Source organism: Cryptomeria japonica, chromosome 3, assembly GCF_030272615.1.
Source record: "Cryptomeria japonica chromosome 3, Sugi_1.0, whole genome shotgun sequence".
Classification (NCBI taxonomy): domain Eukaryota; kingdom Viridiplantae; phylum Streptophyta; class Pinopsida; order Cupressales; family Cupressaceae; genus Cryptomeria; species Cryptomeria japonica.
In genome coordinates this window covers 460,626,801-460,698,889 of record NC_081407.1, presented here as the reverse complement: position 1 = coordinate 460,698,889, position 72,089 = coordinate 460,626,801, and the positions used below count along the sequence as shown (strand labels likewise).

At 36.5% G+C, this 72,089-nt stretch overlaps 1 protein-coding gene across 2 annotated transcripts; it reads right to left on the bottom strand.

The window, feature by feature from the left end:
* Positions 1–12,395: 12,395 nt before the first annotated feature.
* On the bottom strand, positions 12,396–68,476 carry LOC131062413 (CLIP-associated protein). Of its 2 annotated transcripts, none has more exons than XM_057996065.2 (23): positions 68,441–68,476; positions 67,647–68,302; positions 66,036–66,191; positions 65,787–65,849; positions 65,561–65,629; positions 65,200–65,374; positions 59,815–59,976; positions 59,069–59,166; positions 56,840–56,914; positions 56,604–56,672; positions 56,411–56,496; positions 56,205–56,322; positions 35,490–35,588; positions 34,882–35,278; positions 32,863–34,751; positions 32,579–32,680; positions 19,433–19,537; positions 19,203–19,277; positions 19,039–19,107; positions 18,891–18,959; positions 13,462–13,563; positions 13,163–13,285; positions 12,396–13,060 (listed from the first exon to the last, which is right to left on the bottom strand). In XM_057996065.2, exons 2-23 carry the CDS (start codon positions 67,989–67,991, stop codon positions 13,022–13,024), a joined length of 4,485 nt encoding a protein of 1,494 aa, XP_057852048.2. In that variant the 5' UTR covers positions 67,992–68,302; positions 68,441–68,476; the 3' UTR covers positions 12,396–13,021. The 2 variants fall into 2 exon arrangements, with proteins under 2 accessions (XP_057852048.2, XP_057852049.2); XM_057996066.2 differs by lacking the exon at positions 68,441–68,476 and having other exon boundaries at positions 32,863–34,516; positions 34,607–34,751; positions 67,647–68,354.
* Positions 68,477–72,089: the final 3,613 nt, after the last annotated feature.

Genomic DNA, 72,089 nt, shown 5'->3' with positions numbered 1-72,089 from the left:
TCTTAACCCTTGAAACTCATTTAGAATCCAATCCTGCATTGTGTGGGATTGGATCTTGTGGGTTTCAACCCCTCTTTTGAATGTAAAGTCTCTCCCAAGTGAAAACCATCAACCCTAGTGACTCTCCCTTCTCTCTCCTCGGAGTTGGGGAGGGGAGAACGACTAGGGTTCGATTTTTCCGCTTTACAGGTATGTGCACCTCTAATGTAATTTGTGAATATAATTTAGAAAACTTATTTCCTTCGTACAAGTGTATATTTTGTTAGAGCTTTTTTAGCTATTAGTTGCTTTTTCAAATTAGTTACGCTTTTTTGCTTAAGTTCATTTAGGAGTGCTTGTTTCTAGTTGCTTTAGTTATGCATCTAGTTTAGCTAGAGTTGAGCTTTTTTTAGCTCCTCATGCTTGCACTTTAGTTCTTCTATTTTTAGCTCATGGTATCTTTGTGCTTTCTTTATAAGCACCTCATTGTACAATTGTAGTTCATTATGTATTATTTTCTTTTGATTAATATAACATTCTTTTGTACAACTCTCGTTTGTGGAAGGTGTTTTGTTTTCTATTTCATCTTGTAGGTGTTTGTGTTGCAAAATTCAACAAGGTATCAAAGCATGGATTTGGCAAACCCCTTCTCAATCTTTCGAGGTTTCTTTGCTCAAAAGTGTTGTAGGGTCATAGATTTGTTTTTTTGTGTATTTGGAGATGGGCAATTTCTTATCAGCTTTGGAAAAAAAAACAAGCATCATTGTTGTGTCCACAATATCGAAAAACCTTAGGAATGTCTTTCTTTTTGTTCAAATCTAAGTTGTTGAGTTTCAAGGGCTATTTCACCTAGGGCACATTTTTTGAGGTGAGTTTTGGAGGTCAATGATAAATCTGGTTAGTTTGGGGAGAAACTGACCTCACCATTGTCTTTGCAGTAGTTGACAATCCTAGAAATGCTTGTCAAATCACTGAATTTGAAAATCAAAAATATAGGCAAAACAATTAGGGTTTTGTACTCTTCATACGACAATATGGAGATGCGGGCAAGTGTAAAAAAAAAATATGGCAAAAAAATAAATTATCACTGTATTTTTTGAAGGAAAAAAATAAAATAATAATTTTATCAAAAAATGGATTTGTAAGGGGTGCTTTCAAAATAAAAAAGGAGGCACGCATTTTTTTGCAAGACCATACCCTACACTTTCTAACATCAGCGCCATCGCAATCCCCACATCACCTTGACCAGTCAACTGACATGTCACCTACCATGTCATTAGCATGTCCAGTTAGCATACCACGACATCGCCCAATTAGCTTGCCGCATCATCACCCAATCAACATGCCATGTCATCACCTATTTAGCGTGTCATTTCATCACCTAATCAGAATGCCATGTCATCACCCAATCAATGCGCCATGTCAGTGCCGAATCAGTAGCCCAATTAGCACCACATCAACAATTTGTCAACCCTTTCACCAGTTTGACCTCTCCAAGCCCTAAATACCTACCTTTAGTTTTTGGCCATAACTTGCACATATGGCATCCATTTTTTTACTTCCACATATCATTGAAAATTTATTTTGTGTTGATCTGCTTCTAGTGGTGGTTTTGTTAGATTCCACTCTTGGTGATTGTAGCATGTTGTTAAAGTCGTCCTTCTTTTTTGCTTCCAGAGCCATAACTTGGGCAAATGGACTCTATTTTTTGACTTTCACATATCATCGGAAAGATCTTAGAGTCACCTATTCAGATCTATAGGTATCTTTTTAATACTTTTCTCAAGTTCTAATTGTTCTCATATGAAGTGATTCCTTGATTTTGGGCTTTATCTTCATTCTAGTTGCACTATGGTTTGTGTTTTCTTGTTGTGGGTGGGTCAATTTATCTTTTTTATATCATATTCACACCTTGGCCCTATAAGGGATTCTACTGTTCATCTCATGCCCCATAACTATCACACATAGAAGGATCATTTAACTAGATTGTTCACGTCCAGGAGTTTGTGTTCGACTTTGGATGAGACTTAACCCACCTTTGAGCATCCATTTGAGGATTTTTAGCATAAAAACAAGATGGATGAGGCTATGGGATTTATTACCATACATGTTTTTAAAAATCTCCTATTTCACATTGAGTCTTGCACTACTCCTTGGGTCATGTGCACTAAGTTCAAGGATCTTTTTGGGATATTTAATGAGTTCAAGATAACGTAGTTGAATATAGACTACATTGGTACCTGAATCTTTTCTATCTATTGAGGAATTTCTATATAAGTTCAAATCACTCAAATCTTTATTGAATTGGTTGTGGAAAGGAGAAGTTTGACCAAGAGTGTGTCTACTTGATTTTGGCTAAGCTTCAAGGACCTTTCTAGGTCTTCGCTTCTACATTTTATGCCTCCATGGATGTTATGGGTATAGCCTTCACTTTTCCCTCTTTTGAGGTCTTTTGTGAGCGATTAACTCAAGAGTGGGCTTTGTTGTCTCATCAAGATTCAGTTTCTAATTCCTCTTCCCAAGACTTGGTTACACATCCCTCTAGGGGCTAATATAAGAAGAATTTGAAGCCTAAGACACATTCCTTCTTAGGTAGTGAGAGTCCCTCGAATCCCCCTCAACAATCAGATGAGATTTCCAATTCTACTCTTCCACCTACTAATTCTTTTTAGTCTAGTAAGTCTTCCTCCAAGACGAATAAGAAGTCTGGTGAATCTTGCAATTTTTGTGGTAAGGAGGGAAATCTTGTCACCAGATGTTGGAAGAGACTACATGCCTTAGAGGAGGTTATGCAACATCACATTTCGAGCCCTAAGTCTTCTTCCTCACACAAAGGAAAAGGTCAACCTCTTTCTACACAAGCCTTGTCTTCATATGCTACTTGGATACTTGACTTTGGTGCTTCTCACCATATGAGACTCTCAGGCTCTCGTTGATTCTCTTTCAGATTGTATCACTAGATAGATAATAGTGGGGGATTCCACTCAACTTTCAGTTGTTGGTTCAGGCCTTATTAAACTTGAGGATGGTCACTTTCAAGATTTTTTTGTTGTTCCTGAGATCTCCAACAACCTTCTCTCAGTGTAACAAATTTGTCATTTTGGGATGTAGAAGGAAATTGAGTTCTCACCGCATGATGTGTTTATTAAAGACCTTCATGATCTTGATGTTATTGTGGCCAATGGGAGTGTTGATCCTACATCTTGGTTATATTTCTTTGATGGTTTTGAGAGTCCGTATCTTGTTTCTTTCTCCTTCATATCTCATGCAGATTCAATAAGCTTTGGCATGAACATTTTGATCATGTCAACTACAGGTATCTACAATAGATGAGCACTTAGTCTTTGTTTCTTGGCCTACCTAATATTTCTTGCATTGATGGTGTTTGTTGAGTTTGTGTGCTTGGTAAGCATCACAAGGATTCCTTTCCTTTAGGTAGAGCCCACCATGCTAAGGCACCCTTGGAGATAATTAATTGAGATCTCATGTCCTTTTCGACTCCATCTCTTTTCGAGGGCCAAGTATGTGCTCACTTTCATTGATGACTTCTCCAGGAGTACATGGGTGTACTTTCTTAAGTACAAGAGTAATCTCTTTGATTTCTTCAGGAGGTAAAAGGCATTTGTGGAAAAGCATTTTGGTCTTTCTATTAGGAATATATGCACCGATAATGAGGTGGAGTATGTCAATCAAGCATTTTGGGATTTTTGCATTGAGCATGGCATCCTTCATCAACTTACAATTCCTTATACCCCTCAGCAAAATGGTTTTGTTGAAAGGAAGAACAAAACTCTTCAGGAGATGGCTAATTGTATGATTCAATCTCTGAATATGGATGTAGCTTTTTGGGTTGAGGCAATGAATTTCATTCAAAATCTAATGCCTCACAATGCATTGCAAAGTTGACTTTTGAGGAGGCTTGGTCCCATGTCAAGCCTGATGTGTGTTCATTCAGGGTTTTCGGGAGTGCATCTTGGAAATTCATTCCAGATGCACAAAGGAAATCCATGGAGAGAAAGAGTCAACCACTAATCTTTGTTGGCTACTGTGAGGATTCTAAAGTGTACAAGTTGTCTAATCTCATTTTCATAGAGATCTTGGTTCAACGAGGTATCCGATTTAATGAGCACTATCCTTTGATGGCCTCTCCATCACTAGCTTCTTTGTCACTTCCTACTCCTCCTTCATCTCTTAATTATTCTTTACCTTTTAAGGAAGATGATGATGTTCCAATTCAGCCCCCACCACATGTCCCACCACTTCCTAATTGGACCCATACTACTATTGATGTAGCTGATCCTTCATATTCTCGTCACACTCATTCAGAGGTCTAGGGTCTCTCTTGTGATTTGAGCTATTTTTGTTGATCCTCAAAAGTTTTCAAATGCGGCAGGTATTCCAGAGTAGGACATGGCTATGGCAAAGGACTTTTCTTCACTAATGAAGAACCACACTTGGGATCTTGTTTCTCTTCTTAAGGGAAGAACATTTGTACGATGAAAGTAGGTGTAATGTACCAAGTATGTTTTTTATTAAAGAAAGCAACAAAACAAGGGTGTTGGCCCTTTGTACAACAGCCTGTAGGTGGCAAAAGAAAGGCAACAAAACAATGGTATGAACGCAAAACAAAATAAGGTCGAACGGGCCAAGAACAGAAAACCAGAAGTTCATTATAGAAGCTTGCCAAACCAACAAGAACCCGAAACCCACCTCAAGAGTGGGGAGACACACCTGAAACAAAGGGGTTTGGGGAGGGGTGGGGGGTGGACTTCCCCTTCCACTTGCAACAAACAACAATCTAGGGAATACTACTATTAGGGACATTAAAAGAAGAATCAAGCAGGGAGGTCCCCGCAAAGTTTCTATCTGCAACAGCAATAGTTTGTTGAAGAATAACATTTGGAGCAAATTCACCAGTAGCGGAGCGATGTTGCAAAATAAGAGAAACAAGAGGAGCCTCAGGGAAAGAGTAGGCCACATTTATAGTAGCAAGGGGATCAGCAGAAGCTTCAACAATATTAAGAGGGACAACCTCATCCCGAGAGGAATCACCAAAATTTGAAGCATTGACAGTCAAGTGATCAGCAGTAGCATCCTTCAACCAATTAGCAGCACCTATGTGGAGAGAGAGAGAGAGAGAGAGAGAGAGAGAGAGAGAGAGAGAGAGAGAGAGAGAGAGAGAGAGAACAATATGAAGCTAAGTTATTTGTACCAAGTATATTGTAGATGGTTCTATTTATAAGTATAAAGCTCATCTTGTCATTAAGGGGTTTTCACAAGTTGAGGGCATTAATTATGAGACCTTTTCTCCTATTGCCAAGATGGATTTTATTTGCCTTGTACTTTCTCTTGCAGCTTCACTGGGATTGTCAATATATCAAATGGATGTGAAGAGTTCTTTCTGCATGGTGATCTTAATGAGCATATCTACTTGGAGCAACCAAAAGGTCTTGTGCAATACTCTTCACTTGTTTATAGGTTTCAACATTCATTGTATGGTATCAAGCAGTTCCCTCGGGCTTGGTATGAGAAGAGATGAACACATTCCTACTTTCTATTAGTTTCACACATTGTCATTTTGATTCCATAGTTTACACTTAGAGGAAGATCTTTTGATTTTGGTCTTGTATGTGGATGATTTGATTCTTACAAGCAAATCTCCTTCCATGATTCAGAGTGTTCAGAGAGTGTTGATGGAGCAATTTGACATGACAGATCTTGGACTTTTGCATTACTTCCTTGGTCTTCAGGTTACTCAGTCTTCATATGGGATTTCCATTTGTTAGCAGAAGTATGCTCTTGATATGATTTATAGATTTGGCATGCTTGATTGCAAGCTTACCTCCACACCATTTTAATCGAGTGTTATGTTGTCTTCCAGTCATTATACTCCTTTTGTTGATGCTACATTGTACAAGCAATTGGTTAAGAGTCGTTTGTACTTGACACACACTCATCCTGATATTCCTTTGTTGTTGGTCTAATCTCTTATTTCTCTCATGATCCACAGGAAAGTCGCTAGAAGGTTGCCAAACGTATCTTAAGGTACATTCAGGACACATTGCACTTTGGCATTCATTATACATCAAGAGACTAAGATTGTTGGCTTCATTGACTTAGATTGGGCTAGTGATGTTAATGATCAGAATTCTTTTGATTTTGTTTTTTGTCTTGGTTTTGGCCCCACTATATGGTCTTGCGAGAATCAATATGTTATTGCATTATCATCTATTGTGGTTGAGTATCGAGCAAATGTTCATGCTAGCCAAGAGGTTTTGTGGCTTTGTCAGTTGTTGATAGAGTTTGGTTTTCCTCTTGATGGTCCCACTATTCTTTGGTGTGACAATTAGAGTGTCATTCATATTTATTGCAACCCAATGGAGAATCGACAGACTAAGCACATTGAGATCCACATGCAATTCATTTTATAGTTGATACAAGATAGTATTCTCACCTTGGATCACATGCTTACAAAGGTGCAGGTTGCAGACATCTTCATTAAGCCCTTGGCATCCCCACTATATATTCAATTCCAGTCGATGCTTGGGGTGAAGGAAGTCATCTTTGGGGGGTCTATTTTAGGCCTTCCTCCCTTTTTAGCAATTTACGTTTTTGGATGTATATGTGCTCTCGCTTTTGTAGAAGGGTTATTTCCCACGTGTTTTTTCTCCTTTTCTTGCTTAGAGAGACTTCATTGGTTAGTACATGGGTACCTAATCAGGCCATTAGTTGTTGTGACCCATATGCATTCATGCATTTAGAGGTTTTTTACTCACCCTAAGTTTCACTTAACGGGGGGTGTTATCTAGCATTTTTAGCTATTAGTTTGTTTTTTACAACTAATTATGTTTTTTTACTAAGGTTCACTTACGAGTGTTTGCTTCTAGTTGCTTTAGTTGTACATCTAGTTTAGCTTTTGTGCATCTAGTTTAACTAGAGTGAGCTTTTTTTAGCTTCTCATGCTTGCACTTTAGTTCTATTTTTAGCTTGAGGCGTCCTTGTGCTTTCTTTATAAGCACCTCATTGTACAATTGTATTTTATTTTGCATTATTTGCTTTTGAGTAATATAGCATTCTTTCATGCAACTCTCGTTTGTGGAAGGTGTTCTGTTTGTCGTTTGATCTTGTAGGTGCTTGTGTTGCAAGTTTTATATATATATATATATATATATATATATATCTGTGTGTGTGTGTGTGTGTGTGTGTGTGTGTGTGTGTGTGTGTGTGTGTGTGTGTGTGTGTGTGTGTGTGTGTGTGTGTGTGATTTCAAAAACAATCTTAAATTTTATTTTTCCCTTGTTAAATATGCTTTTGACAGCGAATATTTTATTTCAAAGTTTGAGTATTAATTTCCCCTTATCAATTGTGCCCCTAATAATACAATTTTGTCTTTAAAAAGATCAAAATCTTTTCTTTTCACATAGGTGTATGTCTATAAATGAAACTAGATAGATTTGAATAGTATTTCAGTCACAAATGGGTGCCCTAAAACTCATGTAAATTGCTTCTCCTCAATTACACATGCACTCTTAGCATTAGGGTTGCCCTTTGAATCTGAAATTTACTGTGTTTGATTAACCTCTATTTTTTGTCTAGGTGGATTTGTTGTGGAATTCATAATTAGCAATCTACAAAGATACAAAGAGAAGCAATATAAACATTACATGGACCAATAAGACAACACTTTGAAACGGATCATTTGAAACTATGGAAAGCGTGAGGTCTTACAAAAAAAAGAATGTAGGTACAACACTTTGATGTATTTTTTGTTGTAAACATATTTAGAACAGTTGTTGCACTAAATGTTGTAACAAGAAAATTATTGTAGAATTGAGATTTGATTTCAGCATTATATTATTGTGGGGAGAAATAAGAGTACATTTTTTAGTTTCCTAAATGAATATCTTAATATTATAGTCCTTATGAATAGAATGGCATGCAAATAATAAATTGTTATTATTCTTCCCATTATGGAGCTAAAGTAGCGACCGAGATCATAATAGGTCTTAGTTATGAGGGCAATCTAACTAGGATTTTTTTTCCATAAATACAAGTTTCCTATATGGAGAAGGGATCTCTTTGTTGAGTTTGTGTACAAAGTGGCTTGGAGTGTACTCTCCAGTGATCAAAATGATATATTTTGAAGCAAGAAAAAGTTAAGGGAAATATTTTTGTGAAGTTTGAAGGAGTTACAAGCAAATATCGTGTATTTTTTGGAGCATCATTTTTTATCATTTTTGAGGTGACATTTGCTAACATCTTGTAGGTTCATGATTATTCTTTAGCATAAAGTTTTGATATGAAAGTTATATGTTATTCATAAATTTAATTTTTCAAATTCACATCAAAATATTGTGATTTTTTTTTAAATTACTGTAAGTTATGCCTTCCAACTTGCACAAGCTCATTAATACTTACCTCTACTAGATATTTTGAGAGCATACACTTTTTACTTCTAATATGAGGGTTAATACATTTTTAGGGTTTTTATAGGTTACACATGATTTAAGAAATTTTTAATGATATTACATTTGGGGATATTAACACAGTTTATATCTTAATTATATTATAACATGGTATTTATTAGTTGATTAAAGACTTAAGGTCTAAAAAGACCTGTAAGCCAATTTGAGGGGTATATGTTGACAATCTTTAGATGTCCTTAGGCATAAGGTATGGCTAAGTTGTGTGATCATATTATTTTTAGTTTTTGTTAATTGTTTGTAAAAAAAAATCATGAACATCCTCCTTAGCCTAACAAAGCCACTAGTGTAGAAAATTAGGCACTTGTATCAATTAACCCAATTTACTTCATGTTTGATCATAAATCCAACATAGTTTATCTAAACCAACTTTGTTCCCCGAATTGAAAAAATGAGGTGTGTCTTAGAAAATTACAAGGTACAATTTAGAGCACCAACACTACCTATGTTTCATGATTAGTGCCTACTCTTTCTTAAGTTTCTTTGTTAGCAAATATGTTATTATGTTACATATTCTTGATGCTCTTATGTTTCCTATTGTTCATCATCATGATGGCCAACTCTTAAGTTGATCCGCATACCATGCTTCTTATGTTAATCGTTATTATCCTCCTAATGCTAATACATACTTATGATATCAATCTTATATGGTTTTTATGTTGTCGTGATCATATGATTGTTGTGTTTATGTATATTTGTCTGTGACATTTACAAATTTCCCTTAAATTATTATCTTTATGTTTACAATTCCATGTTATAGTAACATAATTATTTTTTTTATGTTCACATGATTCTATGCTATGATAATCATGCATGTAACTTATGATCCTGGTAATGTTTTACGTTTTACGTTTTACTTATGCTTAAGCATATGTTCTTATATGATTATGACATACGTTTACCATGTTTGCAACGTTTATCATGCTCACATTTGTCCCTTACCTTTTATTCCCTGCATACTTGTAACCAAGCGAAGAGAGGGAGCCATATTTGCTAATATTTTTTTTGAGATATCTAGTGATGGAGTCAACTATTCCCATATTGAAGGAACTTCTATGATTCTTTTTGCTCGGTCAAAATTCTTCATATAGTTGAAATTCTCGCTTTCCATTTGGTCGAAGTTCTACCACTTTCTACTTCAATATTTCTATTCTCTTTTAATATAGTTTTTAAGCGAGTTATAGTTAATCTCTTTTAATGTAACACTTTCTACTTTAATATTTCTATTATCTTTTAATATAGTTTTTAAGCGAGTTACAGTTAATCTCTTTTAATGTAACAAATGCTACTTACTGCAGTTTTTTTTTGTTTTGCAAGTTTCCAAGAACTCGTTGCAAGGAGAATACAAGAATCACCATTCGTTCATATATTTATCTTTAATGTTTTAAAAATATTAACTTTCTATGTTGACCTTTGTTTATACTTGATGTGCATCTTCAAAATAATTTACATGCACATTAAAGTTGGAGCAAAATGTAATGGTGAAAAATTGTATATTATATTTTGACTCACTTGAATTAGATTGTCTTTTATGAAATTACAAGTATACACATAATTGAGAATACTTCTAATCAAAATTATATTTTATTTTTGCATCAACATTTCAAATCATACTTCATGGTCCATCATTAAAATAAATAAAAATATGAAAAGATCATAAACTTTACTCAATAAATAAATGAAAAAAAAATTGTAAAAACAACAAACATGAAGAGAATTAAAATACACAATATACAAATAATTATGTGATCAATTATACACGAAAAGATTTAACTACTAAAGAACAATTAATTGGGAAGTAAAAAATAATAAAAAATGTAATCATAAAAGTCTAAATAATTTTATGGCCAAAGATCAAATTAGGTAAAGTATTATTGTAATATTAAATTGGAATAATCTAATATTAAAATTTTATATGGTGTATAAATCCAAATGATATTAGGATTGTTATAACATTCGAAAAAAGGAAAGTATTATTATTAAAAATTATAATCATAACATAATTGCTATATTAAAGCAGAATAGTATTACCATAATATTGTAAACATTAGAAGTATACTACTCTAAAATTGCAATCAAAGGTGGCATATTCTTGCATTCAATTCAACTCAAATATCTGTATCATCACTCATTCCCAAAAAACAGTGTTGATCCTTATATCCCTCATTTGCCACCTTGGTTCCCATACGGTGGATAATTACTCAAGTAACTTCCATGCATGAATTTGAACCTCTGACTTTAAGAATACAAAATTCAAATTTAACCTTGTCGCTCTTGTCCTAGTCGTCATGAACTAAACTAGCACACATTTGTGTGGATTTTTATGGATTTGCATTCAAGAACATCTCCTAATTCATCATTATCATTTAGATCAAGGAGCATTCATGATACATTTATAGAACACATTTATAACATCAAAATTGCAGCATCCTTAGGCATACTCACAGTTCCTCGTTCCCCTGATGCTTATTCATCATCATTAAATTAACCTGCCTTTGGGGCTTAGGCTTAACCAGAGGAGTATTAGTTATCGTCTAGCAAGTTCCCAAATAGTCTATCAACAACACACTACTTTAGCCATGGGTACAACTAGTCAGGGCACATCTCCAACAATTATCAATTTTTCTGACATTTCACTTCTGCAAATCAAATTCATTTCCGGATGCTAGGTTCACCTATGCAAGCATTTAGTTCAATTTTAGAAAATTCTGAGGCAATCATCCAACAAGGCCCCTATTTTTTACACAATAATAATTCAATGCCTATCATTTTCGACAGCATATTCCTCGTCAATTTCAATTATCGCATTTAATTTATTTTAAATGTGTAAACACAATTCTAAATTTATTGTTGCATTCCCACCTTTAAAATCCTAGGCTTTTATCATTATTTAATAACTTGTCTACGTAATTTATTGTGAACGCCTTCATTTTCAACACAACTAATAAGCAAATAGCTTATCTTTGAGGATAGTCGGAACATGAAGGGTAAACAGATGAGTTTTGTTCCTGTCAAAGTGCTCTCTTCTGCCATGCACAATTTCAAAATAACAAATTGCAAATTTAGTATTAATCCCATGAACGACCATGGATTTTTTTGATATACAAGAGACCTGTTTTAAGCTGAAATACACATCCAAACAGCGTCATAAAACTTTTACTGTTGTGATAACAAGATGATTGGTTCTGTGTATATGTTTTGGCAGCCCACAATAGCTATTATTGCTGAGTGAAAAAGGAAAAGTGATGCGCATTGAGATGGTGCACACAAGCCACGTATTCCATGTGTTTTTATTTATATGCAATTCAAAATCACTTAAACAGGGGATTTATTGAGGTATCATTAGTAATTGTTCTAGTTAATTTGTCCTCCATGGCCAAGAATATTCTACCTCTTTTATTTAGAATGCAAAATATGCAGTGATAACTGCATTTGACGTCAAAAAAAATCGAGTCTCTACTTCAGAAATAATTTGACCCCACTTGAAACAATAATCATAGAATCAGCACAATCGTTTCCGAATATATCAGAAATATTCCTTTAAAGTGATGGCATTTATGTCCGGCTTGTTTAATTGCTAACAATGCTCTTTGCAAATCCGACTGTTTTTAAGAATCCCTGTCAACCTATACTTTTTATTACACTTCAATTACTAAATTGTTAGTCCCACTATTAAAACCTATTTTTTTGTAACATAGTACAAGCTGCTATGCTACCATTTCTTTGTAACATAGTACAAGCTGCTATGCAACCATTTCTTTGTAACATTGTACAATATGCATATGCTACGCATAAACTAACATATTTCCTTTATTATCAATAAAGAACATCATCATGTTTCCAGCTATCTGTTTCATTTAGAAATTAGTCTAGCTCAAAAAGTTTCCAACTTCATTTAATCAGGCATTCTTGTCATTTTTTGGAGACAACAGATCATCTAAATTTAGTCCAACTTTACTTAAAAACAACCATCTTCATTACAATACTCTCATCACGATGTCAGCTTGAATGGTGATATCAATATACACACTTGCCATACCAGGTGACTAAAGAGATCTACATGAGATATCTCTAGAACAATCGAAGTGAAATGAAAATCTTGCACGACTATCAGAAAGTCGTTTCTATATTTCAGTTACAGCCTGAGCAAACTCACAAAACCAGTAAGTTGAACAAATGAGCCTTTACATGAAACTCAGCATTCCAACATATAGAATAAATTATTTAAAGAGGACCAGTATGTTCACTGAATAGCGGCTGAATCCTAATCTACATGAAAAACTTTACAGAGAAACAAGAAAATCTTGCTTCTAATTACCAGCCATGGTGTGAAACACCTTGACTGGTTGTTTCTGAACAAGACTGAAAAAATAATCCACTCAAAACAATTCTGTAGCAAATAGAATCACCTCACAGAAGTATACAAGGGACTAACCGTGATAGGGTACACTCTAATATAACATTTTTGGCATGCAGTATCTTAAGTTCCAACAGCTTTTAGGCAGGCATTCTCGCCAGTTTCTTGTCTGTTGTCATATTTTGGACCACAACCTATAGCTTTAAGCATGGTTTGAGTCAACAGCAGCACCTGACCTTGCCTGCAAAAGGACTTAATCAGGTTCAGAGGTACAAAAAAACACTTGGAAAACTTTTATAGGGAATATATTCATCAGCACAAATTTTCTGCTTATATACTGCACCTGTGAAATTCTATTTGCGTAAATTGTTACAAGTCGCAGTTGGGTACTGCTCAGGCTTCCAAGGTAAGGTAAAAATGCTTTTCCAAGGACAATATATATATCCACTAGACAGAAAACGACTGTCTGTACAAGCAGATAAATCAAGACTTAAAAATCTTTTTTTCTTCATTTTGAATAACATATTTTTAAGGCTTGAACATAAAAGAGCTTAAGCAAAGAAAACATTAACGAGGCAGAAAATCTACAGCGACCTACTACATTTACTAGCAACAAATAAATATATTTGGAAGCCAACCTACCTTCCGAACATCAGCACTTTGGTTCCCAAAAGCATCAAATAATGCAGGCAAAAATGAAGGTAACTGAGCCATAAGTTCCTCCGATGGAAGTCGACCCACAAGCTGCAGAACCAACAAATATCAGTTCTTAATCACTGAAGATGAACCAGTACAAATAAAATCACAGCACAAAATGGCATTGGTAAAGGTGCTTGCTTTTACAGGATCTATTATAAAAAATAGCATCCACCATTACCACCTGATTGAGTATTGAAAGATACTTCAAATGATCCAAAGTATGCAATACTTATTGAGTCTAAAACTTATTGCCATTTTAGGTGACGAGTTCTGAGGAGCCTATGATAAGCTAAATCTGCAGAGATGCATACCTTTATTGAAATACAGAATTTAAAATTGATTAATCTAGCAATGAAACAGATATATCTTTTCTATTAAGGTTATGCCTATTTTTGCATGCCAAGATGTCTCTTAAAATAGCATGGTAATGAATCCTACTTCTACTGTAAAATGGGATGATCCTTTATGTGGTAGCCAGTGTAAAGAACTCAATCGACACTGGAGATCCTTGTGCAAACCAGACCCTAGCACAACATATCATTAACAAAAGTGCTTGTTTTTACAGGATCTGTTAAACAAATAAGCACCCGCTATTACCATCTACTTGTGTCTTGAAAGATACTTGAAATTATCTTATGCATGCAAATACTTGTTGAGGCTAAAATTACAGCCAATCTAGATGCTGAGTTCAGGAGCCTGTTATTAGCTAAATCCACAGAGATGTATAACGTTAGCGGAGAACAGAGAGGCTAAAATTATTGCTGATATGGATACCGAGTTCAGAAGCCTGTGCTTAGCTAAATGCACAGAGATGCATACCTCTGGCAGAGTACAAAATTTAAAATTAATTGATCCAGAAATTAAACAGAAGTGCCTTTTCTAGTAAGTTAGGCCTATTTTTGCATGCTAGGATGTCTGTTAAAATGACATCAGCATAAATCCTACTTCTACCGTGAAATGGGATGATCCTTATGCAGTAGCTAGTCAATGTAAGTTTGTGGCCACTATAAAGAACTTGATAGACCAATAAAAAATAGCTCAAATCAATACTTTCTGGAACATATCAGGCAAGCTTGTCTGGCCATCTCAGTCTAAAAGCAATGTAGTGGGAGTTCCAGAATCAAAAAAACATTAGTTATTTTTTCTTCATACAGACCCCAATAGATTGGCCAACTACAATACTTATAGCTTACTGTTCACAATTGAAAATGTGTAGATGTCAACAAAAATTGTTTGGGGGAAAAACCGGCAAACCAAACATATAAGACTTTTTCAAATCGGATACAAAATTCATAGAAAATTGTAGAAAAATAGACAACTACTTTTCTTAAAACTTAACATTTCCATAGCATAGAGATGTAGAGAGCAAATATAATTGAGTTTAACCCATGAATTGTAGAAAATAGATTTTTGTTGTTTATATTCATATTGCTGATTACATAGGCAAATATTCATTTAACATTTTAAAAGGGCAGTCACCAAATACACCAAATAGTTGTCTAAGTCTGAGATCAAATATTAGCTAAGTCTATGAAGTAACTAAGATCAAGATTTATCAAACCGCGATCCAGATAGTGTTAGGAATTTAGTAAAAGTGGAAGCCATTTTGAAGTGATCCAAGACTTTCATTGTGACTGAAGCAAGGAGTTTTCTAGGGTTAGTTCAATATATGAGAAAGCTTATCAAATCATATTCCACAATTGCAATGCTTTATATTCCCTAATGGCAATTGGTAAGTCGTTTATATGGGGTAGAATACACCAAAAGGCATTTGTTTGGTTGAAGTAAAAGATTAGCAAGCCACTGTCTTTAGGCAATACCTAGCTTGCAACTACTATTTTAGGTGGAGACAAATGTTAATGATTATGTGTTGGAAGCTGTTTTATTACAAGTATGTAAGCTTGCTTCTTGTCATTTAGATTTATTTCATGGAGCAAATTGGATATATTGCTCATATAATGAATTGTACGTCTTTGTCTGAGATAAAAAAATACTATATCAATTATAAATTAAAACCATATATCTATATCTATATATATTATAAATGTCTTTGGACGTTCAGTGTCATGGTAGAAACAATTCGTTAGTGAGGCAGCCACCAAGGTTCAAACCCCCACTGGGCATGTAATGTCCCTTTATGGTAAACTTAGGAAATAGGGACAATAACTTACAAAGATCAATTGCAATAGACTTCTTTCCACCAAAATCTCTAATAATACTTAAAATAATGATAAATGATGCTAATCAGTGTAAGAATGATAAATTTGATACACCGTTGATATTACTTATAATATGATAATATCAGTACCAATATCATTGATGTCTCTGATTCAACACTTAGATGTATGCGAGAGGATCTTGACCTATATATCTGTACTTAGTGCAATGTAATTGACGTTAAGATTGTCTAAGCTGTATCGAATATGTTCACTGATAATCATACAAGAATGATCTCCCCTCTGTAATCCCCTTCTACATTTCTTACTCTCCTTTTATATCTTTAAGTCACTCAAGAAGGGTTGTGATTCAATGAAAGGAAGCATTCCTTCCCAACGAACATGTCTTTTATTAATTTTTACACTCTATGCTTTATTGCCGTCTTTTCATAATTAAGCGCTCCTTTGTTATATACTTAATTGTTGCCGCCCTGTTTGCTATTTGTTTCTTTCTAACATATATACATAAGTCTGGTTGGTCAGCATATAATTCCCAACGTAGTAAATAATACCTTAGCCTTCTTGAATGAGGGTCAGTATGCTAATTTGTTTGCCATATGATCATTACGATTTGTGAGGCAAATCAACACCTTAATCTTTATATCCATAATCACTGCCTTGTGTTGTTTATAATTAGGGCCTGGCAGATTCCAATTGCCTTGGGCAACATTGGAATCCGCCTAAGGGGGGGCCAGCTCCTTCTCCATTATATAGGGCCAAGCCCTATACCTTTCGGCTCTCCAAAAGATCCCCACGCTACACCTTGATAGGGCTGACCCTATCTTCTTCACACAAAAGAAATTAAATGAATTAAAGAAATTAAAAGGATTAAGCCGACTTGATTAGGAGTGTTTGCTCTCCTATAAATAAGACGCATACCTATCACAATAGTATTCAAGGCAGTCCTCAAGTAAATGCGAAATATATCCTTCTTGTGTAGCGAACTCCTTTACAAGCAGCAGATCACAGCGAGCCTCATTCATAGGTAGCAGATTATCAGTTAGGTTACAGCGAACTCCATGTAGGTGCAGATCACAGCGAACTTCATATATGTGCAGCAGATCCAATTGATGATCACAGCGAACTCCATGTATGTGCAGCAGATCTAATTGGTGATCACAAGTTATCATCATAGACAGGGATCTCCATTGAAGACTCAAGCAAAGGACTGTAAATTATAATCACAGTCAACAAACTAGCTGTGTAGTCTTCTATATCATCATCCTTGTGACTGCAACTTCTATACTCCAGATAAGTGTGTAATTGTCAATTGAATCTAAAACCATAATCAGATCTGAGGATCTTTTCTGGCTGGGTTTTTCCTCCTAGGAGGTTTTCCCAGGGTAATTTTTGTCTTGTCTCTTTTGCATTCAGTTCTTACTATGCTTAAATCTGAGAATCAATAAATCTAATTAACCTAGTTAGAAACAAATTCTAATTTTCTGAGTTTCATCTAATCTGAAAGTACTAAAGTTAACACCTTGATCTTTCATAGAAAGTCGACCTTATTACTGCCTTAATGCAAAGTCGGCTTCTTTAATATTCTGCAGGATGTATCTTTCGAATGTTACCAATATACCCGCGACTCTTGCACACATCTTATCAATATGTATTCTTTCACGTATTCTTCTGGATAAGCCAAACGGAATGAGTACAGGATCGACTGGTAATTTACTTATGTCTGCTATGAAAGATCAGTGAGTGGATTACTGACGATTGCATTTCTTGAGTTTCTGTAAATTGTATTGCTTGTTGTATGTTATCTTTAGGACAGGTCGTGCATATTTTATGTAATTGATATCCATTATTAACGTAGTCCCTACTCATGATTGAACGATGCTTTTAAATGATCATTCTCACCTCCGTGAAATACTTCAATACTCTTCTTTGACCGGTTCATGAGAATCCTTCTAAACAGTGTCTGAGTAGGAAGCGACTCTGTGATTCTTAGAGTGCCCAACCAATGAGATAGCACCTTCCCTTCACAACAATTACATATAAGATCCGATATGTCCTTAATAGGGATCACTGATTATTATTGGTGATGTTCAATGTGAATATTGTAACAATTAGTATAGGAGTAAGATTTGTGATATCTCATTCACCCTTCGGCCAATACCATACTTGGACTGTCTATTCTTTTGCAAGTTTTGTCGGCAATTGATGGGGACATCACAAGGCAACTGAGCTTGCAGGCCTTGTGTGTTTGTTGGGTCATTGAACTCACGAATTTGAACAAGTGAAGTATGGGGAATGGCCCCCTAGAAATGGCCTCATGGAAAGAGATCCTCTGTAAGTGGTTTCTCTGGGCTCGGACCAGGCTAAAAGCCCAAGTTTCCTCAAACAAAAAAATATATATTATATATATTATATTAAAAATTAAATATGTACTTTATAAATTTTACACTATTTTTAATTTATGGTTTATTATACAACTATTAAATTATTAATATATATAGTTTATAATAGTTTAAATTATAAACTATAGGGGTTCACTCCTTCCCTGTCAAAGTGCCAACTATAATAGTGCATAATAGTTATAATTTTAAAGATAGTGTATAATATTAATTACATACTTGCTCGCATCAAAATCCATGGGGCCAGGTGTGCAGAGAGCTCGAGTCATATTGAAGCCACAGTTTAGGGCAGATTTGTCAGCTGCTTCGACACTATCTCATATGCCCCCCACAATTTAGGATGATTAAGGCCCTTTCAAATTCAGTTGATGACCGCTATTGCTCTTCCCGCTCCTCTATTTAGCGTTTTTCAAAGTTTGGAAAGAAAACCAAGTGACAAAATAACAAATTGTTTCCATGCTGATTCCGCATTGACTCTGATTTCGTCTCGGAATTGCCCTATTTCTGAGCAATTCCGTAATATAATGAGTTTTTCTAGGGTTTCCTGGGTTTTTGCAACGATTTTTTTCACTTATTTTGCCATCTTTTTACATGATTTCAATGCAATTTAAACATGAAAAATTGATGAAAATTGGGTCAACGATCTTTTCATGAATCGTGATTTTTCTTGGGAATAAATCATCTGGCTCCACAATTCACAATTAATCAGGTATAATCACAATTTTTTGCAGATTATAGCTTCTTTGTTTAAAACCACTAGAAAGGCTTTTCATCTACATAAAAACACTAGTCCACCTACCTTAGTTAAACAGCCGATGCAAGTCACCAAAGTTTTATCATCTTCACTGACCAATAGAGGTACCACAACCTGCAATTAAATCAAACAATGGTCAAACTTCAAATATCTGACCAGATTTGATGTAATAGAACAAAAGAATAGATCATACTGTGAGGCACCGATAAGGATCATATTGAGATAACACAGTTGTTGCACACCGATCTGCTTCACTGGAAACCTGAATCAGACAACCGACATTTGGAATAAGAAAAATAAGAAATCATATAATTAAAAAAATATAATCTACCTAACATTCGACTTTTCAAATTCTACCTTTGCAACTGAATCTTTCGTTGCATGGAGCAGCTTCTCCAACAAAATTTCAACAGAATCCTCTAGAATATCTTTCTGAATCACAATAAAAAAATATATTTTTTCTCATGAAAATATGGCATGATGTTACAGACATCTATACAAAAATTCATCTTCTCACACGAAGTGGAACAACAATTTTTAGAATATAATATAATAAAACCACAGATGCAGAATGGAGCTTGACAGACCTGATTATTAAGCATTTCAACAATAACAGAAAGTGCAAGCTCCCTAACAGTAGAATCAGGATCATCAAGTACCTCAAGAACACTTGTTAAGATCTGGTTGAAGTACTGCAAGCAGCAAAGAAGATTGAATTTATAATAGAAAATAATAAAATACAAAGATTATTCATGCAATTTACACATTTTCATATATGATATTGCTGTCTTACTAGCATAAAATCATGCAAATTGAAGATAAAACAGATATAATTTGCATTTGCTAAAATAGATAACGAAAATAATTGTTCTTGTTATAGAGCAACATTATATTCATCAGTGATTACAACTCTTAGCAGTGATGTTAATATCATCCAACTGAAAACACACAGCGAAATTGGAACAAAGAAGAAGGTTCTATGAGACGGATTCAAAAAATGTGCTCAAACTAAACAATACCTTCTAAGAGGAAAACAAGATATGTAAAACTGTAATCACTAATAAGCAGCAATAAGGAAATGTTAAAGCTACAAGTACTGTTTGCAAGCTAGTTTGTCATTTTAAATTAACTCATTTTCCAATTATTAATTTGTGTTGGATTTGTATTCATATCTTCAATTTACCATGTTACTTCAAAAAAGTTGTAGCTACTATTCATATTTATTCCTATCACATAATCCTTATATACAACGTTATGTCAGGGTATGGATGCAAAAACATGGGGCACACAAAATGTCTCAATATCATATATGCTGCAGGAGAAATAGCTAAAGGTGTTTCAACCTTGCATTCCTAATGTTCGATTTTAATAATTCTGTATGCATTCACTGTTTCATCTTTTGTGTATATTGTTTTTGTGTGGGAGAATTGGCATCCCACTAGGAGGTGACATGGATTTCATTCTTAGTGGATCTTGTCCTCATATGAGGAGGTAGGCATCCCACATTGAGATGGCATTTTGGCATGTATCAGCATCTTGTGGCGTGTGTAAGGTCATCACAACAGGAGTTATATATGACTGATTCTATGACACATTTAAGAGCATGATTGTAGGGAGTTACAAAGTGGACCAAGAATCTTGACCAGTATCATGACAGTCTATTACATATGTCATAAGCATCATTCTAAAGAAGGTAAACCGTAAATGTCAAAAATTGGGCACCCAAGTTGGTGGGGTGAATATGGCAAGTTTATTAGGATTACATCTTACATCATTACTAATTTTTGCCTATTGGACCCATCATTGAAAAGGGGCATTGGAATTTGAGTCACATGGACTTTATTTGCCATACAACACTCGGTTAGCTCATAGTTTTCCAAAATCATTTGTGATTTCCTTTGTTGCTGTTTGCCTATTTATTTGGGTGCTGAGATTGAGATGATATGAGGAGTTTCGTTTGCAGGCTTATAATGTCAATTTCTCCACAGGAGCAAGATGTAGATCTCCATTTAGGGCTTTGAACCTATAAGTGTATTGCCACTTGTTTTTTTCTTGCAGATTAATATATTGGTTCGGTACTTTGGAGTGGGAATTCTTATCCAAAAGGGTTTTCCCCTTGTATATTGGTGTTTCTTCTCTCCTGTCTATTCATTTTCTATTATTTTTCATTCTTATTCTTAGAATTGTTAATTTACATGTCATTATGCTGCTGAGATTTTCTTAGATCTTAAATCTACATTACTTTTCTCAAAAGGGAGTAAATTTGTCCTGATTTTGCTTTCTGGGCAGAGTTGTGTGCAATTGTATCAAGCATGTTGTTAAGTAAATTACACGGTACTGGAGGCACTTATTAAGATAAAATATTGTGAACAAGAAATCCATAAAGACTATTGTGAGTGAAAAAAATACATTTTGATTGTTTTTTTTTTATCGGTAATTTATATATTTTATTAATATAGAAAATAAACAGTATACAGAAGATACAAAAAGCCTGAAAACACAGGCGATCACCCCCATATCCATTCTCTGCCACCCCGTCACCCCCTGAATACATACATACAATTGGCCCAAGAGATGCCAATTTCCCAAACATACATACATTTTCAAAATGGCAATCCCAACTTGATCACCAAGTCTACAGCTACTGCTATACCGCCTCAGATGCATAAACACCTATAACACATTAACAAGTAACCAAAAGAAACAGAAAAAAGACCCACCAAAAACAGGGCAACCGTCTCTCAAGAAGAAACAGAGCACCCGGCACCCATGCAACAAGAACTAGGGCAAAAACTTAATACTTGTTCGAATCCTCACTAGCACGCACCATCCCTCACCACCCGCAAGCAATTAAGCCACATTCTGACCAGACGCAGACCCCAGTCCATCTGCAAACTCCGTCTTGATCTTCATGTTGCGGTCATGCTTCTTCTTTGCTGTACGCGTCATATCCCTTTCAATCTCTGCAGTCCGGACATTGACCAAAAGGTCCTCCCACTCTTCACGAGCTTCACTAGTTCTCACCACCCGGTCCACATCATCACTCCACAACAGAAAAGGCCGGTACTCAACATTAAATCGGTCTAGCATCACTCCCTCCCCAAAAGGTCTCCTCAAACCCTGCCCCGAAACCACCCTTGCCATTAAAGAAACTAGACCACACAGAGAATGGGCCAGCACACAGGCTTTTAAAACCAATTCCACCTTAGCTTTTGTGCCAAAACTCAACCCCCAGGCCACCAACATCGACACAATATCCATGTTGATCTTGTACCTATACTCAATGACCAGGTATTCTCGACCCAGCAAGTGCTTGATGATATCAAGAAAAGCCTCCTCATCACAAAGAAAAATTCCACCCAGCCGCTTGTCCGAGATGTTGCCAAGAAAGGCCAACTGCTGCTTGGTGGAGTGGAGTGTGAAATTCACCTCCATTTCCACACAAAGCCAAGCAAACTCAAGACTACACCCAGAACTAATAAAAAGAAACTCTAACTCGACGGAAAACAACTTCACAATGCCAAAAATCTGGAGAATTCTAATTAAATAAATGCAAACAGCCGCTTCCCACACTGTAAAGCGTGCCACCTCATGTACAACCAATCCCAAAGACCACTGTTTTAATGACAGAGTAAGGTGATGGAATGAGATTTAATGATACAAGAATAAAATCTGCGCCAAAAACAAAACCAAGGGGTTGAAATGATGTTGCAGGACTACGAGATCCGAACACAATGATAACATCTGCCAATTAGTCCTACCAAAACACCTCCGCATATGAGCTGTCCCACCATTGAACCATTAGGGGGTCCAAGTCACAAGCCACATTGGACAAGAGATCAGCCTCTCCATTTCCCTCCCGCTTAATGGGTGATATTTTATAATCTTGGAAAACACTCAATTTTGAGCCAATTACTGAGATAAACTTATTAATTCTCCAACACTGGGTGGATCCCTTTGAGATTGCATCGATAATTATCTTAGAATCTCCTTCAAGATGAAGTTTAGAAATGTTAAGATTACGAGCTAACTCCATTGCTAGTAATGCCGCTTGAACCTCCGCCTCATTGTTCGTTCCATTTTGCAATCTTTGAGCACCTTTAATCAAAATTTTCCCTTCATCATCACGAGGCACACAACCAGCTCCTGAAATACCCGGGTTACCTCTTCAGGCGCCATCAAAGTTAATCTTCATCCATCCCTTCTCCGGTTTTCTCTATGCAACGTCAGAGACAGCACTCCCATTAGAATTTACCCTAGGAAGCCCATCAACAGGCCATCCATTTCGATTGTTATATATTAAATATAAAAGAATATTTTCTTTGCGTATTGATGATTCAAAAAACATTTATATTTTGTTAGTATTAAGGGATCTCTAAAGAATTTTAGGGGGCTATTAAGAAAAAAAAATATAGGAATTTTCTGAATTAGCTTTTATAAGGTTCATAAATTTGGTTTCAACCTATGTTACCAAATAGGCCTAAAACCCCAATGATTAAAGGTATGAAACATTTTGGAATTGATATTAAAACCAATTCATCTATGACTTCAGGCATAGGCAAGAAATTTTGAAGCCAAGATTGATAGGAATTGAACCTGGGCATACCTAGGCAATCCTAAGTGCGTCAGGGCAGTTCCAGAGCAATTTTGGTGTGTTTCTGTGTCATGTGTAATTTTGATTGCAATTTGACCAATATTCTTTGACCTTCAACCTTCAAAAAGTTGCTCTAATCCCTAAACCCAACATCCATAACTAATACAAACACAAATAAAAACATATTTTCAGCTCCTCGTACTTTATTATTCATTCTCAAATTCAAGCTTGTTGCTTCCATGCCAACTATACAATCATCTAACATGCCCCATTTTCAAATATTTTGGGATGTTATCAAGTTGTTTGACAGCAAATTAGAGATGTGGTAGATCTCCATGATTGCAGTTTTCAACTTACAAAGCCTATATTTCTCTTAATGCAGTTTTCAACTTACAAAGCCGAAACTTGGGGACTTGAGGGAAACATCCCCCCACAACACCACCACTTCTACCACCTCTACCGGGGACACTGCCGAGTAGCTTGCTATATGGCACATGCCATTACACATTGATTGCAACCTTTAACTTCGTGAAAACTAGTTGGCCTTTCATGGGGCACTCACAGATATGTTATATTGCAGATTTTGACTTCAAGATTTCAATTCACCTCTATTTTTATATCAGTGCCACCTCCCCAACACTACTATACTACCGTCCCCCTATCATCCCCTCACCATCCCAAAATTTAGGCCCTTGGTCTCCCCAGTCTCAGAAATATGTCCCCCCATCCCCTTGTCAAGAAACTCTATGGAACTATGTTATAAAGTGAATTGAGGAATTGGGTTCTAAAACTTTGATTGGTACACATGATTCTTGAGCCTATTCTGGAAAACACTTTGGTTAATGGTGGGCATAAAGTTGACAAAATCTATTGCATTATATCCCCAAATTAGTGGAGATTTGACAATAATCATTAGGATGATCATGCATCTTCTTAAAATGTACAATTCCAAGAGGCTTGCACTAGGGATAAAAGTCTTCCTTTCATTCAATGCAGAACAACTCAAAATTGCTATTTTCTTCACTTGGCTTTCTAATCATTGGCACCCAATAATGCTTATCCTATACCGCTATCTACGACGATTTCCTTAGCTCAACACAAAGTAGGAAAGGTTACAAAGTTCATTGACTGCATTAAACAACAGTGGAAACCATTTTGTAGAAGATTAATGCCACATAGTAGAGCCACAATCAAAATATATCCCTTCAAGGTTGGCAACAAATATGGCTTCATTTACAAAAGGAATTCGGCTAGGGGGAGGGCCCACGCCCAATTCTATGGGGGTTTATTAATGAATGGCTCACCTGGGTTCAATCGGTTCAATGTCTACTGTATCGGTTCATTAAGTCGGTTCAATGCCACCTATAGTTGGCACACATCAAATGATGGCTTCATGGGCATGGGTGGAGCATCGGAAAATGGGACGAGGCTCCCTACTATTTGAAGGGATCCCATAGAAACTCTCATATCACCTTTTTACCTTACCTTAAGATCCATCCTCTTCCATAAAGCATGTACACTCTTACCAAGAAAGTTGGAGACGAGATTTTCAAGCTTAACCTTGGCCTGCACCCACTTTTCATTGCAGAACTTTTCCACATTTTATGGATACAACAAATGTTGCAAAACTTCAACCACTAGAGATGAGTCCTAATAGTAACTATCATAGCAAACACTTTGTTGGCTTGATGATGATTTTGTTGTAATAGGTTGATTGATGACTTGTATTGTGTTGTCATTGATGGCAACCATGTTTTGGCAGTCATCTAAGTCTTTTAGTCCAACCGGTAGTGGAAGCAGTTAAACAGCAAACCGGTAAACAAGAATAGTGCTAGGATCAAGCGATCAGTACGGAAGATCGGTGAAGAGTTATGTGTTGCGGTTTGGAATGTATGTTCATGACATTTGCAGGAGTCTATGACTGGAACCGCATCAGCATATTTGATGGAATGAGCGAGTTATGATGTTCTAAGCAGTCAGTCATGAAGAGCAATTAACGGTAGAGCAGAGTTACTTAGATCGGTAAACCCGTAGACATAATGTTTTATTTTTGAGTTATGAATTATGTGGCCGACATGAGTAAAGTGTGCTGAGCAAGATTGACTAGATACATTGAACCTAGGAAATTGTTCCAAGGGTATTGGCCGACACAAGATTGACTACATACATTGAACCTAGGAAATTGTTCCAAGGGTATTAGCCGACTTAGCAGAGTTGTTTATAAAAAGGAGTATATTGTGTGATGATGTATCAAATGTGACAGTTAACCAGTAGAGTAGAGTTACTTAGATCGGTAAACCGGTAGACATAATGTTTTATTTTTGAGTTATGAATTATGTGGCCGACATGAGTAAAACGTGTTGAGCAAGATTGACTAGATACATTGAACCTAGGAAATTGTTCCAAGGGTTTTAGCCGACTTAGAAGAGTTGTTTATGAAAAGGAGTATAATGTGTGATGATGTATCAGATGTGAGATCTATTGTGCGAATTTGATTGTGCGGTGAAAGAAGAAGCTTTGTATTGATGTTTAGTCGGTGTTTGAAGCAGAACTAAAGCGGATCTAATCAGGCACAGAGGTGCTAACAACAAATCAGTCACTTGTTGTTTCCTAACAGTTGCAGCAAGATAAAATCCTCTAATAAGGTCACTCCTAACAGGGCTGGTCCTAACAGGCCTTATTGTAATAGCTCTTAACCGGGCTAAGACACTCTTAACCGGGTGTGGTCCTAATAGAGCAGTTGTAAGACCTTAACCCGTCAGATCCCTATTTTGTAGATAGTTGATCTTTTGGTTCCAATTCCCACCATGTTTTTTCCCATTTGGGTTTCCACATGAAAAACATTGTGTTATGAGTTGCATGTTTTATTGGGTATTAGCTTATGTGGTTATTTTCCTTGCATGCTTGTTAAGTTTCAAATTGATAAAAGTGGTGATCAGATTTGTGTTGTTGTTTTTGCTTGCACTGATTCAACACCCCCCCTCCCCCCCTCAGTGCCTTATAAGTTTATAAATTGGTATCAGAGCCTAATTCCTTTAAGGCTTAACCGCTTGGGAAGAATCCTTAAGGCTATCATGGGGATATGAGTTATAGAGAGCATTCTAACCGGCTTGCAGAATCTGAAGAAGCCCTAGGCGAGTTAAGGGTCAAGTATAAAGCTTCATTGGCTAAAAGAAGAGAGCTAGCTGAACAGTTGTATGAAAATAGTGAAAACAATTCATCTGAAGAAGCTAACATTGATGCATTGGCTAAAGAGTTGGAAAAGCTGAATGATGATAAGTCAAATCTGAGGAGAGAGCTAGAAGCCCTTACCATCAGGATGAGTCAAGAGTTGGAAGCCAGGAGGGCTGTTGAAGACAAAATCAGAGAGAAGGATCATGAGATCTCTAAGCTGAACCAGGAGATTGGTACCCTACATGCACATCTTCATGAGGAAAAAGAAGAAAAGGAAGAAATACAGGCTGATCTAGACATGGCTATGTCTCTTAGAGAGAGTTTTATGAAAAAGAATGAAGATCTTACTAAGGAGTTGGCTGATGCTAATGAGATATTGGCTAAATACAACAAGAGCTCTACTATGCTCGATGAGCAGATTCAGTCACAAAGGTAGAATGGAGATACACATGGCTTGGGATACACAACCCTTGAGCAAGGAGAGCCTTCCGATACCAAGGACATCATGCATGAAGACAAATTTACATCTAAGACAAAGAACACCGGTAAGAAACCCTACAAACCAGTATGCTTCATTTGTCACAAAGTAGGTCATATTGCTAATGTTTGTAGAAGCAGATCTAGTTCTTTTAATGGCTATAGGTCAAAATGCTTATGAGGGTTACAAACCTAGAACTTTTAATGGTTATTGCTACACTTGCAACAAATATGGGCATAGAGCTGTTGAGTGCAAGTTTGAATGAATAATCAAAGACCTTACATGAATCAAAGGTCTGGTGCTGATTGGCAGAGATCTTTTAATGATCGGAGAAACCCTAACTGGCAAAGACCTTATGTAAACCGGTCTAGTCCTTATGAAATGGAGTATAGATAGAATGTGACTTGTTCTATTTGTCATAACTATGGACATGTAGCTATGAATTGCAGAAGAAGAACTGGTAGAGGCAATGTTGGACCCTGGAGAGCATCTGGAATGGCATGCTTTCATTGTTACAAACCGGGACACCTTGCAAAGTTTTGAAGAGCAAGAATGAACCAACCGGTTAATCAGTCTATTGACCAGAAAGGTAAGAAGAAGGTTGATGTGGAGGAAACCAGAGAAGAGATGAACAAGATCTGGAGAAAGAAGAGTGAGGAGAAACCATCGGAAGATTCTAATTCTTCACCCAGTGTAGAGAATCCCTCACCGGTAAACTAAGCCATGTATAAAGCTTAGGGGGAGCATATTGTTAGATCTATTTTCGGATCCCCTATATGGTGGGCGGTAAGTTAAATCTGCAAACTTTGATGCATTATGATGTTGAGAAGTGATTTTGTGTTGAAACCAGTAAGTTTGATGTGATATGAGAACTGGTAGCATGTTTTAGGGTTGAACGGTGTTAAAAGTTTGTTCAACCAGGTATAGCATTTAATGCAGTTTGTAAAAGGTAAATAAAAAGTGTTTTACAAGTTTCATTTGTTACCTTTGCATTCTCGAGAGCACATTGGAGAGTGACTGAAGTAGAGAAGAGCTTTTGATTGCTGCATTGGCAAGGTTGATTGCGGATTGAAGAGATTTGTGGAGAAGTGAATCGGTTAAAGTGCATTCTGACCGAAAACCCTAGCAGCGAAGAAGTTGAAAAGGTATTTATCTGAGAATCTAAGTTTGTGTTTGATATTTTGCAATGGATACACCACACTTTGTAGATGTTACTGAAAGGCCTCAACTGGAATTCAGGAGGCATCCACATAAGTCGATTGAAACCGATCCTGCTGGAGCCCTATCCAGCGTACCTTATGGTGTGTTGCATGTCGAAGATATTAGATCCTATATTCATTGCAAACTAGAAGATTTGGGAACCTTTGCTATCTTTGATCAGTATCGGACTTTGTGTGATAAGCAAGGAGTTATAAAGGATCAATTTAGAAGGGTTACCAACAAAGGTTTTCACCATGCCATGAACTTTCTTGATGAATTCGAAGGAGACCATATCAGATATGTTTTGAGCAAGATACATAATCAGTTCATGTGGTTAGATCGCGCACATAAGATTACAAAGGAAGATACTCATGCGGTCACCGGATTGTGGGCAACCGGTGAAGTTCCTGTGCTGAGGACAATCCCGAAGAATGAAGTCGCCCGATTGACAAAATCTAAATGGGATGGTCGTGCTATGACTATAAATGAAATTGAGGACCCTGGGGTAAAATATTCTTCTATGGTCATCGGATATAGGGTTTATCATTCAAGCAGAACAAACGGTATTCTCGGAGCTGCAATTCACACTGCCTACCAGATGGTAAAAGAAAATGCAGACTATGATCTTGCTGAAGCCTTGATAACCCATTTGATATTGAATCTGGAGTCAATAAAGAAGGATAAAAGGCAGAAATTCAAGTTTGGACAGTTGATCATAGGTTTGTTCTTCTACTTTCAAAACTCCTTTCCCAGTATCGGTGATATTCAATGGTCAATGGATACACCAGCAATGTTACAGATTAAAAACAGCATCAAGTTGATCGGTAATGAGTTTACAAAGGTAATTTGGAGATATTTCAAAGACTTTCAGAAGAGGATGCATGAAAGAGAAAGGATACCGGAACAAGTTGTTAAAAGGTATGAAGATACTATTTGTTTCATGGTGGATACTGACACATGTCAGATGGAGGCAGCAGACCCTAGGACATCATGGGTGATGCCGATGGGTTACGAAGTTGAAGCTGATTTATTGATTGCTTATGCTGATCATCTCCTAGAACAACCGGTAGATTCTAATGCAACCAGGTTTGGAACCTTTAAAGAAAAATCTATTGAGGTGCATTCTGAGCTTGCCAAACTGGTTATTGCAAAGAAGGTAAGAAAAGAGGTGGAACAATTTGTTGTTGAACAAGGATATACAAAGGAGGAGATTGTTGAGGCCAAAGCAAAATTTGAAGCAAAAAAGGCTGCTGAATCCTCTAGTGCCCCAACCGGTACCAGTACTGGTAGACAAACAAGAAGCACAGCTGCTAAGGAGAAACCTTCTAAAATTCAATTCAAGAGAAAGGGGAAAGAAATCAAGCCCCCTGCACCTAAAGCACTGGTAAACCAGTAAGAGGAAAAAGGAGCAAGCAAAGAGAGCCGCAGATGAAGAAGAAACAGAGTCTGAAGAAGTAAAGAAAGAGATGAGAGCTAGTGGTAAGAAATCAAAGGTTGTTGGAGCGTCTACTGTAAAATCACTTAAGAAAACGGTAACTAAACTTACTCCCTTTGAAAAATTATTGTTACACATTAAGGAGTATGGTATATTAGCTGGTTTGAATAAACTTTATGACAAATTTGGTGAAGAAGAGGAAAGGCAAATTGACGATGCATGCAGTAGTTTTGTTAATGAATAAGTTCAATAAAACTCTGATTGAATTGCAAGGGGAAATACCAAATTCTTTGTACAGTAAATTAGATGCAAGATGGCAGGCAGCCATAAAACAAGACAAGGAAATTATTGAATTTGTTCTTGTAAGTTTACAACAAGAAGCCTCTGAGAAGGAATTGCAAAATATCTTTTTGAATTCAAAACCATTCTTTAGATCAAAGAAAAAGCTTACAAGATTACTTGTTGGAGAATCCCAATCGGTACAAGATGAGACTGAGGAGATTTTGAAGAAGTTTTTAGGATTGGTACCTGAAGAAGAGGAACCGGAGAGATTAAAGGGAGAAGATCTCTCTGATAATGTGAACATTGATGATATCATACCGGATGAAATTGTGTTTGATGACACAACAGTTGATACACACACTAAGCAAGAAACAATTATTATCATTGATGAAGAGACAATGTTACCAAAAGACATCTCCACCGGTAAGGATAAAGATAAAGGTGAAGAAGAGATTGAGACTGAAGAAAATGTACAAACAGATGATGGAGCCACCAGTGAATACAGAAGAAATGCTTAAGGAAAGTGAACAGATTAATGTTGAGCAACCGGTTAAAACAAATGCTGAGCAAACTAAAGAGCCACCGGTAAAGACAGATGAGAAGCAGAAAGATGAAGAGAAGCAAGAAGAAGAGCATGAGCAAAAAGTGACCTTCCGGTCACTTACATCAAAGAAAATTGTTGATGATGATGACGAGGATGACACTGTATCTATACAAGGACAGATTAACATGGACATGTTGAGTCCAACTAAGCTGATGGAGATTGTGTCTTCTATGCAATCTAAGGCACAGAAAAAGATTATGAAAGCACAGAGAAAGGAAGCTCAAACTATTCAAAGTGCAATAGATATACTTTCCAGTATACTACCGAAGACTGATATTGACAGCCTTCCTACACCTATTGACAAACTAGAACATTTGGTTACATCAGCAGGGGAGCAGATGAAGAGCCTGGAAGAAGCTGCAATCAAGAATGCTGAGAAGGAATATGAGAAGAGAAGGATTGCAATTTTGATCAAGGAAATTGACAGAGACAGGGTAGGTCTTAGTGATAATATGGAACAGATAAAAGATACACTAAAGACCAGAGGTAAAATACTGTCTACAATTTGTAATTTTTCATTAGTTCTTGATGATATAGAGAAGAAGATCAAGGCAGAACAGCAGGCAATAAAGGTTATGAGTGAATCATTTGATCCTCTAAATGATTCAGCTACAATTTTTGGCCGTTCTATTGTAAGTGTACAGCATAAGTTGAAGTCATATGAGGCAGAAAAGATTAAGAGGACTGCACCTCTACAGGAGTTACAGACACATATAGTTCCCAAGTTACAAATTTTGCAGAGAGGCTACAAGGAAACAGAGGCAATATTGCTGACACCGGAGATGAGCACTCTAGATGCCATGGAAGATCTTGCATACCAAATCCGAACACACATTGAGATCACATCCACTCTTTTGGCAACATGGGATAATGACTTGCATGCTTTGAAGATTAATTTTGATGACTCTTATACTCTTTCCACCGGTAATACAAATTTTGGTCTATTGTATTCATTTTCTTTCACAAGTATTTGCTTACCTTTGTCATTGTTGTCAAAGGGGGAGTAGTATATTGGTCAACTGAAATTTTGTAAAAACATGTAATTGCTAAGGGGGAGTTTTGTATGTATTTGAGTCATGAGTCATAATTTTTGTAATGTGACACTTACTTGACAAAAATTTTCCTAAGTGTTGCCATCAATGTCAAAGGGGGAGATTGTTGGCTTGATGATGATTTTGTTGTAATAGGTTGATTGATGACTTGACTTGTGTTGTCATTGATGCCAAGCATCTTTTGTCTGTCATCTAAGTCTTTTAGTCCAACCAGTAAAGCCTAACCGGTAGTGGAAGCAATTAAACAGCAAACCGGTAAACAGGAACAGTGCTATGATCAAGCGACCGGTACGGAAGATCGGTGAAGAGTTAAGTGTTACGGTTTGGAATGTATGTTCATGACATTTGCAGGAGTCTATGACTGGAACCGCATCAACATATTTGATGGAATGAGCGAGTCATGATGTTCTGAGCAGTCAGTCATGAAAAGCAATTAACAGTTGAGCAAAGTTACTTAGATCGGTAAACCCGTAGACATAATGTTTTATTTTTGAGTTATGAATTATGTGGCCGACATGAGTAAAGTGTGCTGAGCAAGATTGACTAGATACATTGAACCTAGGAAATTGTTCCAAGGGTATTGGCCGACACAAGATTGACTACATACATTGAACCTAGGAAATTGTTCCAAGGGTATTAGCCGACTTAGCAGAGTTGTTTATGAAAAGGAGTATATTGTGTGATGATGTATCAAATGTGAGATCTATAGTGCGAATTTAACAAACTTCAAAGATAAGGAAATGCCCTTTTGAATCTCTAATGAGAGTAAACATCTGTAAAAGCTTATCCAACAATTGGTTCCATATCAGATAATGAGAAACATTATTATAGACCAGATAGAATGCAAGCATTCCAATTTCAGTTCTACTTATATAAACAAGAAACCATATTCTACTTCAAGAAAGTAGACAAACCTTGGACCAAATGGATGCATCATTTGTTCTTGATACTTCGACCAACATTTGAAGAGCTTCTCGTTTCTTTCTCACAGATATTTCATCATTACCATTGCACATCTGTAGAAATCAGCACACCACAACCTATCAGGACAGACAACAAAAACACTTGCCATTGCCTGTCAGATGTACCTCCTCAAAATGCCATTATAAATACTGTTCCTAAAACCGAGATAGTACCACAACCACACTAGATTATTTTACTGGTATTTTTTTTCAAAATCTAATTCATCAAGAAATACCTGGTGGATAAGTGTAGGTATGCTAGGCCCAGATTCCTGCAGAGATTCGTGTGTAATAGTCTCATTTATCAACTCTTCATCGGGATGTGGTTCTGCACTGAATTTGGTGTCTAAGGCTCCTTTCTGTGTATCAATGTTTGTGAATCCACGAGGATCTCGACGTGGGGTCCCAACAGAATTCTCATATTCAAGCCTTGTATCAAGGTTGGGAGGAAGTGTGTCATCAATCCATGTTGCCAATTTTTCTGTTGCTGCCTCTATACTATTTCTAGAATCATTAGTTTTAACATAACAATGAACCTCCTCAAGATTGATTGAAGACTCGTAGTTTTGATAAACATGTTTCTGTTGTTCTTCTGACATTGTCTCCCTAGTAACATTGCTGCTAAACTGCATTGGTTCTTGAACAGAACTCCATTTCCTCCCGCCGTCGCTGTCAACTGATCCAGAGGAATATCTTCCATAAAACTGAGCTTTCCTTGTCCCTGTACCTGAATATCCTTCTTCAGAAGATGTCCCAACAATATCAGATTGGTCATATAAAGATTTAGAGCGTGTTCGTTGGTTCTTACTTTGCAAAAAATTCATGAGATCAACCTCAATCCTTGGTGTATATTGCTTTAGGGCTCGGCGCAAGGTGCTTTGCTCTTCAATGGAAAGGCCCAGAATAAAATTTAGGACAGATGTTGAATCAAAATGAGTATAAACAGAGATAATACCAGTAACAGCTGTCTCCTTGAGTTTTGTATTCTTATCACTTGCTAGTGGTGCCAACTTTGCAAGCCATAGCTTTAGCGAACCACTTCCAGTAGAAGTCTCCCCATTCATTCCTAATTTTGTAAATGAGGATATAGCAAACTCTATAACAGCAACCTTGGCCTTCGGTGAACGCTGCTCATCAAGTGATCGCAGCAATGCAGGAAGAATTAGATCAATACTATAAGTATTTCCTACAATTTCCAACAATGATGAACAAAGTTGCCTAATAGCCTCCTTGGGATCAACCAGCCGTGAAAAGACATGTGGTAGAATTCTTTCAAGGTAACTATCAAATGGTTTTCGACAAGAAGGAACCAATTCAGTAAGTGTAGAAAGAGCTGCCTGGGCTACTTTATGATGTGGATCATCCAAATGCTGAAAAAACAACTTCATAATCTTCTCAAAATTTTGTATCACATCCTGGACACCTTTAGGCCCTTGTTGTAGAAGTTTCTTTATGTAGTTGAAAGCTGCAACTCTAGCAGACCAATCTGCACTAACGCTAAGTCCCTCTGTAAGGGCATCACTAAGAGACATGAGACCATCCATATAGTTATACATTTCTCCAACTGGTAGATGGTTATCTTCAATACTTAATCTATTGCTTGCAGATGACCTTCCAGTTCCATACTTACGCAGGAGTGGTCTCTGGAAATTCGGTATTGAATTATACTGTTGATCCTTGTGACTTGTATCCTTGTAAGGGGTATTATCCAGATACAGTTTTTCCATCTGTGGTTCTAATCTGAGAACACGCCTCGGTGCTTTAATGTCATTCTCTTCAAAAGAACTTCGCTGATTCAACCTCTCATATGTCAGTGGAACTCTTTTTGCAGTATAGGATGTAGTCAGTGCAGACGATGTATCATTGTTCACACCACCCAGATAAGATGTTCTGCCAATATCCATAGAAACAGGAACTTGAGAAGGTGTCACATCAAGATAGTCACCAATTAAAGCACTACCACGGGCACCAGATTTATACATATTAGAACTGCTAGATGTTCGATTAGCGGTCTGACCCATTGTAGAAGCAGAAGCAGGAAATGGTGGGTCGCGAGAAGATGGAGGATCAACTCCACTGCGGATAGGAAAACTAGATGTTTGTATCCTTCTGTAGCTTCCTCCCACTGAAAAGGATAACTCAAAAAAATTTAGAAAGATTAAACATAATCAGAATGCTTTTAATGAGATGTGGTATAAATTGAAGGGAAAAAGAGGGATAACCAAATTCCCAAAACGATTTCCATTTGCACGTACCTTCATTAGCAGGATCCTTGAAAGAAGGCCTTGTAATTGTAGAACCACTTCCTTTGTCAGAAGAATCTAAACCTCTCAACATACTCTCAATGGCACTGACTTGCTGTTTACTAGCTTGAAGAACACTTTCAAGGCTTCTTTCAGGAGCTTGTTCTGAATGTTTTCTTTGTGACACTAGTAGACTCCCATGGATGGGCAATGATGGTCCTGATGACAAACTTACACTACGATCCATAGCCACAATAGCAGAGGTTCCATATCCTGGAACCACTGATGTTGCCAAAGGCTGTATATTTGTGCTTGTCGTTACTGGATTACGCAAGGGCTGTGCAGCCCTGTCACGAATTGATGGAGAAGCATATCTCTTATGAATACCACCTTCCTCCTCATTTATAAGCTGGTGAAGGGTACAATCAGTGCATCAAACAAATGGTTTGTACTATTTAACTGAAAGTAATTGAAATTTGAAACCCTATTATAACTTAAGGTGGTTACTACTTCAGGTCTGCCTCACATATATGCTCAAATAGAAATATTACAAAATACTGAGCACAGAAAGATGTGTAATTGAATAAACACTGCCATTTCATATCAAATGCATTGCTTACCCTCTGAACTGTATGATCAAAACTTAAAAAGAGGCGTCGAGAGCGCTCTGGCCATGTCTTTGCAAACATTCGGTAACACATCCTTGCTGTTGATCGAACCTGCAAATCTAAATTGATTTTCAATGGCACTAAACTACTGTAGTAGACAACTTTTTACGAGTGGATCTCAGAAAGTACACTACTTAGAAACAAATTCTGATGTACAACACTGAGCTCAAAATCAGGGAACATAGATAAACCTCAAATCAGCTTGAAAAATACATTGCAAGATTACCTTTGAACTAGAAGATGTTGAAATAAACAACGGGAATAAACTGTCTAACTATAACTCATGATTGACTCAAAACACTTTTCAGAGTCAGATTAAGCACTTGTGAAAAAGGAAGGGCAACTGGTATAACACCCGACTCCAGGTCATATATTACAAAATAACAATAAAGAAAATCAAAATCACTACTCGGAAATTTAAAGTATATTACCATCCCAATCAGGTTCTTTTAATAGACTTTCTCAATATAAAAAGACTTGAAAGATTTCTTTGCAATTAGCATAGTGCACTGATCCATTTATGGCTGGGCTTTCTTTTCTGTTCATCAAGGGATCTTGCACTATATTCCTTCATCCTTTGTTAAATTCACTATTTTATTATTTAGATTCCTCTCCTTATTTTAATATATTTAGGGCCAAAAAAGTGAGATTTTGTTGAGGAATTCCAAGTAGAGTGGCAATCAGCATGCTTGAGCTGCAGCAAAGAATAGAGAGGAGGGTCAAAATTGATCATTGTGCACAAGTTGCAGAAGCTGAGAGGCTTTCTCGAGAGGCAGCGACCACCACTCAAAGACATTAAAGTTTTGATCTTCCTCAGTACACCATTCAGCAAGACAATCCGCAACCGAGTTTCATTCCCAGAGAATATGAACAATGGATTTACCAAACCCACCTTTCTAGAAGCCTACTAGGAGGGGCAAGATCAACAAGAGGAAGCAACAACACAATGTAACTTGAGGCCTTTTGAAATTCAATTATCAGAGGATGATAGGGCCTTATCCATAGAACACATGGCAGCAATTGTTTATTTTACAGAAACCGTAGTCTTCTGGCAGATTTGCAAAATGACACAATGATGATGTTGGAAAATCCAACAGTCCATTTGAGCCAGATTTATCAAAAGAACAAAAATAGGGCCCAAGCTCCAAAAAACACTCAGAATAGTAGCTATGAAAGGAGATTGACCCATGTTCACCCAGAAGTCAAACATGGAAGTAGAATGAATGATAGGCCAGTTCCAAATGCACCGCCATTGCCCCCAAATACCTAAAGCGAAGAGACAATGGAAGAAAATTAGCAGCAAATTCATCCTCCATACTACACACAACAGATTTTGAAGAGGCTTGAAATCCTCTCTTTTTAATTTTGCCCCAGATGAAACATTTGTTTTGACAAAGCGTCCACATAAACAAGTTGCATTTAGGCTAGTTGAATGTATTCCAATTTGTTTTCCGAGGAAATCCCTATTTACACCATCATTCAAGGCAAGGGACTTGTAGCCAAGAGCCGCCATATAAATTCTTTTAGAATCATAATTCCAAGCAAAAGCATTTGTTTCCTCTAGAAAGCAACATGGCCAGTTAGCAAAAATGGATGATAAATGGAGGGTCTCCACACCTCAAGAATGCCCTTGAAATTTGCAACAATAGACCAACCTGCAGTCATAAAGACCTGGCTCAAAGGCTGCTGAAATAGAAAAGAGACCAGGGGTTCAAACCATCAAACCTTTTGTGCCAAATCTTTAGAATCAACAACTTTGTGCAGATATTTGAAATTAAGAATTCTTGCCCAAGTTTGATCAAGATGCTTACACCAACACCAATAAGCTTAGCAACCAAGGCTTGGCTATTGAAAACAATCTAACTAAAGCCCAAGCCACCATTTTACTAAGACCTACACTTGATCCCAACTAATCAGACTCCATTATAAAAATCTAAAATGACCACACATAAGAATTTCTTGGAGAGAGCATCAAAGTCATTAAGAATGCTTTTAGGGGCAGATACAACAAGGAGCCTATAGATGGCCACAGCCTGTAGAACAGACTCTACAGAGTCGGTCGGCTAGCCAAAAGACAACCATCAAAAGGTCCAATGATCTTTCATTGAGCTCTTTTGGGATTACCAACAGATAAGGGGATGTAAAGATAATCAAACAGAAGCTACCCGATTTTAAAATGAATAATATGACCTATTCTTTGTTGGATGTTCGAGGGGGTATTAAAGAAGAAGATATTGGACTTGTCCTCAATAATCTATTGACCAAAAGCAGCCAAATAGATATCCAGAGCTTCCTAAGATTAATAGCTTCCTAAATCTTAATGATACGCAACAAAGTCATGTCACCATCAAATTTAAGATGAGTTTGCAAGTCTAGACATTGTGTAATATTTCAACCACAGATGTTGCCATTGGTTTTTTGTTCTTTAACAATCTACCAAGCCATCAACCTTGAGGATGAGAAGGTAAGGAGTTAAGGGATCGCATTCTTTCAGCCGCCCTAGAGGAAAAGAAGATACCTTTAATTAAAATTTTAAAACTAAAAATGATGGAGAACCTATCAATCCATGCAAAGTAAAAACCAAAGCCCACAAGAATGTTCTGAGGAATCACCATCTAATCCTATCATAGCCATTGGACATATCCAACTCGGTAAACATAGCTTTATCTTTAAAGCGGGACATAGAATGGATGGCCTCAATGGCTATAACAATATATCCTCAAGGATCTCGTGACCCTTCACAAACCCTCCTTGCTCAAGAGAAATGAGGGAATCCATGATCCTCTTCAAACGATTTGCAATGAGCTTGGTAATGATCTTATACATGACATTATAAAGGGCAATAGGAAAGAACAAATCAAAAGAGTCAACACCCTCCTTTCTAGGAATTAAGAAAAAGAACAACTAGATTAAATGCTTTGAGCATCCACTTGTTAGGCTAGGGCTCTCTAACCACCTCTAAAAGATCAAGCTTCAAGATATCCTAAAATTAATATGTGAGCTGGGCCTCATAAGTGAATTCAAATCCAAAAATATACCCCATTTAGGGGTGTCTAGAATTCAGAAACATTTACGAGTGTCTGCCTAGCAAGCAGATACCCACAATTGCCTGGAACAGATTCTTTAGTGGTATGGGTTTCTCAACCCTAGCAAGCTCAAGTACCTCAAAAATGTTTAGGACATCAAATCTATTATTGAACTTTCCTCTTGAAAAGTTTCCTTTCTGGAAATTCAGTGTCCTTCCTCTATTGTGAGTTTTCACATGCATGAAGCCATCTAAATCCAATCCATCAATATGGGTGGAAGCTTTTCCTTTTGCTTTAGCTTTTGCTACAGAACTATCTAAAAGAGGTTGGGAAGGAACTATGACCATTTGTGTGCAATCTCTTTTAAGTGCCCATAGGCATGACAAACATGACCACAAAAAGGTAGGACTTCATACTCTAATTGCTGAATCCATTGCAAGTTTCTCAATATAATCTCTAGAGAGTCGAGCAAAGGCTTATCAAGATTGATTTCAGCACAAAAACGAATATAAGTCGTTACCTTCCTCTCCATCAAGAGATGAGGGGAATCCATGGGTTTCCCAAGGAACACAGCAATGGATTGTAAAATGTCATGTCTTCATGATCAACCGGAAAAGGAAGAACCAAACTAGTATTCATGAAGGAAGCTCTGTCATAGAATCAAATCCTACATGCCAAGGTTTGCTAAAGAAAACCACTTGATTGCAAAAAAGAGAGTGTCCTTCAAAGACCATGTATTGATCAGCCATTCTTGCAAAAACCACAAAAAAGTATCCATTCGGCAAGGTTAATCTCCATTCCCCTCAAGTTGCCAAGTTCAACAAGGCCAATTCTTAAAGAAGGGTAATGAGACCTCAATTCCCATAAACTTGCAAAGCAGAGCATGTTCTAAAAAAGTATAGCATATCATCCACAATGAGGTTGCCATTGATGACTAGAATGGGCCAATCCTCACTCTTCTACAAGCAGCCATTAGATATTGGATATTTTTTTAATTTATGGTCAGGTTTAACCTCATTTGTAGCCTGCAGCCAAAAACGAATATCATTTTCATAATTGGAGGAAGAGTGCTCATCAGCCTGGAGCACATCCTTTAAAGAGAAGAGAAAGGGAGGCCTCCAAATTAGACCATGGGTACCACAATGGACTACAGCCAATTGGCTGTAAAATAGAACAAAACCTAAGCTGTCTGCTGTGTCAATTCTATCATATGTAGATGGCTCCCTTATACCCCGATTCCTCTCTTTATTACTTTTGTACTATTTATTCAAATAGTTTTCTTCCTGTTTTTGGACTGCATTACATTGTTTTATTTCAAATCTCTGTTATTTAAGCACAATAAACATAAAATTTGAATACAATTGGCATCAAAGCAATGCATTGGCAGAACTATTGTTGGAAACAATGGCTAAATTCACATTATCTGAAATTCAATCATGAATCCCAACCCAAATATTTTGTAGAAGCCATTAGCTTTTACTTGAGAAATTAAAGACAAAAGCATGGCATTTTGATGGTGCACATGTAATGTCCCCTTTTTGAAATAGGATTTAATAATAAAATTAAAATATAAAAGAATTAAAATTAAAATAATTAAAATTTAATTAAGTTTAATGAATGGTCAAAAGGCATGAAATGAAAAGTTGTGACTCCCTCAAATGGAAAGTAAATAAGGAAGTGACTCTTTCAAAAGGGTGCTAATTGTGAAAGGTCGTGACTCTTTCAAAGTGCAGTGATGAAGGTTTGTATCCCTTGCAAGGGCAATAGATACAATGGAAGATATTTAATTAAAATATAATTAAGGTTCAAGCCAGCAGTTAAGAGGAAGAGTTGTGACTCTTTAGCAGGGCAAGGGCAGCAATTGCAAATAAGAGTGTCCCTTCAAGACAAAAAGGTATGACCCTTTTCATTATAGAGGGTATAAAAGGAAGGAAGCCTCATTTGTAGAAGGCATCCATGAAAGGATCAGAAATGGAATGATAAAAGAAAAATAAGCAGAAAGAGAATTGAAATCAGAACTGCATTAATATTAGCAGCAGTGCTATTTAGGGAGCATCGCAGAAAATATGAAAAATAAGAGCAGAATCTGATCTAATATTATCAGCCTGAAATTAGTAAGTTTATGGAATGATTTGGAAACAACATTTGATCTGACATCTAATAAGAAATCAGAACTGAGTTTAAATCAGAATAAAGGCAAGCAACTATAATATTAAGTGTCCATAGAGTTGAGGGCAAAAGGTATCATTCTGCAAAATTATCCCTAATTGGTAGAGTTGACTGCAAGGATGTGGAAAATGTTGACCACTAGGAGAATTCAAAAACTCTGCTCCTTCAGAATACAAACTCTCACCACTTCCAAACCAAGATTGAAGCCAAGTTCTAATCAAAGAACTATGGCACACACTAGCATATGAGCACTAAGAAATAGATGAAAAACTTCCTAAGAGTTAAAAAACTATCTAAACAGTATTCTAGTAGATAATCTCAGGCAAGCCAGCAAACTACCTTAGAGTTAGGATCACAAAATTACAGTCTCAGTACTTCGTTGTATGTATGGTTGTTGATAATGAACAAATCACAGGGAACAGTCTCACTAGTTTGTTATTTGTTTCGTTGATGATAGTCACCCAATGACATGGACCAGACAAATGTAACAATTCTTTGAGCTACAGATTTGTTTGAGTTTAATAAGCATCCCTGTATTGCAAAAGGCGAGCAATACCAACATACCAGAGGAAAAAGTGATCCTTATATGTGATTAACATATACAGACCAAACCTGTGTATCAGTAGCAGATTATACAATACAAATCCCAAGCTTGTAATAAAGTTCAACAATGTCACAAACAAAAACATACAGCACCAGGCAATTAAAGGAACTTAACCAACATGAAATCAAAATTCACAAGACCAGAAAAATTAGGAGGCAATTAGTCCTACTTGACATATTGTAATCAAAAGCAAGCAAGGCCTTTCCTCAATTCCATTATAGCATCATTTGGGATTGGGATTGACTCAAAAAATTAAATATATAATGTCAATCAATTACATGAGATTGAATCAGGAACAGATAGGGGCATTAAAAACACTGAATTTTTCATAAAAAACAGAAATTTTGCAGTCTTTGTTATTTCAAGCCAATTAAAGGAAAAAGGTGTGATACCGGTTCGTCCCCTCCAATGCCAAAATCTGGGTCCAGTTCATATACTCGGTCCGGATTCAGAGCCAATTCATTGGGGGATCTTTACAAGTTTGTATGAACAACTAAGTATTCGTCCCGAATGAATTTGCATGAACTCATGATGAATCTCGGAGGAAAATTGTGTGCCTTGCGGCAAACCTGATGCATTCGCCTTTGTGCAATTTCTTTATTCAAATCTTTGCCCACCTTAGCAATATATATGACAATGTTGAATAAGAAGCTATGTTACTGAGTTTGCTGGTTTTGGTCCCTGCACCCGAATTGGGTTCGCCCGGGTTCGGGATCGTCCCAAGCATTCCAATTACCCTTTGTGTGTGTGCATGCATGCACGTGTGTGTGTGCGTATGGATGAACCCGACCCACGAACCCAAAGGTCAAAAAAAAATTTGCCCAAACCCACGAACCAGGTTCACGTGCCCAATCCTGAACCGGTAACTTAGGTAAGAAGATGAACATTCCACCAAAGGCTTTGAAGCCGAGGTTGAACAGGAGGTCATGGCAGGCCTTGTCTTTTGGAAGGCCCACATAATTTACACCACATCAAGAACCACTAACATACGGTTGTCAATAAAATCATAAAGCTTCCAATAATTCTTGGAGACAAGTGTGAAGGGGAGTGGGATGGAGTGTATTGTGAACTTGTATAATAATACAGAAAAATTAAAATTTGTTATGTTAAAATAATTATTTATTATTAATAAAGATTTATTTAAATAAATTATTAATATTGGGGGGGCTTACCCTGTAAATAGCTAAGCTTTTGATTCCTCTCGATAAAAATATATAAATTAATTTTTAATAATAATTTTATTATTATTTATAATATTATATATTATTATTAACTTATATTAATATCAAATAAGGTTATAAATATTATGATACTTAAAAAGTAGGAAATATGTATATTATGTCTTATATTCTTAATTTGAGGCTGTAAATATATATATTTTTATGATTTTTATATGTTTTTGAATGGACAAACCCAACCCCCAAAAAATTTGACCGAACCCTTGAACCCAAACCAAAACCTGAACCAGGACAGCTTAACTTCGGAAAAAGGCACTACTTTTTCATCTGATAGAGTCACAAAAAAAAAAAGTTGTTCTTAAAACCAGAGAAAGGATCTAGGGTCAGCAACCCTCAATGGGATTGAGGGACAGTCACTTTTCATAATTCTATCGCTTTTCACCAAGCTCCAAACCCCTCTGAAAAGGCAACAGGCATGGTCATAAAGAAAATGTATAATTATTGCTACTGATAGTCTGCAATGCTATGCTTGGTACAACTGAATATTGTCACATTGATGACCTTGCTCAACATTCAGCACAATATTTATTACACCAAAATCTTGCTAATTGTCAGTTAAGACACAACAATCAACCGACTATATTTAATCCTTGCCACTATGAGCATACAACCATCAACATGCCTAACATACCATACACATTACAATCTTCCCCTAGATAGAAGAAACTAGTATATCTTATAAAACCATGTATGTGGTGCCCACTTCCACCATCTCGTGCTCTATCAATTGAGCCCTCAGTTGTACCTACTTCCTACCGATAAATGTATCATTACCACAACATGAGCAAGAGGTAGATACTAAAACAATACTGGAGGAAGACATTAAAAATGAACAAAAAGAGAGGTAGACTCTACTGATGCAAGTCCCCCACAGAAAAGACAACAAAAATGCTACACATCGAACAAAAGATACTTACTCTATTACAGATAAATTACATATTGAAATACTTATTATAAGAATAAACTAGCACCTTGTACCTAGGGGAGGTTCAAGGGATAAGCCGATAGGATATCAAAAGTAAAAATTAAATGTTAAATATATAAAATTTTACATTTTCAAAAATTATGGAAAGTTAAATGTAACATAGTATGGAGAATAAACTATGAAAAGTTAAATTTTCCTTACATGGTAACACGTGAGAAGTGGTACCCGGATATTTATACCCATTGCTTGCTTTCTACGAAGACTGTGACGTGACGATAATAACATAGATCTTAATAATATATAATTTTAATTTATATTTTACAAATTATGTTAAATTATTTAAAGATATATATATAAAAAATATATTATTATATAAATATAATATTAAGAAGATGATCTGCACTTTTTCAGTGCCTACATCCACGACCTGAAGAAGGAAGCAGGACCAAGGCTAGCAGGCGCCGTCGGGAGTACCTTGGCGTCTACGTGGAGGAGTTAATCTCCTCCAACAGGTTTGCTTTTGTCCCACTTGCTCCATTTTATTCTGTCTTTCATTTATTCTGCTCTGCAAAATTTATTACATCTAACTCCACCCTTCCGCCCACCTCGCACGATCTTAACCCTGGGTCACCATGGAGCCGGAGTCAGACGGACTTAGTGTTAATAACCCTAAACCCATTCCGCATACATTACCAGCCCTAGCAAAGTCGTTCGCCAAGACCGTCACCCCGCCTGCAAATGGAGTCCGCTCATCGGCGCACTTCCTTACGACTCCTACAGACGAAGGACCCAGTAAGGACGGTAAGTCCCCTTGCAATACCTCGGATCCCTTCTGCATTTCGCCAAACATTGAAATGTTGAATGAGACTGCTTTAGAAAAGCGTAGGTTATGCGACACTGCCATCTTTTTTGCCTGTGTTGATGCTCAAAAATGCCCACCTAGGAAATTCGTAGATGACTGGTTTTGCAACCTATGGAATCTCAAACTAGGGCTTAAAATCACGTTCTGTAGACAAATACAGAGAGGTCTCTTTCTCATTTTCTTTAATTCGCATAATGCCCAATTGGAAGCACTTAAACGCCAGTATTGGATGGTTGGGAATACCTCCTTTCGAGCCCTATCCTGGTCTCCAGAGGCGGTAAAGGAGGAAGTCCTCGCATTATCCTTGCCCAGATGGGTCATCCTCAAGGATGTCCCCCCTTTTTTGTGGCGTTTCCTTCCCCAATTATTTGAACCATTTGGCAAAATTATTCGGATAGATGAAACTGCTCGGTTGGTGCCCAATCTAGATGCAAGAATGCTTGTCTCAATCAAGCCTGGAATCGACATTCCACCATCCTTAAACTTAGATATCAATGGAGACACATTCGTCTGCCCGATTGAAATGCTTGGAGGGTTGAATGCATGTTTTCTCTACAAGAAAGAAGGGCATATTTGTAAAAATTGCCCAATTACTAATTGTAGGAAGCAAAAACATAACTCAGGGGAAACTACTGTAAACCCTAAAACTGTTAATGATCTACAATCTTCCCCTCCCCGCTCTGCTAACGAGAGGTCCGCAGATCCTGATCCCACTCCTAATAAGGTTAACCCTCTCAAGCCCGATCTTGCACCTGTAGCCCCCGAACTCCTCATCCCTATTTCCGACCCCTCTCAAAATCTTGTAGAAACCCCCTCGGATGGTTTTCAACTTGTTTCTTCAAGGAAACGAAGACGTAAAGTTACCCCTCCTAATGCCCTGAGTCTTAGCCGCTCCTCCAATAACCAATTGGCCTTTGCTCTTAAACCCCAGGACCCTGATCCATCACCTGTTAATTCTGTGGTTAGAAATATGGTTAAAAACCTAGAAAACCCCGATCGTGGGGATGATGGTGCTAGCATTGGTAATAACCCTGCAATGATGCTCAGTTCCAATACCCCAATTCAACCGGTCTCCTCTTCACTTGCAGGGCTTATTCCTGACACTAACACCACCATTCCCTCGACTACATCTATGCTCAAAGAACTAGAGGACAATCATATTATAGAAGTTATCTATGCCAATAAGGGTCTAGAGGAAATTAGAAGTAGCACTATGCTCCCTGACTTTCCAGGCTCCCAGTTGTCTGGGTCCGACATAGTAGGAAATATAGATAGTAGAGCTGAGCTTCCCGAAACCAATGAAGATGATGAGGAACTTATGAAAGGGCACTCCCTAAATAAAAAAAAAGGTAGGCCCGTGGGCTCCAAAAACAAGAAGAAATCTGGTGACCAGCAACGATCTCCCTACCAAGCCCCCCCCAAATCCTCCACTTTGATGAAAAACATATCTTGGAACATTCAAGGCCTTGAGTCACCTGACAGGAAATTTGTTATTAAAAGATTTTTGGATCATCATAAAAACTTGGATTTTCTTATGTTACAAGAACTTAAATCTGTTGGATTCTCCCTCGACACCACACTTGGCTTATCTGGCGAGATGCAATCAAAGTCTATACCAACCACCCGAGAGGAAAAGGAGGAGTTGGTCTTCTTATCGCCCCTAAATGGACAATGTACCTCAAGGATAAAGGGACCTCCCCCTGTAATAGAGTAGCTTGGGCTACCCTAGATATTAAGGGTTCTTGCTTTGGCATATGTTCCATTTATGCATCCAATGATTATAAGGAAAGAATTTCCCTCTGGAATTGGCTAACCTCCCTCCCAAATATCCCCTGGATCATGGCGGGGGATTTTAATATGATTGAATCTCAGAATGACAAGGCTGGGGGACTTCCGTTTGAATGGAAAAACTCAGAAAGACCTCACTGGGACAGGTTGAAACAACACTTTCAATTGTTTGACCCCCTAGAAGGCACTAAAACTAACACCCCTAACCTATGGCACACCTGGTGCAACATTCAGCAAAACACTAATAGGATCTACTCCAGGCTAGATAGATTCTATGCTAATAAGGACTTTTTCTCCTTTTCCCCCAATTAGTTTGGGAACGCGGTTGCAGTCTTACCAACTACCCTATCTGACCACTTCCCTATTCTAGCCATTATTAACATCAGGAACTCCATCACCCCTAGCCATCCTCGTAATAAGAAATTCTTGCTTAACACCTCCTTGCTGCAAGATGAGGATGTCCTAAATGCCATCAAACTAATTAGACTCTACAACTTGCAGCCACATTTCCCCCAATCCCACATGCTCAGATGGCAGAGGAACATTTCCTCCTGGCAGAGTCTTCTCCAAACCATTGGGCCAAAAAAAGCCAAGGATTTTAGATTCATAGAGAAAACTCTTACCCATCGGCTTCACTCCCTAGAACATGAAATTCAACTCCAGCCTTCTTCCCCTACCCTAGCCAAGAAGGTCTTTGAGGCTAGAGATATTCTCAGGAAGCACCAGCAGGTTAAAATCAGAGGTGCCTTCATCCGAGCCCGCAACCACTGGCTCCAGTTTGGTGATAAGGATATTCTTTAATCTACTTAAACAAAAACAGACCAGGGAAAAAATAGATAGAATAATTATAGATGATAAGGAACTCCTAGATATAAATGACATCAAAGAAGCCTTTGAACTATTTTACAAAACTATGTTTACCTATAAGGATAATGAGTCCTCAACAGAGGCCCATACCAAATGTAGAACAATTATTCCTAATAGAATCTCTGAGGACGAAGCCAGCCTCCTCAAAGCTTAGATAACCGTGCAAGAAATCAAGGATGTCATTAAGACTCCAAGGATAGCAAGGCCCCTGATGGACCCCTGCTGAATTCTACAAAACTAACATTGATTGGATCTCGAACGACCTATTGGACATCTACGATGAAGCCCTTGCCACTAGCACCCTGGGGGAGTTCATAAATAGGGGTATTATTAAGCTTGTTCCAAAGGAAGGGGACAAAGCCCTAATTAAAAATTGGAGGCCAATTACCCTCCTCAACATCTCCTACAAAATCCTAGCCAAAGCCTTAGCCTCTCGCCTTGAGAAGATCCTCCCCAAATTCATCTGCTCTACCCAAACAGGCTTCATTAGAGGCAGATACATCTTGGAGAACCTTGTAACGAGTTGGGAGTCCATGGAGTGGGCTAGAACCTCGAACCAAGACGCCGCCATGTTCCTTGTCGACTTTGAGAAAGCGTATGACAGGGTGGAGTGGGACTTCATCCTCATGATGCTCTCAGCCTTTGGCTTTCCTAGAGAGTTCTGTAACTATGTTCAAATCCTCCTCAAGGATTCATCTGCCCTGGTTGAAGTCAATGGGACCCTTTCCCAGCCTATTCCCCTATCCAGATCAATTAGGCAGGGCTGCCCCCTTGCCCCTGCTCTGTTTGTCATTGCCTCTGATGCCCTGTATTATCTCCTTAGAGATGAAACCCCATCCCCCCGTGTCCTGACGACTCTGAACTGATCAACATCCAGTTTGCTGATGACACCTCGCTCTTCCTGAAACTCTCAAAGCACAATATTGATTCCCTTAATCAAAAACTTGACATTTTCGGTAGAGCTTCTGGAGCCCGGATATCTAACACCAAATCCATCCTACTTGGATGGAAAGATCATCCTCCGGACTGGCTTCACCAGTTTGGCTATGCGTGGGGAGGACCTAATAAATTAGTCTGTTACCTTGGCATTCCCTTCTCTGTATCTCCCTCTCTTAAGGACATGTGGGGCTGGGTCAAGGGTAAGATAGATAGTAAACTCAACAAGTGGGACAATAGGGTCCTCTCCCTTGCTGGCAGGATTCAAGTCTGCCAAAAGATCCTATCCTCATACAACATATACTACTCCTCGGTATGGATGTTCAGTAATTACCAAGTCTTTGAAATCCAAAAGGCCATCAGACGGTTCCTATGGTCTGACGGGAAGGGTAAAAGGAAAGCTCACGCGGTCAAGTGGTCATGGTGCCACTTGGATAAAAAGCTAGGTGGGTTGGGCCTCAAGGATCTCAGGCTGCAAGGTATCTCCCTTGCTGCCAAATGGATTTTTCACTCATTGGAAGGAAAAGAACCCTGGAAAATCCTCATTAGAAACAACATACAAAACGATGTTCCTAAAAATGCCAAAACTTGGAAAGCCCTCCCCTTCCGTGACTTAATTGCAGGCGGTTTCCCTGTGTCTGTCCAAGGCACCTGGGTGTTTAAATCCATCTGGAAAGCCTGGGAGCATGTGCGTGGTCTCATTAACAATTCGAGCTTCAATTGTGACAATACCCTCCATGGTGAAAGGTCAATATGGTGGAACCTACATCATAACTCCAAACCCCTTGCTTTAACCCAAGGTTGCTCTGCTAAGCACTGGCATAATAAAGGAATCAAGTACATTATGGATATTCTAGAACATGATAATCTTATCAGCTGGGAGGCTCTTAGTACTAAATATGATCTCCCTGCATCGCATAAGAAGACATACAATATGATTAAAAATGCTTGCGCTCCCCTTGATCTCCCGAAGAACACCCAAGTAGACGCCCATAGGTACCTAACATTCCTTTGGAAGGATGGCTCCACCCTCCCTCATATCAAAGCCAAATCTATCTATACCCTGCTCAATAGTGACACTGCGGTAATCGAACATATCAACACTCTGTGGTATGTTAATCATACCCCCGATACTTGGCAGAAAACGTTTGAAAAGCTCTGGCAGTCCCCCATTCCCCCTAAGATCAAATGTTTCAGATGGCAATTTATGTTGGACAGATTACCGATTAGGAATAAATCGGCTGCATATGACCGGTGTTTTGTCTGCAGAAAACCTGAGACCGTGCGTCACATCTTCTTTGACTGTCCCTTTGCTAGAGAAATTTGGCTTCTGTTTGGAATTGCTATCACAGAATCTGTTTTCACTCATGATATAGTTACTAGTTTTATTCATGGACTGAGGAAGGATACTAATCTAGTGTGGCAAATTTTATCTTCTTACATTCTCTGGTTTATTTGGAAACTTAGAAATGAGGGGAAGTTCCAAGGTATTACAAGGGAACGTACTAAGTTTTTTAAAAAACTCACACATTACAAAATTGTTGTGCAGGTCTATTTTTTGATGAACCTCGAGAGAAACAAGCTACTGCGATTTCTGAAGGATGGCAGAGCAACCATGTTTGTCTACGAGATGCAAGACGACTACGCATGGGCTAGGCTCGCCGAGAACCAAGTCTCCTTTGACAAGGCAATGAAGAAACTGATAAAGGATCTACAGGACAGCAGGCCTCCTCCCTTCAACAGGATTGAGATGTGCTCCTAGATCCTAGCAAGAAAGAAGGTGGTCTGGATGGAAGGAGAACAATGCTGGACCACATGGATGGAGGACATGGATGAGGTTCTCCAATAGGAAATTATTCTGATATGTCTCCTTTTTTTTTTGGTTAAAAGAGATAATTGTATATAACCCTCTCTCTGGCTCCTCATTTTGGCGGTTGAGGCCTTGCCCCCCGCTCCCTAGTCTTGTATAAACTCTTGGTCTATTTTTTTTGGACTCTCAATATCTAATATAAATATATATATATATAATATTATCTATTTTAAATTAAATAATAATTATATAATATTATTTATAAATTTCATATTATTATTTAATATAATAATAATGTGAAATATTATAATATTAAACATAATATGTTGTTATAATTATTAATTAATAATAATGACTATTATTTTATTATATATGTGTCTATTATTATTATACTTCCTCAATTCCTTTATTAAAAGAAATTAAAATATATTCACTGTATATTCTTACTTAAACATCTAATATTATTTAATAGCTAATACTTAAATTGAAATTAAAATATTTCATAATTTTATAAATTTTAAAAATTGAAGCATTCAATTTAATCTTCCTAATCGTATAAAATATAAAGTGCTGCTATTAATTTGAAATGTGAACCTTGTAGACAAGCGGTGGAATAAGTCCAGCATCATAATTACGGTGAACAAGAAACGGAGAACCGATTAAAAAGCCGACGAAACAAAGAAATGAACGAAAAAAGGAAAAGCTCCAACTAAAAAAGAAATACGGGAATGAGGAAAGCAAATATACAACGGGAAACGGAAAATACAGCCAACAAAAATATTGCGGATAAAAATATAAAATGGTAAAACATCAATGACTCAAATCGTTTTGATCGTCTTGCAAAAATATTTGCAGTTGTGGCAACTGTTTTTTAGGATCCCATCATGTTTTTTTTGTCGATGTGGCATCTGGTTGTTAAGGTTAACTAACTTCCAGTCTTTTTTTTTGGTTTTTAAATTTTTTATGCTTTCAAGCACTTTTTTTTCTTTCAGGCGTGAGGCAACTTTTTCGGGAAAAAGTAGTGTGACAAGTCCACTTATAACAAAAGCCTATTGGCTAACTATGTTGCAGGGTTCGCCCCCCTAGACCCCTAAACTGGTCCGGTCCAGTCCTGGTCCGGGGTCCTGGTCCGGGTCCTGGTCCGGTCCGCCAATGGTCCGGACAAGGTCTGTGATTCACAGGCCTGGTTCGTACTAGGTCGAACCCAAGGGTCTGATGGCCCAAAAATGGTGTTTTTTTTGCAAAATTTAATTTTTTCTTAAATCCACCACACAAAAAATTAAAATATAACCCTAAAAGTGAGTTTTAAAACATTAACTTGGCTCATTTCACACAAGCAACATGACTACAAGTACGGGGAAAGTTGAAACAATGATACTTGAATATTAATAAACTAAACTAATAATTGTTGAAAAAATAATAATAAACTAAACTAATAATTGTTGAATGTTGAAACAATGATACTTGAATATTTTGTCATTTTGATATTAAACTTGATGTATATGATGTTGTTATGGTATGATCATGATCCTATGATTACAAGTGTATGTTGGTTTTGTTGTTTATATGATGCTATGTGACATGCTAATCTTAATTCATGCTTATAAGCTGCATATATATATAAATGTGTGTGTGTGTGTGTGTGTGTGTGTGTTTGTGCTAACGAACCCAAACCCCTTTTCAAAATTTTGCCGTATCAGTTCTTCGAACCCGAACCGGCAACTTAGAGAATAAAGTATAAATTTGAAAAGAAATATAAGGTATAAATTTAAAAAAAACTAAATAGTATAAACTTAGAAAATAAATTTAACAGCACAAAATAATTTACTTTGTCATGCTATTAAATATTAAACTTAAAAATTTATAGAACTCGGCACAATTCTAAAAAAAATCTAAAATAACGCATGTAAATAATATAACATTAAAATCATAAAACTAAACAGTAAAATTGAAGTAATTAAAAACTAAAAACTAAAAACTAAAGCTAAAAAATGAAACCATAACCAAAAAACAAACAATGTTAAACATTAAACCTTAAAAACTTAGACCATACACATTATAAAAAAATTCAAAATGCAAGCAGCAATATTAATTCAAAAAGATTCAGAATGCAACATTTAGAATGATTTGAAGATGAAAAAGAGGATGAGTGGAATTTAGCTTTTGCCTACGAGAATGAAGAATTGCTGCTGGATCTATGGTTTGGGGCCCATTTGAAGAGTTCTAAGGCAAAATATGTGGCTGCTAGGAACCAAGTCTCCCTTTTTGTGATGGGTACATCAATGGTGGTTGTGGATCAATGCACTTCTATGGTGTACAGCTTGTAGAAGGGGTTGAAACGTGGGTTTCTTCTCCTACCCCCTGAGTGTAAGGCCCAATGCATGTCATCCCCTATTGATGTATCATGTAAATCAGGTGGTGTTGGGGGTGACTCTTTCCTGGGTGGTGTTGATGTGGGTGTTTCAGCCCACAAAAATCTTGTGAACGTTACTAACTTACTAGTATTTCTTCTTCGTGTAAAGTTCATGCTTGCTCCCTTGGGGAGGACAGGTCTGTGACACCGATTGTGTCCGTGTCTGGCACTTCTTCCACTTTGTTAGTGGAAGATGGTCTTGGTGTGGGTGCTACAATGCCTCTTGTTGTTAATGAAATGGCTGGTTCTAATAGTAATAATTGTTGGCTATGTCTTCAAGGGCAGACGTGGTCATTGATGTGCAGAGGTACTTTGCTTTTCCCTCTCCCTTGCAACAGACTGAAGGTGCTATGAGTCTTCATTTGCAAATTCCTAATTCTCTGGTTGACAGGGCTTCCTCCAGATTGAAGTTTTCTTTCATCAGGAGATTTTTTGGAGCCATGCCAAACATTGAAATTTTCAGGGATCAGGCCAAGAGAAAGTGGAAATTTTGTAACCATGTAATGTCCCCTTTTTTAAATGAGATTATAATAATAAATTTAAATATCAAAAAATGAATTATAAAATATAAAATTAAAGCTTACTGTATTCAAAAGTCAAAGGGCATGATAAGATTCACGACCATTGAAGGAAAAAGATGAATAAGAGAGACCAAAAAAGATGGAGTAAACACAAGATGAAAAATTAATTTTATATGTGATTATTACTCCTTGTGGAGCAAGAACTACAGTTCACCCAACCTAAGGATGACACCCCTATAGTCCTGGAATTGGAGGACAAAAACCCACAATTCCAAATGGTGATCTCACACGGAATCACCATTATGCAAATCTGAGTTTGAATTAAAATACTTTTACAATCAGCAGCAGATTGTAGGTCAAATATCAGGCAATATTAAAGGAAGAAAGGGCACTTCATTGAGAATTAAATCACCTGGTGGAAATAGACAACTCAATCACTCAAAACCATTTTCTGAATATTAAATCTAATTAACAGAATTCATTATTAGCAGTGATTTCTGAATCATATGGATTTCATAATTATTCTAATTGTGCAGACTTCTATAATTGAGAGTTAGATTTTATTATTTAAAGGAAAATTTAATAATGGACATTACAAACCATTTCGAAATAGTTGCCATAACCTGTACAGAATGGTTTTTTTTTATTTCATTCTCAACCCATGACGATTGTGCCCGGATCCTCTTGCAGGGTTGATAGTTTCTAGACAGATAGGCAGGCTTTCCTGAAAAATGGGACCATGGTTTCCATCCTGAAAAGGAATACATCAATTGGGTTCCTTTATGGGTGAGACTCTCATGCTCAGTGATGGGAGTATTGAGAGGACATCAAATCTTGCAAATGTCTGTTATCATGCTGTAAAAAAATAAAATAGCAACTTAAGCAAGATCGCCAAAAAGGGGGGAGCAAGTAATAATGGATAAGATCGGCACCTTGAAGGATGATTAGTTACTATTATATCTTCAGCAAATAGCAATTGGGAAGGGGCAGTGGATGCAAATGGAAGGCGCGGTTGGTTTTGAAAAGAACTGATTAATTAAAGAGGGACACAGCACTTGAAGGAGTTGTATCCCTTGTTAAAAGTTGCAAGTTTGTGACTCTTCAACCCATTTTGGGGATTATATATAGGGCAGTTCTACTCTTCGAAAAGGCATCGAATAAGAATTTTGATTCTAGGTTCAATTCAGAAAAAAAGCAGCTATCTACAATATTTTAAAAAGCGATTGGTATGCAATATCATTGGATTTATTATTTATTTGTTTATAAATCTGCTAAAAAGATTTAATTTCTTTATTAAATTAAATTGCCAAGTCATCAAAAAATATTAGTAATTATTTATTTGATTTCCAACAAGCAATCATATCGGGAATCAATGTGAAACATATGATAGGGAGATGCAGCAGGCCTGGTTCCCTCATCAAGTATGCCAACCCTAAGATGTATGTGCCATGCTTGTGGGCCAAGGGGCCAAATGACTTGGAGGCCCATTCTGTGCCCTTGGGCTTGATTGAGGAGGACTGGCTCCCGGCATCCTATCATGCTTTCCCATCGAATTTCTAATATTGTTGGCTGTGTTGGAAATAAGCTATGAAATGTATCCAAATGCATTTGGGTGTTTTCAATATGGATTATCGATGATCATAACACTTGATGTTAACTATTACATTTTTTTCTGTTTTATTGCAATTGTGTAATTTATTTATAGAATACTCTTTGTAAATAAATTGTATTGTTGGAATTGTTATTTTTGGGCAAAGATCGGGTATATCCTCAAAAGGGGGCATGACATCTGTTCTATGCTAGATTCTGTGTAAATGCTATGGTGGATTTGGTTCTCCCATTTGCTATAACTTTGTCTTCCAAGTTTGGGGTATGAAGGCAAGAGATTTTCTACAAAGATTTTTCTAGCAAAAATGGCACAAAATTGACCACTATGTTGCTGATTGTTCAAACATTAGGAGGACAACATATTCTTGGAATACAAAAATATATGAATCCTTTTGTTCAATCTTAAGAGGTTATAATTGTGCTGAGTAGTATTACAGATGGTGACGATTCTTCAATAACCATGAAATTAATTGTACCCTATCCTTGACTCCTTGTGACTCTGTTGGGAGGGGTTCTGAGTTGACTAGTCAACTACAGAATTTGGTGCATGTGATTCACCCATTTCACTTTCCAAATGCAAGGAAAAAAGGATGTCATCTTTGGATGATAAGTCTTTTTGATTCAGGAGCAACAATCAAAAAAGGAATATTATTAATGAGAAATCAAGAATTTATGGTTCATTGGTTAGGCCTGGTCGCCGTATTCAAAGTTCTTTGGAGCATTTTAGTGAGTTTCTTGTTTTCTTTTGGCCCCTAGTTGAATTTTTGTCCTCATTGAACAGCTCTACAGTTGTTGTTTATAGCCTTGGGGCTATTACTTCCTTGTTGTGATCCTATACTTGGATACTAGGCTTCATTGCTATATCTTTTATGTTGTGCAAAAGGTTTTGGGGTCCTTTCGAAACCCCCTTTTTACCCCTATCAAATAAAATTTAGAACAATTGAAAAAGCATACAGAATGCAACATTTAGAACGATCCAAAGAGTAAATTAATGATATCAGATTTCCACAATCCATAATTTCATATGATTCTAATTTCTGGATTCGATTGTGTAAAAGTTTTTAAATCAACGTTTCGGATCACACTCTGTGAACCATCATCATGATACAATAGAGCTGGGAAACATAAAACTGATAAACAGTATCTGATAAAGAGTGTTAAGGGGACACTGTAGGAAGATTGATGGAGCAAGACAGTAAAAAGGATCCAATACTGTTCTTCAAAAACTGATAAACAAATTTCAAAAAAAATTGCTGTCAGAGATATTAAACTCCTTCAAATCTCAAAACAAATCATTTGCCAAAAAACATGCCTTCTGAAATCAATGTCAGAGAAATGCAATGTGAATCTGAGTATAAGATCACTCTTTTAAAACATTTTTTTTGGGTTTTAGAACTTCATTTGAGAGCTTTTTAATAGATTTTGAGAGAGATTGCAGAAGACATCATGGAAGATTTCACAAAGAAAAAGTGTTGTAATTTCAGATCTTCTCAAACATTGCTACCTTTACATAAATACAATTTGTTTCCAATAAAAATTTCATTTACATTACAAAATCATCTTTGTTTACTCAATTCATTTTCCCTTTGCTTCAATTCATTACTTGTATAAAACATTAAGTTTCTTTAATTTAGTGCATGCTGTCCAAAGGATAAAAAATTTAATGTCAATTAGCCAATAGGAATTCCAGAGCTGCTACATTCATTTTGTTCAAGACAAAAAGCTAAGTGAAATGATGGTCAAGTTCGCAAGGGAAGGACAACTTTGAGAGCACATCAAAGTCATGAAATGGAAAGGAAAACAAGACCATATTTTAAAAAGAGAACCACCAAGATTAGTTGATAGGTTACACAACCCTTAAGAAGGAAAAGCAAATGATATGACTCATCAGAACCCACACCTCACTTATGGCATCCCCTACACAGCACTTTATAAGGTCTTCGTAAAGATCAGCTGCACGCTGTATTTCAGGAGCATCAGCCCAATATTCTAGGACCAGTAATGCATACTCACAACACCTGCAGAACAAGAAAGCATATATATAATATTCCAAAGCATTACAGATGCAACAATTTTTCATGTAAATCTCCTCAATAGTGCTTATACCTGGCACGGAGAACAGCATTACGATCATTCTTGGCAGTATCGGCAATGCGAGGAAGAATACGTGAAACTTTACAGTTGCGCAGCATCTTAAGGACAAAAATTGATACAAATTCATGAAATAGATCACAAATAACACATGAAATACAATAAGAAAAAAAAATCACCTTATACGTTCATAAAAGAGCAGACCTACCGTCTTTATGCAATTATCAGCAGATTCAGCAATAACAAGGACTGTTATGACAACAAGTTTGAAAAGAGCCTGGCACAATAAAGGAAAAAGGAAGATTAGAAAAGCTGTAGTTCTCAAGGTATCATTGGTAAGCAATGGATAGAAGTTAAGACAAGCAATTAAAACAAAGTTAAATGTTTTTTTAAAGTGTCATAAAAATAAAATGTAAGATACAAAAGAAAAAGGATTGCACTTACAGGTATAAATAATTCAGCACAAGCCTCAAAATCTCCCAAAAGCTCTTTTGACAAAAGGCTCAACAAATGGCATGCCTAAATGAAGTTAGAACTATTATCAGTATTTAAATATGTAGAGGATGTGCAGCAGCATCAATTTTCAGAATTCATGTAACTGTGTATTCACCAAAATGGAAGCATACGCACATGGATATAATAGAACACATAACTAAAACTATAAAAAAAGATCAAAAAATAAACTCTTAAATCCATGATTTACTGATTTAAACACAACCCTACCTTCCAACCATCTTTTGCATTTGTTTAAATATATCAGAGATAGTAATCATTCATTTGCATTGATTTTTTTCTAAATTACTGGTTCAGGCCCCTGAACCTGTAGGTTTGGGTCCAATTCAGCCCGGATACAGATATGGTTCCGGTTCATGACAGGGCCCATCCAGGCTTCGGAAAAAGTACTGAGGTGAGGGTGAGGATTCATCTAGGACGAACCCAAGCAAACCCTTCATGAATTATCTGTGTTTTTCCTTTGAAAAATGTTTTTAAAAATAGGTTTACGATTAATTTTGTCAAATATAAATGTATGACAAGCTACATCTGTCCTGTGAGGTGTGGGAATGTAAATGCTATTCAGTCGCCACAGTCACAATGCAACTGGAAGATGACCAATCAAGACTTGAGACCTGCAGGATAGGGCATTTAAGCGCTCCTTGTTAAAATGACCTATAGCCAAGCCTGAAACCTGCTTTGTCGGGCAATGCCAAAGTATGATCGGCAGTAGGTGGGTTTGTTATCAGTATTTTAGGTTTTGTTGTTATTTATTTTTGTGCTTTTATTGTTTGCTTTTATAACATTAAACATATTATAAATATATCTTTTTTTAGTATATTTAATTTAGATTATTAATAATTTAATTATTATTTATTAATATCTTCAAAGTGTTAAATTGAACATATTTAATATTTACAATATTATAATAAATTATGTAGATATTTTAAATAAATTATTAGTATTATTATTAATAGAAAATTATAGTTACACATATTAATTTATTTAATTATTTTTAATTAAAAACAATATATTTTAATATTTATTTCTAATTAATATTTACTTTCTCTATAATTTTGTTATTATACTATACAAAAATATGTATATATTTCTAATTTTTATATGTTTTTGTATAGTTACTCATTTCTCATAGTCACAACTATGCTAAATCCTACAATTTTCAAAATGTAGGATTTAGTATAGTTGTGACCTAAGTCACCGCATTCGGTGAATTTGATCCATGAGATTCGAAATTCAACGATTTTTTTTTAAAACCAAAAAATTCATTTAAGTTCATCTTAAATTCGTATGATAAATGGGTTAGGGTTTTAATAAAAAAATTTATTTAAAAAAAGCGAGCCACAAATGTCCAAATGCTGGAGAAGCAAAAGGCGCGAATAGAAGAGACGTCGTGCATTGCAAACGCGACCAAGCAACCTTCAAATCCAAACAGAGGCAACACCCCAACGCAAAAAACCGAAAGCCCTGCAAATCCAACACAAAAAACCTTTCACTAACAATGCCCTACAAGTCTAGCATGACCCAGAAAGTATGCCATTGCAAGTCTCGCGTGAATTGATTTTCATTTTTTAGTTTTCATTAAGGTTTTATGTTTATTTAAAAATACTTTATCCTTTATGTTTTTCTATTGTTGTTTTAATTATATTAAAATTTAAAAGATACGTTGTCAAAATTTCTATTTTTTATTTAAATATAGACTAGGATGTCAATAAAAGTTTTAATATTATATTATTTATTTTAAATATTTATAAAAAACAAATATTTAATTATAATAAATTTAAATTTAAAATCTTTCTTCTTTAAAAAATAATAGTTAAACTAATTTAATTGTTTATTAAATATATTATTTATATATAAAAAAATAATAAGGCGAATTTAATGTCGAATTTTTTTTCAAATTTTTTGCCCTTGTCAAACTTCATTCGACTTTTATGGTTGCCGTGTTCGAATTCGAATTCGAACACGGTGACTTAGCTTGTGACTGTGACTAACAAGTAATAAGATGGCAACAACATGTATTCTAAGGTACAAATGAAAATTAAGAGCAATGAGTAATATCATTGTATAAACCAACATACACAAAATCAACAATCACTGACTCAAGGATGTCCAAACACTTTTTCACAAGAAGGTATAAACATAATGAATATGGTACAGAACCTGCTTTACAATACTCGAACGACGATCGGAGAGTTGAACTGTCAAAGGTCCCACTAGCTGCTTCAGAAGTGTTGGAAAGCATGCATAATCAGGAGCACCTGAAGGAAAAGAGCGAAAGTTAGCAGAAGGTTATTCATACAGCTAAAATTTCAAAAAAATCAATTTAGTTCAAAAGATTTTTTATTTTACCTGCTTGACTTATTATGCATATAAGAAGAAATTTTTAGATATTGTATGCTTGGATACTTTCGTTGAAACTACAACTTTGATATAATATAACGTTATAACTAGGGTTTTTTTTTTAATTTCAACTGAAAATATCTAGCTTCAACATACAGGTGTATTCCAACAGTTTTTCCATCCAAATGATAAACTTTTATAAGACTGATATCAACTTTTGTATGTAAGATTTGACCCTTGGGAAAATAGAAATGTAATGAGGACTGTCTTCTAATATGAACTGCTATTATAAATGTGACATCCTATGGAATCTCTTCAAATGAGCAGTAATACCTAATAGGCAATTTAATTAGTGATACCAGGTGCATAATTACCCTAAAAGAGAATGTAAAATTAGATTTTTTGTAGTTAACTTTCAATAACAGAGATCGAGTAAAATATAACAGAGATCGAGTAAAATAGAATAAGGTTGTGCTCGTCAACAAATATAAAGCTTAAAAGTATAATTAAACTAAATCTATATGAAAACCCAAGCTCACCGATGCATCAATGCCAAACATACTAACCTCCAAAAACAAGACCTTCAATTCTTTGCATGGCTGTGATCCTTACCAACCAGTCCTGCTCTGATGCCAGCATCCCAATAATCTTATCTATTTCCCTCAATAGCTCTTTCTCAGAATATACTTTCACAGGATCAACAGGCTTCTCAGTAACTTCATTATCCCCTGCCATTCACATTTAGAATGAGATAATGATCCTAATTACCCTAAACTTTACTTTAAACACAACATCTCTCATTGAAATTAAAACATACACTAAAGAAATAAATGAAGAAGTGTCCTGATGCATATGTCTCTTTAGAAAACAGACATTTGATCAAAATCCAGTTCATAAAGTACGCTCATTGTATTAAAATGTTAAAATCAGACTGATGCACATGTTCCTTGAGAAAACCAGATCTCTGATTAAAATCCAGTCCATAGAGTAGAGTCATTGTATTACAATGTTAAAGTCGGACAGCACAATGCAAATTCTCCAACAGAATCAAAAGATAAGAGATGTTCATTAAAACATATCTAATCTACGGGCACTGCAAAAAAAAGTACCCAAGAAGATCTTCCAAAAAAGTGCAAAAGAAAATGAGTGACTGAATGTCTACATAATAAGTTTAATTCAAGGCACAAACTCATATAAATAAATTGTGATCCAGCTGCAAGCTTAGGCTGACAGTAACATAAGAGGCATTTTCTCAAAAAAGAGGCTGATCCTAGCACAAAGAATACACATCAGATTTTAAAAGATGATGCATAGTTAATAATTATGTAATTCGATAGCTCATACAACATCCAAAATATTTCTAGTGAAATCAAACCAACCTACTGTTCCATAAATTTTCCAACCCAAAGAATAAACTCCTTTAAGATACAACAAAATATTCATACTAAATAGTATCAAAACTATAGTAAATCGTCTGAAGACTCTGAACGATATCATGCCCTAGAATGTTGGGCCATTTAATGCATCAAATGGCATTAAAAAAGGTGCAAAGACATCATGTTAAGCCTCACAAAGAGTGCCTTGGATGGCATCCATCAACCTTTACTAGCTCTCGAGGCTTATGTAGAAAACAAAACAAAATAGGGTCAACTAAATGGCTGAATCTTCACAACAAAGTTAGGGATTTGTTTAACAAATTTACTAAATCTAAGATAGACAATGATTTTTTTAAAACAAAATATTGTTGTCTAGGGTTGGTTTTTATATTTTTATAGATTTCTCAAAAAAACCCCAATAATTGTTTTTAACTAGTTTCAGCCTTCAAGTGATCATACTATGTGAAAAAGATTTTGCATGAACCTATTGCAGAAATATCCCTAATTCAAACAAAGTCAAATACAAGTTTTGTCGCACTGAATGTTGTGGGACCATTTACTGAATCAAATGGCATTATGCAAATGTGTTAAAATGTTAAACCTCACAAATAAAACCTCCCAAATGCCACCCATCAGGCTCTATTGGCCGTTGAGGCTTATGCAAATTACAAAACAAAAAAGGCAATGACAACTCTTGGATCATCGTCTTCTAAGCAAGTTTAATTTTCAGAATTGAATATCGGTTGTCATTTTCAAGTTTTTCATTGGAAAACTAGAAAAAAATCAAGGTTTATCATAAATCTATCTGGAGACATCACATAGGTGGAAGAGTGGAATGGCAAGGTGCAGAAGACCTGGAATAGATTCTAAGTAAAAAACAGGTAGATTGCAAAGAGTTTGTTCCAACAAAATCCTAACCATACCAGGACAGCTGTGTCTTGGTACAAACTACCTGATAATAGAAAATTGAGAGGTCCAGTCACTAGGACTCAAAAACACAATTGCGTGACCTTTGCATTTCAATCTTTGAAATTTACGCAGAGTTGCCCCTTGCTCTACTAGTTGTCAGTGTGCTTGAAATTTTTGCATTCAATGTGTCTGGAGAAGATATTAAGCTCAAATTTGTAACTTGAAAAAGAAAATTGGTTGGGTTTGCTTGGGAGCCTACCTTAGTCAAGCCAGTGTTTGATTTATTTCAACCTCCACATGCAACAGAAAAAAAAATTATAATGTGTGACCCTTAGGTGTGGATGTTTGTGGTATGTGCAAGGTATTGCAGCTACAAATGAAACCCTATGGAATGTCTAACACTAGTGTGGTGTGCGTTATGCATTTTGGAAACAGGCAAGAGTGTGAGGTTATCCGTTATAGGTTTTCATTTTAAATAATTGTAACGCATATAGGTTATGAAGGAAAATTGTACGAAATTGGAAGTGGTTAAAACCAGAATTCAAATGTTGGAGAGTAAATTCTATAAGATTGACGTGTGTGTGTGTGCGTGCATGCGTGTGTGTGTGTGAGTGAGAGAGAGAGAGAGAGAGAGAGAGAGAGAGAGAGAGAGAGAGAGAGAGAGAGAGAGAGATCCATAACAAAGTATAAAATAGAATATTTATAAAATTGGAACCCCTGATAGCCATTCAAAAATGTAAAATCTCCACCAAGAGCAACTTTTTTGCATTTTATAACAGTTTAGTGTGCGGATCACAGTTGTGACTTTGCTATGGAGGAAAGTTGCAGGAAATTGCAAATGAAAGAGGAGAGCTTTACAAAATTCACAAAAGGGAGAGTAAGTCAAAAATCAGAATTTAAATCTAAGAAAGGGATTTCAAAAGATTGCTATGCAAGAAAGAGAGAAAGAAGTAACAAAAAGATCCATGATAAAATTCAAAATAGAAAATACATAAAATTGACACGCATGGTAGCGCTATTCAAAAACACCACCAAGAATGGCTCTTAAACATTTTAAAATAGTTCAGAGCGCACAGACACTACCATTATTGCAGTTGTGACTAGGTCACTAACATGCTTGCAATAGGGTAAGTCTAGGAGATGTTCAAAAACAGATAACGATAATAACATTTAAGAGGGTTGTATCCTAAAACATGCTATAGAAATAGTCACTAGAATGAGTGCACAATATAGAGTAGAATTTGCAATGTAGGCAATTTCAGGAAGATCCTTTGAAGGGACATTACACCAAATGTTCTGTTTGTAGGTTAAGTGTTAGGTTTTATGATCTTATATATTTCTATACTCTGATTGAAAGCCGTAATGGTTTTATTATATTAATATTACATAATTATTAATCAGAAAAGGAAATAAAAACTTGATTTAAGTCAAATCTAAAAGTGTGAAAGTCGAGCATTTTTTAAAAGGTTTGGAGGAGCCATTTAGCTAGGTTAAAAGCAGTCAAATTATGAAGGTTTGTGTGGTTTCAATGGCTTTAATTTAGGGGAGCCCCCACACCCACAAGGAGCGCTGCCCTTCAACCCTGCTGAGGGCACTGCCCCTTGACCCCACTGGGGGTGTTGCCCCCAAACCCCCACACAAGAGGTAACCCAGCTGGAGGCATTGCCCCTCAACCATACTAGGTGCTGCCACCCTAGATCCCTACTCTCATTTTAATTTTCTCTCTATATCTCTATGCTACTAAAATGCTTATAAAATGAAAAAAAAGTAGTTCTTTTTATATGTTTTTTGATAATCCAGTTGTTTCCTGTTTTTTTCCCTATTTTTTGAACAAATCTTATACTTTTGGTTTGCCAATTTTTTTCCCAAAACCTTTTTGCTGCTATGAAACTCAGCACCTTCTTTCTGGAGAACAATAACCATGACAAACTAGAAATGGCCATCTGAAGCAAATATTTTTCAGAAATAGTTCAAGTGCACCACAGCAGATACATCTAGACAACAACCACAGTCAGCGATTGTTGGATAAGTGATGCTAACAAAGTCAAATAGCTGCTGCAGAAATCAGCTTCAGGCAATCTACAGTTCACTGGAAAATAGCAGTTTGGATGCAGCTATTTTTAGGAGAAATTATTCCAGATTTAAAGCAAAATTTTTTACAGCAGTTAAATACTAATTTAGAAAGATAACTTTAGGATTTTATTTATACTTTAGTCACTGATTTTTAAGTGGAGTTAGTTGCTGTTTTTACCTTATGTTTCTGCTGTTTATAGTCCCCCAGGTTTAGCACCTCATTTTTGTGCTTTATCACCCAGTTTGCCACTGCATAATTATATGCATGAAAGGTGATTATATTTGGATGCTTTTATCAGTTATTTTGGAGAGTTTTGAACTCTATAAGAACCGTGCCTATTCTTTTTCATAGCAAACGGGTTCAGGGCATAATATCAATGTGTTTATGGAACTTGTGTTGATCACCCAATTTCAGTTCTGTTTATGGTGATTTACTATCTGCTGTAAGTTGTTCATTATGTTGAATAATATATGTTACAAGTAATTTTTTTATTGCTACAAACGAATTTTGAATTGGCTTAAAGGAAAAGTGAGATCAACTTAAAATCTTCAGCAATTTCATCTACTGCAGACATCAAGAAGCAAGACAAGGATGAAGACATGTGTGACACCAGTGGAGATCTTTCAAACCTGTAAACTAGATATGATGCAATTGTAACTAGATGCACAAGATAGTCGAGGAAAATCGAGAGAAGACCAAGGTCATTTTTCATCCTGCTAGAAAAGGAACAGCAAGTAGATATAGAGAAGCACCATATGCTGAAAGTCAACAAAAAATTTTATGCCAAGTTTGAGGCTATTTTAGCTGTGTCCAAGTTTGAGGCTATTTTAGCTGTGTACAGCTCTACTTGATCTGGCTCAAACTGGAGTTTCTACTGATGATTTGAATTGACTTTTCTAGGAGTAATTTGCTATGACCATAACTTTTTTGACCAACAAATTACAAGTATATCTAGTTCTCAAACAACCCTAAGTCTTATGTTTGTTATGATCTACTAAGTCTATAAATGGATATCGCATTGGTGGCATGAACATGTTCTTTGGAATCCAATTTTGGTCTCCTAGTATGAAAATGTGAAACTGCCAGAACCTAGACCTCTGCATTATTTTGGACTTTCATTTTTCATGCCACACTCCAGTATCTAGATCTTTACATTACAGGTTCCATAAATAATGAGATTACATTCCTCGCTAATACAGTAATTTAAATTTATATTTTTCAAACAAGTAAGATATCAAACAGCTCATTTTTCATATTTTAATAAAATGCTGGAGCCACAAAATATATGTAAAGTGCACTAAGCTTTTGAACAGGTTTTAAGGATCAGCACACCAAGCCTTCTAAAAAAGTTAAAAATCATATACACTTCCACGCACAACGCCTTACAAAATCTTTATGTAAACACAACTGTTAAACATTCAAATCAAGAACTTAACCAAAATCCTACATACAGCACAATTCAAGAGGAGATTTATCCTTTCATAATACTAGTAAAACAATAAAACTTAGTCATAACTTGTAGCAGGCAATAAAAAGTTGGAACTCGGCCTCTCACAGAAAACATAAGGTGAAGCCACACCAACACCACTAACCAGCAAGTGACGCTTCGCGAACTGCAGTCTTTGCCTTTGGACTGTTTCGCTTGTTGCCCATAGCAGGGAGACTTGTAGATGACTTTATTTCTGAAGATGCAACATTGCCACCCAATGCATCATATGACCGCACCTTTGGTTCTATCTTCTCTAATCTGGCATTTATTTCCTTCAACTGCACTAAACAAATATTAATATGGCAGCAAGACGAATATCCACTTTAAATATGAATTTTGAGAACATAAATAATAATGGCAGTATCCTGATCTGTCCTCCAGCCAAATAAAGCACCAAACAAGGGAAGCACAACATATTTGCCCTACAAGAACGAGAAAAGTTACAAATATCTTATGTAGAAAACCTGGCTAGGACGAAGACTATGCCGTTGAAGCTCTTCACGGAACTGAGGTCCTCCATGCTGATACATTTCCTGAAAAAAGCAGGTATCAGTGTATCGATGGAATAATAAGATATAAATCTCTGATACAGCCTATTCTGAACAAACTTACAAAAATGAAGTTCAGTATAAAATAATAAATATGGTTTGATGCACTCGATGCTTAAAATCCAAAAATGTGTGACCCTACCTCAAAACATAATATAGCTGCTTCCCTGGCATTGCTGTTTGGGTCATCAAGTAATTGTAAAACCTGAAATACTAAGAAGCATTAAGACATAGAATGGTGATACATGAAGGTTTGATGACAGTAAAAAATAACCATATGACATCACATTGACAAGGCCACTGAAGACTTTGCTATTGAGGCATAGGAAGCATGATTCTAAAAAATATTGCAGACTGTGATTTCAATGGGAGTGATGGAGAATTTCATTACCGATGGAAGCAGCACACGCTGAAAAGGAAGCTCAGTAGCAGCAAAAAGACTAATGGCATTTGCGACAGTTCGAGCAAACTCTTCACGAACTCGCCAACTCTTGTGTGTCCAAGCATAGCTCCCTGTTCTCTCCACAATTATCGTTGGTGATGAAACCTAAAGACAAAACCTGTGTTTTTTAAAACCCTGTAATGAACAAAACCAAATCTGCAATTTTCACCATTTCAAAATAAATGCAATAGACTGGTTACAAACCACACACAACGTGAATTTTGAGTTACCAGAACAATCTTCTACCCAAATTTAAGATATTTCTGAAAACAATCTTTGTCAATATCACATAAAATGTCAAATGCCATATTGAAGTAGATATGTTTAATTAAGTCTGTTTTAGAGCATTGATCATAGAAACAAATAAAGTTTAGAAGGGTCTTGAAATATCATTTGTCCCTCCACAACTATACATTCTAGTTTATTAACAACTATCCCAGCGCCATAACTCACATGACCAACTGGAAACATGGATAGAGGTATCGAGCTGGCAGATACAGGAAAGGGGGCAGGTATGTTATTTTGAAATAGGGAACAGTAAATATAAGATCCAGTAATATTATTTTTAAACATAATCACCAGGAGGTAAGAGTGTCGGTTTGATGACCATAACAATAAACTATTTACAGCATTTATTTTTGAAAATGCTGCTTTGAGAAATAAAGGATATGTTCCACCGTTGTTACCATGTAACAAACAAAAAACATTGGTAATCATCTCAGGTGAAAAATATAGCCCAATTGATGAGGATGTTGCTTTGTCGTGCCATAATCCCCAGAGAACCGGATTCAATCCCTGGGTAACCCTAACTAAATGTATTCACCCTAGTCATGGCAGCTCAGCCAAATGAGAAATCTGGTGCTAGCATACACTTACTTAGCATGTTGTAATCAGGTACTGAAGAGCATAGATGCCAATATCTTACTACCTGTTGTGTTTTTTTTTGTGTATATATATATAACTTAAATTATTTACATAGAACAAGGGTTATAACTTCTGGTACTACGTGTTCTAACCATACCAAACTCCAGTTTTCCAAGGAGTGAGAAATGGTCCAATTCGGTGCTATAAGAAAATCCAACATGTGCAAGGCTGATTTGAGAGCATTAAACGAAACCTCAATTTGCTAAAAAACCTCCTATCACTGCAAATATTGTAAATGACGGCGCGGATAATTATGAGCAATTTATCTTGGCTTCTGAAATAATGTATCTAAAGCAAATATTCGTGGCACTGAGAATTATGAGCAAATATCTTAGCTTCTGAGAAATGTAGCTTAACCAAATATTCGTGCCAGGGAGCACATAATTCATAGTAGACGCTATTTTCACCATTCTTGTGACGAATAAATATAAAAGCCAATGATATGCATATCAGGTGAAAGATATGCGGAATGTTGCAATTTTAGGTATATACGATTCCGTCAAATTCGGGGCAAAATAAAATCCGAAAAGTAGAGGATTGATTTAACGGCGACAGTCTAAAGCTCAATTTCGACGAACCTCTCCCCAGCCACCAATAACATAGCAAATTAACTGTGCTTCGTTCATATAAAGTTACCTCCATGAGAGCGAGCAGCAGCCTACGAGCCGCATCGCGCACGGGCTGCTTCCCGTCGCCGAGCCGCTCAACAATGGCGGGAAGCAAGGCATTAAAATGCAGCTTCAAATGTTCCCCTGACAAAGCCGCGGCAGAAGCCAAGGCCTGCAGGGCGCCCTGACTGACCCGAAAATTGTTGTCCTTCAAGAGCGCGAGCGAGGCATCCACCAGATTGCTCACCTCCGTCGCATTCAGCGCTTTGGTCGAATGTTCGAGAAGCTGCTGCAGTCTCTCCACCCCTGCCATGCGCTCCTTGGTGTCCTTCGCCTGCACCATTTCTATCGCTTCCTCCATTCTGCTTCCCATTCACCAACATCTGGACGCCACCGATCCACCCGCCCCGGATCTGCGTGCCTCTGCCTAAATGCAGGGCTCCATTCAACCACCACACCGGACTCGACCGCAATGCTCCTCAAAGCCTAGGGTTACTAAAATTGAGACTTCAAACGTTGGATCTACCAAAAATCCAGAACAACAAACCGCTGCTCAAACCTGATCCAGAGCCTGCCTGCCTGTCTTCCTTCCGACGCTAGGGTATCATTTCATTTCATTTGGCCTTGTCTATTGCACTTCTTCTCCTTACCAGCATTTCCTTACATACACAGGCTTCTCTTCCTCTGCACTCGCCCAAAAAGCAAGAAAGAGGTAATAAGCTCTAGAGAGAGACAACAAATTGGCATTTTATGTCACCTTTTAAATCCCAACAAAAATAAAAAATAAAAAATAAAAAACTCCAGCCAATCTTCAAACCCCACCTTTTCAGAACTCCCCAGTAAGCCGTCAAATGCACTCTGGCGACCTGTCAAAAGTTAGAGCGCTGTGAGGTTTTATGAGTGGCGCTTAAGATTAAATCTTTTCTATATTTATTTATTTGTTTACCTTTTAATTTAGAGGCGAAAAGGTTGCTGCGATTAGATGTCTAATTTGGCTATCATAATCAATCTGCGTCAAAGGCTGGCTGTATACTTGAATTTAAAGCTGCCTTTCCCAATGCGTGGGCTCTGTATTGTTTTGCCATTGTGGGGGACTCCAATGTGTATCTAGTGTTTATACTGGTATTTTTTTTTAATTGGTCGTTGGTTAGTTAGCCACATACGATTTGTGTTGTGTGAAAAAAGGTTAAAAAGTTTTGCTAGTCATGGAGGTAATCATTGTGACTAACGAGCATGGACCACATTCCATGCCTTCAAAATGAATTCATGTCAAACTAACTTCGACGCTAATCATTATATACAAATGTGAGACAACCAAATTCTACGTCTTTTCAAGTGAAAGGCCGTTTTTCTTACCTGTACAATTCAATGAAATCAAACGTCGACGAGAAAGAGCAAAGTGAGTACAAAACTAGACATGAATTTGGGGGGGTGTATGTGCGACTGTTGTTGGTAAATCCTCACTTTATTTTTATATTATACAATTTTAAAGAAAAAAGGTTTATATTGTATTTCAATTAAAAAAAAGGTGGGTGAAAAAAATATATATATGTTGAAGTTTAAATAAGGTAGAGTCTTAATCAACAAAAAAAAATTGTTAAAAGATAAGAGTTAAGTCATTAGCAAAAGGATAAAAAGTCACTTAGTACATCATCATTTCTGGCAAAAATCAATCTTGATAGAAGATGGCCTATTATAGAAAATATTTGGCATATTATATCCATTCCTAAACAACAATGATATTATTGAGATTGTATCGAGGTTGTATGATGTCAATCTATTTTGGTTGAATAATCGACAAAAGCATATGTCACAATATAAGAGCAAGAACTTTTTTTTGCGATTGGGGGAGGGGGGGTCATCGCAACCTTGAGCCTTGTTATTAAAATGGAGAAAATTGCTTCTCAGAGATCCTTTAGAATAAGGACTTGCTCGTAGAAAGTACATTGAGAGAGTGAAACCTAACAAAAGATTGCACACAAACAATGTTGTAAGGCAATAGTTCATTTAGGAGTGCCCACTTGAGCTTTAAAAGCTTACTCATAATGGCACACAAAAGGATGATTGGTAGTGGTCAATAGGTGTCGATTTTTTTTACTATTTGAATAATATGAGAAGTGTGATGATCATCAAGGGAGTCGAAGATCTCCTTTGAAATTTCATCACTAATTTTAGGTCAATAAAGGCAAGCTCTAATTTGAGCAACTTCTTTAGGTGAGTGATTATCAAAAATTTACTTTTATTGATTGTTTTTGGCAACTCTTGATTAAATTGTACTTCAAGGGTGTCGATGGCTTGGTGGAGCGTTGAGGTGGTGGCCTCATCAAAGGGGCAATGAAACTATAATAATTAATTCTCATAGATTCAAAGAAAATTGTAGGTGCATTTGAGAGCATGTTCTACCAGACAATTTAACCTATTAAATAACAATGGCAATGTTTCAAATTCTAGATATGGTGGATGTAGGCTAATGTGCGATGATGAGTTAGTAAGTATATGTTTAAAACAAATTATCATTTTAAAATTAAGTTGAGTAAGTTGTTATTCAATACAAAAGTGTATGAAAAAAGTGATATGAAAGCAGAAGATCAAGCAAAGGTTTAATTGGTAGCGAGAAAAAATTGGCAAGGAAAAAGAGATTAGGTTGTTACCATGGCTCTATAAAGCCATTTGAAAATTGTATTAGATTTAACACAAAAATTGGTTTTTATATACAATATAAGTTGGTTATGATAGTGGCCAATATTAGGATCCAATATCACATGTGCTTGTGGTACCAATCATCTTGTTCACCTATCATCCACCACATAGGCAAAGTACTAGACTTATCATATGTCACTTCTACCATATTAAAGTCTCCATAGATAGCCTAATTAATAACAAAACTTGAATCAACAATCCACGTCAAAGAGAGGTTCTTACAATAACATCATTGAGGCAAAAGCATTGATGACTCCAAAAGAGTGGTTGTCAATATTACGAAGAGCTCTTAAATCATAATTAGTGGGGCCACAACCCTAGCCAACTAATTGTAGGATGCCAATTTAAGATATAAAAAAAAAACACAACACTACAACTAGTTTCATGATTACTATACAGAAAGAGACTAGTTGACCATAAAACATGGAAAATAGTAGAAAGCACATAACTATAAATCTTTACCTCTTATGAATAGAGAATGTCAACACTAGAAATATGTGTCAGTTGTGTCTCATAAAATATTTTAGCGTAAATTATATTAAACTTCAAACATATAGGAAACAAAATCCATTGACAATAATCAAGAGTCATAACTTTGCTCTACCCTCATCAAGAGTTGCATATATATTCTATAAAAAGTTAGCCTCTAACAAGAGTATCGACACTACCTAATTGAATTAGTGTTTATCATGTCTTATTTTATCTAAAACATACTTGCCTTCTTTTGAATGCCCAATCAAATTGTGAGACTAATGAGGAATTATTGGAGGGGAAGAAGAGGGCAAGTGAACAAAAGTGTTTGGTTGAGAAGATAAAATAGAAGCTACAATTGGTGTTATAGTAAACTTTTTATTTGTCTTATTGAAAGATTTTTCATTAGAAGGAACAACATCATACCCCTTTTCCTAATATTTTGAAACCATGTCACTCTAAGATTTAGGTGGCAAACCACCATTGCCACTTGTGGCTCTCAACTATAGATGAATCCTCCTCTTTTTTTGGAGGCAGAGCCTCATTTGTAGGCCTAAGAGTGGAGTTACAACAAGGAGAAATAAAAGGATGATATATAATCTTCTAGTCAAAGGATTAACACGTATAGAAATTATTTAGTAAGTCAGACTTATGAAACACTGGGTGTATCCCATCAAACCAATGTAGATATCAATCAACTCTTTCATATATTTAGAGAGATCAAACTCAATGCATATGCATTTTATAAGTGGGTTGAGAAAAACTTATATACCTCGACTCAAGTAACATTGCCTAAGGAAGGTGATGAATTGGAGGTGGAATGGAAGATGACGACTTGGAGGTTGAATGGAAGATGATGACTTGGAGGTGGAATGGACACAGGTCACCGAAAAAACAAGAAAGAAAAATAAACCGATGTGGGTGTTGAAGGAAATTTGGGTTGGCCTTTGCAAATTGAAACTAGAAACAAGGATGTAACAAAGGAGATAGCTAATAGGAGGCAAAGAACTTTGGGTGGCCTCTTAGAATCTAGAAAGAAAAAACATTAACCTGGGATTCCTAGTTGGGATCTCCTACTACTCTAGGTAGAGTAGTATTTTTGTGTAGTTTTGATGAAGATCCTCTCTTGGAATATCAAAGGGTTGAATAGCCCTGTAAAGCATCATATTTTGAAATGCACCCTTATGGAGCAAAAAGTGGATATTTTGTTACTTCAGGAAACTAACAAGAGGTTTGATTCTTTTTGTAATGTGGTTAAAGCTATATGGCCTACTGTTGATTTCTCTATTAGCGATGTTGA

Coding starts and splice junctions, on each gene's coding strand:
- LOC131062413 (XM_057996065.2), bottom strand. CDS start 67,991: ATGGGAAGCAGAATGGAGGAAGCGATAGAAATGGTGCAGGCGAAGGAC. Junction 34,752..34,881: donor CAAGGATCCTGCTAATGAAG/GTACGTGCAAAT, acceptor TATCCTTTTCAG/TGGGAGGAAGCTACAGAAGG. Junction 19,538..32,578: donor ATGCATCCATTTGGTCCAAG/GTTTGTCTACTT, acceptor TGCTGCTTGCAG/TACTTCAACCAGATCTTAAC.